The sequence below is a fragment of the Rosa chinensis genome, chromosome 2 (assembly GCF_002994745.2).
Source record: "Rosa chinensis cultivar Old Blush chromosome 2, RchiOBHm-V2, whole genome shotgun sequence".
Classification (NCBI taxonomy): Eukaryota; Viridiplantae; Streptophyta; class Magnoliopsida; order Rosales; family Rosaceae; genus Rosa; species Rosa chinensis.
This window is the reverse complement of record NC_037089.1, coordinates 71,748,905-71,806,221: the sequence shown is the minus strand read 5'-3', so window position 1 is coordinate 71,806,221 and position 57,317 is coordinate 71,748,905. Positions and strand designations below refer to the sequence as shown.

Sequence of the window (57,317 nt, the reverse complement as noted above, 5' to 3'; positions counted from 1 at the left end):
GTGAGCTACGACCACTTAAAAGCTCATGTCTTCTGCTATAGGTGTTACATATTTTGGATGATCTCAACATGATTTATCTTTCATCACTCCAAGAAATATTAAATAAGAGTATATCTTTTAACTGAGTTTTAATCTCATACTAACTCGGATGCAATTACAAACAACCACATTGCAAACATGGCTCAAGAAAGATATGTGATTAGTTCTCTAATAGTCTCATTTTTTTTTATTACAAATGTGATTAGGTAGTCTATAAGATATGTGAACAGTTCTCTAATAACTATGTAACAAACTAACGAAGAGTTTTTTATTTATTTATATTGCAAATGTGATGAGTTAGATGTACTGTAGTTGACAATGGAGATTGTCATTTTTAAGGCATATATAATTTTCTCGTATATTTACGACACGGTAGGTGTTTATACATTTAGAGTAATTATGGAGTCTCAGACTATCATGTGTCTGTAGTTTGGAATAACTTAATCGGTTTACGTGACCTAATTTTGGTAGTGATTGGTCCATTTTATTTTTATTTTGGGTTTTTGTCCATTTACACCATTTTTAGAAATTTTTTTCCCACTTACCCCACTAAGTTTTTTTAATTCCCTCTTACCCAAAACACTCTAAGGAGGTCTTCCCTAATACCCCATTAAGATTTTTAAAAAAAAAAAAAAAATTTTAATACCATTTTACCCTCACCTTTGTTACTTAGAGAGAGAGAGAGAGAGAGAATGGAAGAGAGAGAAACCACAGGGGACTTCGCCGAAGTCCGGTCACCGGCCGCCACCCACCGGAAAGTTTTTTTGCCCCCAGTAGACGTCTATCAGCCATGTATTGCCCCTCAATAGACGTGACATCTATTGTCCCCCAATACACCTGTATTGCCCCCCAATAGACATCTATTGCTCCCCAATACAACTTTTGGTCGCCGGAATGAGAACTAATTTTTCTAAATTAATGACGCGCTTCTAGCAAGCGCATAATTTAATCCTGAAATGTCATTAGTAATATTCATTAGTAATATAAGTAAGTAGGGATCGTTCTATTCCGGGGATTGAGGGTACACCTGTCATTGTCAAATAATTAAACAATTAAAATTAAAAAAAAGTATAATATTCACAACTATAAACATTATTTACGAAAAAAAGGGGGGATTCTGTTTTTGGATTATAGAATTGAAAATTAAAATAAATAAAATAAAGAAAATATAAAAACACATTTACAAGAATGAAACATAAGAAACAAAGATCAAAACCAATTCCATATGAATGAAATCCAATTACAATTCCTATATATAGTTGATTATCTAATGTCATGAGAAATAAGTTGACCATGTGAAACGTTAATAAGCAAACGATTTCTCATATTTTACTTTCCTTGAATAATTGATCTAAGTGAAAGCACCTAAATCAATCCTATTGAACATGCAATCATAGTCTAGAAAGCTAGCTAATCAAGAACACATTCAATGCATGAAGAACAAAGAAAGGATGTCAACCAAAGTGCACAACCTAGTATGAAAAAGTTCATCTATTTGCAATCCTCCTTAATTGATTTCGACTTTTGTCCAAAGCCTTTACTACTTATGAAATAGGTTCACAAAACTATTAGGTGAATTGTTTACCTAATTCTAGCACCAATTACATGCATATATCCCAAGTTGGCCACCAAAGAACACATACATATAAGAGTTTTCTATAAACCAAAATTAATTAAGCAATCTCACATAAACAACATAGAAATCAACACAAAGAAATTACAACTTTATTTCAAAACATATAAACGGGCTTTAAACTTTGCCCTTAACATTATTTGTTAACTAGAATTCATAGTCTTACAAAATCAAACAAAGAAAACAAGAGAAAGGATATAATACACCTTGAAAGATGAATGATAAAGCCTTGAGACGAAGAACTTGAAGATCCTTGAAAGCAAGCAATCTTCTAGGGACGACACAAGGGTGGATGGCGGTTAGGAAATTGATGTATTGCATGGCTTCTCTTTCTCTTGGCTTGAAAATGAAGAACAAGAAAACTAGAGAATGAAAAAGAAATATGGAGAGGAAATGGAGAGATAAAGAAAATGAAATGGATGAAGGAATGTGTGTTATGGATTCAGAAATTAGTGATTGAGAGTGAGAGGAGAATGTGTTTAAATAGGGAAGAAAAAGAAGAGTGAAATGATGAGATGAAGAAAAATAATGAAGTGGAGTATGAGAGTGGTTTGTAAAATATGTAAAAGATGAGGTAATGATGAAAGCAAAGCATGAAGGTGAAGAAATGTGGAAGTGATGATGATCTTTTAGAGTAGAAAAATGTATCCAAGGAAAAAGAAATGCTTTCTTCATGTGGGTAGGAAACATGAACATGTGGTGTTGAGCTGTTTTCAGGTCAGTTTCTGCCCCTTTATTCCTTCAATTATTTCTCCATCAAAACTTCATATTGGGCCTCCGATTTCTTCATATCAAATGTTCCTCTATGAGTGTAGATCATCCTGATAAATTTTCAGAGCTTCAATCCATGTGGTTGGGCCAGAAATTCTGCTGGACTCCTCACAGGTCTAGTTTTCCAGTTTTGCTTCTGCAGAAAATTGGACTGATTGTTTGAAGGCCTTCCACTTCTATCTGGATCTCGCACTCTTCATATGAAATGTTCCTTTGGGTGTCTAGAATGGATCTGGAAGGTTTCAGCTCATTTGAAGTTCATTTGGTCAGGTGGCCGCTCCTTCTTCTTTGCTTGGCTTGGTTTCTCCTCGGAGTAGAAATATGTGTAAAATTGATCTTTTAGTACATTTCACCTTCATCTACTCCAATGTACCTTCATCTTTACTCCCCTTGGTGTTCGCAAGCTCCTCTTTCCATTTATGAGTTCATTTCCACTTTTTAGCTCGGAGGTCCTGAAAATAGAAACTAATAAGAAAAATAGAAACTTTCTACAAATAGGAACTTTCCCAATCGAAGAATGGAAACTTTCCAAAACAGGGATTTTCTAAGGAAATGGCGCAGAAAATATAGGGAAAAGCAGTTAAAACGTCGCATTAAAATGCTCCTATCAATTAAACAAATAAAACTTTCATTAAAGAAAAAAAATGAAGAGATTACATCAATTTAAAACGTCTATTGCCCTCTAATAGACGTTTACTGCCCCCCAATAGACCTTTTACGAGCCTATATTGCCCCAATATAACTTTTTTTTTCTTTTCATTTTGGTCTTTTGACCCATTTTACTGCAAAAAAAGTGCTATGGCTTCATCTTCCATAGTATTCCCAGAAAGCCTGCATCGAGACATAGATTCACATATGTAGACAATATCCAACAAAATTTATAAAACAAGTTTCGTAAATAACCAAAGGAGGATAATTCATGCAATTATGCAGTTCTGATGCAGAACCATATGCAATTTTCTAAATACGAAGCAAAATTCCATTCTTGACTGCATCAATAGTACGCAACGGAAGCAATTTTAGTGTGCAATCACAAACAAACTTCTCTGACCACAACACACGGAGCAATATTGCTTCATTTTCCCATAATCGCAATGAATCCCAATTTTGGTCGAGCTCGAGCGCTAAATCTCGCCGAAGATGAGCCAAACTTGTTTCTAAGCTAGCTAGTTGGACTATCAGAAATAGCAAACGATGTTCGAAGCATCAAATTCGAAATCAAATCAGAACCCTATGTTTGGACCCAAAATGAGCATTTTGGCCTGACAAAGCGTGTCTTAGGGAAATTGAGCCAATGTTAGTGGCTCAAGCTATATATTGTCGACAAGCTCAAAATATATATTTAGAGGCTAAATAAAGCCTACTATGGAGAATTATGCGAGCTGTAAGAAAAGGAAATGATGGAAGCATGGAAATGAAAAGTCAACTTTAGGACATTTTCCTACTTCGGCTAGGAGAAACAGAGCTAAACAAGTAAGGAGGGGCGGAAGACTAACCAAATGAAATCTAAATGAGCTAAAACTTTCCAGATTAATACTAGACATCCCAAGGATCATTTCTTATGAAGAGTGCCAGAGCTAGTTTTGAGTGGAAGACCTTTAAACAATCAGTCCAATTTTCTACAGAAGCAAAAGTGGAAAACTGGACCTGTAAGAGGTCCAGCAGTATTTTCTGCCCAACCGCATGGAATAAAGCTCTGAAAATTTGTCAGGATGATCTACACTCATAGTGGAACATTTTTTATGAAGAAATCGAAGGCTCATTCTGAAGTCTTGTTAGAGAAATAATTGAAGGAATAAAGGGGCAGAAACTGACCTAAAACCAGCTCAATATTCACATGTTCATGTTTCCTACCCACATGAAGAAAGCTAGATGCTTTTCTTTTTTCCTTGGATATATTTTTCTTCTACAATCTCTTTAATAGATCATCATCACTTCCATGTTTCTGCACCTTCATTCTTTGCTTTCATTTCATCATTTCTCTATCTTTTCCATATTTTACAAATCACTTTCATACTCCACTTTCATTATTTTTCTTCCACTCATCATTTCACTCTTCTTTTTCTTCCCTACATAAACACTTTCTCCTCTCATTCTAACACACACATTCACAACAACAACATCTCTAAGATGATCTAAGTTCTTTCTAGAGCAACCTTGTTTGGCTCCAGTTTTGTTGCAGCTGGTCAACAGTCTCTTTTCTGCGCGGGCGTGCCAGCACTGTTAGGGTGCGGTCGTCAGGGATGTCCCTTGACCTGACTTCTGTTGAGCGATTGTAGATGAGGAGAGCACCAACCTCGTCGCTGGGGTCTTTGTGCCTCGTGATGAGAACTTTTGCTTATCTTCTTCTTGCGTCACCAAATCGATACTCGATGTTATAGATCGAGCAGAGCGAGAACCACCGAGAAGTGAGGAGAACTTGCTAAAGCGTGACTTTAGCTTGGCCGGGTTGCTAGGGCGTTACCCTTGCTTGGCTGGTTCTGTAACCGTTGTGGTCGCGGCACTACCGTCTGCTCCCGAGGAGACTAGGACCGAAGTACGTTGACAGAGGGTTTGGTGGAACTGAAAGTCGGCTTCTGAGAAGACTAGGACTAGGAGTGTGATCACCGGTAAGAAAAAGAAAATGAGAGGAGTTGCTCTTAGAGAGGTTTTCTCTAGAGAGAACTTAGATCATCTTAGAGATGTTGTTGTTGTGAATGTGTCTTGGTGTTGGTGTTTGGTCGTGGTACTACAATCGGCTCTCGAAGAGACTAGGATCGAAGCACTTTGACAGAGGGTTTGGTGGCACTGAAAGTCGGCTTATGAGAAGACTAGGATTAGGAGTGTGATCACCGCTAAGAGAAAGAGAAGGAGAGGAGTTGCTCGTAGAGAGGTTACTCTAGAGAGAACTTAGATCATCTTAGAGATATTTTGATGTTGTGAATGTGTCTTTGAGAATGAGAGGAGAATGTGTTTATATAGGGAAGAAAAAGAAGAGTGAAATGATGAGTGGAAGAAAAATAATGAAAGTGGAGTATGAAAGTGATTTGTAAAATATGGAAAAGATAGAGAAATGATGAAATGAAAGCAAAGCATGATGGTGCAGAAACATGGAAGTGATGATGATCTATTAAAGAGATTGTAGAAGAAAAATATATCAAAGGAAAAAAAGAAAAGCATCTAGTTTTCTTCATGTGGGTAGGAAACATGAACATGTGAATATTGAGCTGGTTTTAGGTCAGTTTCTGCCCCTTTATTCCTTCAATTATTTCTCTAACAAGACTTCAGAATGAGCCTTCGATTTCTTCATGAAAAATGTTCCACTATGAGTGTAGATTACTGTGGTAAAATTTCAGAATTTATTTTCATGTGGTTGGGCCGGAAATGCTGCTGGACCTCTTACAGATCGAGTTTTCCAGTTTTGCTTCTGTAGAAAATTGGGCTGATTGTTTGAAGGCTTTCCACTTAAAACTAACTCTGGCACTCTTCATAAGAAATGATCCTTGGGATGTCTAGTATTAATCTAAAAAGTTTCAGCTCATTTAGATTTCATTTGGTTAGTCTGCCGCCCCTACTTCCTTGTTTAGCTCAGTTTCTCCTAGCCGAAGTAGGAAAATGTGCTAAAGTTGACTTTTCATGCTTCCATAGTAGGCTTTATTTAGCCTCTAAATATATTTTTCGAACTTGTCGACAATATATAGCTTGAGCCACTGACATTGGCTCAATTTCTCCATGACGTGCCTTGTCAGGCCAAAATGCTCATTTTGGATCCAAACAAACCTCTCTAAGAGCAACTCCTCTCCTTCTCTTTCTCTTACCGGTGATCACACTCCTAGTTCTAGTCTTCTCAGAAGCCGACTTTCAGTGCCACCAAACCCTCTGTCAACGTACTTCGGTCCTAGTCTCCTCGAGAGCCGATTGTAGTACCACGACCAAACACCAACACCAAGACACATTCACAACAACATCAAAACATCTCTAAGATGATCTAAGTTCTCTCTAGAGCAACCTCTCTAAGTGCAACTCCTCTCCTTCTCTTTCTCTTACCGGTGATCACACTCCTAGTCATAGTCTTCTCAGAAGCCGACTTTCAGTGCCACCAAACCCTCTGTCAATGTACTTCGGTCCTAGTCTCCTCGGGAGCCGATTGTAGTACCACGACTAAACACCAACACTGAGACACATTCACAACAACAACAACATCTCTAAGATGATCTAAGTTCTCTCTAGAGCAACCTCTCTAAGAGCAACGCCTCTCCTTTTCTTTCTCTTACCGGTGATCACACTCCTAGTCCTAGTCTTCCCAGAAGCTGACTTTCAGTGCCACCAAATCCTCTGTCAACGTACTTCGGTCCTAGTCTCCTCAGGAGCCGACTGTACTGCCGCGACCACAACGGTTGCAGAACCAGCCAAGCAAGGGTAACGCCCTAGCAACCCAGCCAAGCTAAAGTCATGCTTTAGCAATTTCTCCTCACTTCCCAGTGGTTCTCGCTCTGCTCGATCTACAACATCGAGTATCGATTGTGATTTTCAAGAAGCTCAGCAAAAGTCCTCGCCACTAGGCACAAAGAATCTCACGACGAGGTTGGTGCTCTCATCGTCCACAATTGCTTGAAAGAAGTCAGGTCAAGGGACACCCCCAACGACCGCACCCGAACGGTGCTGGCACGCCCGCGCCAGAAAAGAGACTGTTGACCAGCTTCAACAAAATTGGAGCCAAACACCCTACAACCCCAAAATCAGAGTCGCCGGAGACCAAAACGGAACAGGCTGTTACCTGAGACTGCTCGACGCACTGCTGGAACAGATCCATGACGAAATTGACTTGGTTCTCGCGGTCCGACAACAAGTCGTCGGTGTTGGAAATGGAATTGGGCTCCGAAACGATGTCGTCGCGGTTCTGCTCGGCGTGGATTGTGGACTGGTACTTGGAAAAGATGTCGTCTTCGCCGTCAAAGTCTTCGTCGTCTTCTTCGTGGACGGTGACGAACTGGGCCGGCGGGAAATCAGGATCGGAGGAGATGTAGAGGTCGAAGTCGTTGGAGGACCAGTAGGGGAGGGATTTGAAGGCTTGTTTATATGGTTGTCCTCGTCGGCGCGGGAGAGAGAGAGAGAGAGAGAGAGAGAGAGAGAGAGAGTGTGTTGCTCGTGCCGGAGAGAGAGGAGAGATAAAGGAGCATGGCATCAATGTCTTTTTCCAATTAGGCTGAGGGCAAAAATGTCATTTTACTTCAAATAGGGTAAGTGTGAATAAAAATCTCTTGCTGAGGTAAGTGAGATAAATTTAGCTCATTTTGAGGCTTTTGGTCAAGAACCATTTTATTTTTATTCTTCTGCACTTTATATACATGTATTGATCAAGATTATAAAAATATTATAATCTTAGACAACAACGGTAATTTTTTTTGTTTTGTTAAAAAAAAAAACATAAATAATAACTTTTAAAGACTTCCTAACGTTGAGTCATACAGAAAGTTTTTTTGGATAACCTAAAATGTATGACCCCAAGATTTGCCCCAAAAAAAAAGGTTTAACTAAGGTAAATCCGTAAATGCCATAATTAAAAATATAATAATAATATTCTAAAAAAAAAAAAAAAAAAACGACCATTGGTAAAAGCAGTTGAGTTCAGGAAAACTAAAGCTGTTGAAGTCTCTCCGGTCTTCAGTTGGCGATGGCGGCAAAGATTTTAACGTCTCCTTTTGTAGGAATTGCCGTTTTCGTCACCTTGCTCGCTCTCTTCGCCTTTTACTACAAGCCACTCTCAAAACAGGTCAGAAGCTCAAAACTCACTTCTTTTGCCTCTTCTTTTCATGCTTTGGGAGCTAATCAAAACCAAGATTCGGTTTGGCTTGGGTTTACTCCTGGGAATTGGTCTTTTATTTTAACAAATCAATAGGGTATTTGTTTTTCCGGGTTTGCGCACTAACACAAATAGCTTATATTTGATTGCTTAAGTAACTTTGGTTTGCGTTGGAATGTTTGACATTATAATCTAGATGATGCTGATATTTGCAGAGATTGTTCACTGTTGAAGAATTGGCTTTGTACAATGGGACTGATCAAAGTTTGCCAATCTTCTTAGGAATTCTCGGGTATCCTTTTGCTTCTCCACTGTTCAGATGTGTGTATACTAATTGTCTGTGAACTTAAACTTGGTGATTCCTAGAAACTAATTCATGTTTTTTTTTATCAGATCGGTTTTCGATGTGACGAAAGGAAAGTCTCATTACGGTGAGGGTGGGGGTTATAATCATTTTTCTGGAAGGTGTGTTCCCTTTTATACATGTGTTGAATTTTGTAAGTGCTATGGTTAGACATTCCACAGTCTGAACTCTTCTTCTTTTTAATCAACTTCATTCATAATGTACGGTACAGCAATAGTTCATCTTATGGGGTAAAAATGTTTCAATAGTGCCTTATGGACTGGTTAATTTTGTGTAAACTGAAAAGATCCCCAAGGGGGCAAGCTGAAGTACACAAGAAACATACAACTACAGAAAATGAAAACAGAAAGTCTAGTATTATGAGATTGATAGGCAGTTCGTTTCATATCTAATTGCCTCTAGTGAGAAACTCGTACTGATACTTTTTTTCCCTCAAAATTTCCATTTTTCATTTGATATAACAGTATTTGGTTTCTGTAGAGCCCTCAAATATAGTTGATCATCAATTATATCCTTTTCTCCTTTGTATCTGTCTAGACTTGTGTATTAATATTTGTTTTTTCCTTCCCATGTTCGTCAATGAAGAGATGCTTCACGAGCATTTGTTTCTGGAAACTTTACAGGTAAGAATGGTCTTATTCTTTTTTGGCTTTAAATTAATTTTGATCACATGCAAGCTTAAATTCGAAAATGTTTGGAGTTGCCTTTGCATTTATCTGTTCTTGGCTTATTTTTCTGATTAGTGTATTTTTAGTTCTGAAGTTGCTTTTGAATTTTTAGCGGACAAGCGAAAGAGTTGGGTTTGTCTGTTGAAGGGAATTCTTTTTCTGGTGAATAAGGAGAAGCTTTGAATGTTAGTTAAATTCACTTGGATGTTTAAGCTTGAGATTTAGAATTTTGGAACAATTTGGAAACCTTATCAGTTACCTCTATATTTCTCTACAAGAATGTAATTGGATGATTAATTTTCTCTATGGATTTATAGCTGAATGGTGATGTAACTTTTGACACTATAAGGTTTCAATGTTACAACAGTACTAATATGGTATCTGGCTTTTTCATTTGTTATATTGCAGGAGATGGGCTCACAGACTCGTTAAGCGGTTTATCCAGCCAACAGGTAACTAATGTTCTTTCCTCCCCCACTTACCTGGTGGTTGTGAAGCCACACTGGCCTCAAAGGGGGAAATAACCATTTAAATTTTAACCATTTAAATTTTAGAACTGTGGCTACCAAAATCATCTATATGGATGTAGCTGCTGATTCTAGCCTTCTTAGTAAAGAATTGCAGTTTGTCAGTAGCTCACCTTTTGTGAGCCCATGGTTCCCCCTGCTCACCCTATGTCTTGCTTATCATTTGATGATCAGATTACACACTTTTAGACACAAAAATAAAATTAGGGAGAAGTAAGTAAATATTCAATCGAATCCCTACTTTTTGGTTTAGCTGGAATTTTGGGACTTTGACATGAAGTTTCATTAATTTGTACCACAAGTATGATTCAGTTATTTTGTTCTGCAGGTGAAGAGTATTGTTGAATGGAGGGATTTCTACTTTAGAACTTACACGTGAGCTATACATCTTTTTACTATTTCAGTGCTGTTGGAAGTTGGAATTAAAATGCCTTTAATATTTTTGGAAGTTAATTCATGGTTACTGGAACACCATTCTTACAGCCCATCTATTACCACTTCTGAAACTGTTGGGAACCGAAATTTTAGACTTAATACTAAGTTTCCATTGTATATAATTGGGAAGTTTTACCATGAATGTCTTAAACCTTGTATGTCTGTTTGATGTAATATAGATATCTACTACGCATAGGAATCATTGTTATGTCTTCAATTCTAATGCGTATAATTGTTTTGGTAAAGGGTGAAGATCCATTACCAAAGAATTGGCTTGCGGATAAGTCATTTTCTTTATATCCGCTCGAATGGCCTCTGGCCTCTTCTTTGGAATAAACTTGTGTGCCTCTAACTGGTGCACCAATATGTCTTATGACAATCACAATACACTTGTTTTTTGCTCCAGTATTTGGGCCTGGTTTCTATTTCTTGTCATTTTAATTGTAGTGATGTACATGAGGAAGATACTATTGTGCATTTTTTCATAACTCACCTTTTTGAATGAATGAAATGCATGGTAATCATTATTCATGACTTAATTGTCAGATTTGTTGGTAAGCTAGTAGGTCGGTACTATGATCCCAAAGGAAATCCTACTAAATATTTGAAGGGGGTTGAAGCAAAGGCTGCCAGAGGGGCACAGCTATTGAAGAAACAGGAGATTGAAGAAGCTAAGCAACCTGGTTGCAATTCAAGGTGGAGTCAGGATGAGGGCGGAGAGGTATGTGTTTCGGTTCTTATAATATTTCTGTGCCATGTGTATCAACTTTGTGCTGTTGTGGAGGCTTATAAACTAGGATACCAACTCAATGGTGTGTAGTACTGCTACTTGTACCTTGATATCTGAAACACTAGTAAACAGAGGTGATGCAATGAACCTAGCATAAAACTAGCTGAATCAACTTCAGAACTGTAGTCTGTCACATATCTGGGGTTGAATGAGCTTTATCTTATATGTCAATCATTTTGGTTAGGTTTGGTGTGATGTGGGTGTCCCACGATTAGTTCAGAGGCCACTAGAAATTGCTTTGACTGGGAAAATGAGCAAGCGATGTGCGTGCTTTAAAGAGGATCAACTGAGCCAACCAGGGTTGGACGTCTACGAAGGATGTGAATATCTTGCCAAGACCTGCCGAGTTTAAATGAGTCCCTTTGCAGAACTTCCATCTCAGAGAGTTGAGTGAACCCTTTTTATGCAGATGTCAATTGTCGATGTTTTTTAAAAGGTTGAATAAGGAGGGATGAACTGAAGCGACGTGAAGAAAGAGACTACTAAAGCGGACGAAGTGATGTGCAGTTCTCTTCTAGCTGTGCAATGTTGGATTTAACATATTTCGCAAACTGATTTGGATGGAATTTTGTATTTCATTGTATTCTGCTTTGTATTGTAAATTATATTTTACATTTTAGTTACTTAAAATAGAGTGAGATCATTCAGTAAATGCTCGAATGCACATTTATTTGGAGAAAATGGTACATTTGGCCTTTTGAATAATTTCTCTCCATAAGAAGTTAAGAACCAAAGAAGGTTGTCCAACAACCCTCCTCCTACAAATAAGGCTATTGTTCGTTACAACGTCCATTGGAACCCTCCTCGAGATACTAGAGTGAAGATTAACTTTGAACTATAAGAACGCTGCATTAGCTCCAAGGACGTATTTGGGGCGGGTTAATTTAAGGCTTACTTACAAGACTTTTTTTATCTTTGTCGATGGCTTACTTACAAGATTTTTTTTTATCTTTGTCGATAATAATTCAATAGAATTTGACACTGACACTAAATTTTAGAAGAAAAACTATAATAATTAGATAGAATTTGACACTGACACTAAATTTTAGAAGAAAAACTAAAGAGAACAGGAACTAAAAAGAAGATAATTATGCCAAAAAGGGAGAGATATGGATTAGTAACAAAGAAAACAATCCTACGAGACTCGAACCCAAGTATGCACTTGGAGTTAAAGTGCTTGTCACTTTACCAATTAAACTATAATCAGAGCCTTACTTAAGGAGTACACTTATACTATGTAAAAGATTGAAAGAATTTTGAGTTGGGTTGTAGCCCATTCAGCCCCATCACGTGGCTACGTCCCTGATTAGCTCCACCAGCGGAACACCGAACACCTAGCCTTGAAGAAAGCCAAGTAGAAAGGCTTTCATCATGTTTCATTTGAAGGAGTTTCAATCTAATTTCAGTGTGTTAATGGTAGTCACCTCTCCGCCCCATCCCCCAGCCCCCCCCAGATTGAAGACTGTTGTTCGAAATATCCACCCCCTTAATATAATATATTTTTCATTCACTCGTGCTATTGATCAAATTTGACTGATTTGGCTTGATTATGGTCTATATTGTAATAATATCTATGGTTAATAGATTTTTTTTTTTAGAAATATAATTACATTAATAAGTAATTTAGATAGACATTAGAAATAAATATATAGGAGGGTCATTGACTCATTGTAACCTCTCCTTAACTAAATTTGAAATACACAAAATAGAACATTTTTTTAGTTATAACCTGTGTTGGCCGATTACATTTACTATATCTATATGTAGATATAACTGAAGAATGAGGAGAAGTAATGAAAAAGATTTTGCACCTCTTCAACCAAAGCACATTCAATCGACCAATGTCACTTTCTTGCATTCAAAGCATTATTCACTCCAAAATGATCTATTTCCATAATAATATGTAGGGTTGGAATTTTCAGCCGAAACAAACCAACCAACTGAATCCGAGCCGAACCAAAGAAGTTGGTAACCGACACTGTCAGTAACCGAACTCTTAGTATGGTACAATTGTACTGACTCTACATACACGGTACGGTAATGGTTTCAATTTTCATATATACACAGGACACCGTACCATACCGAACTCATGTATAATTAGTAATTACTCATGTTTTTTTAGTTTTTTATTCTTCTCTCTTCTTCTTTTGAGACTCTATCTTCTTCTTCTCTCTCCTCTTGTTCCTCCCTCCCCTCTTCTTTATCTTTACTCAACCCCAAAAGTTTGCTTCCTTGTCAATTCTTCTAGTTGACTAAGTTGTGGTGCCTTCTTTCCATTGCTTCGGAATGGTGTATGTGCTACTCAATCCCACATTCATCTGCTTTATTTTGTCTCCCCCTTTCCTGGTGAGAGAAAGCCAACCCCAACTAGATGGAATATCATACAATTATTCATATGATTCTATCATCAAAGTTTGAAATCAGATGACAAGAAATGGGAAGAGATCAAACCAATTTGAGCCACTAACAGCAGAAAGGTTGCAGATCTCAGGCTGCTTCTTCCATCACTCTATGTGGTATGGAGACTGGAGAGACCCATAACCATGTGGGTAGAAGAGTTCTCAGAAGGAAAAAACAGAAGAAGAAGAAGAAGAATTGATTAAATCGGTTACAGGCCCAACCGTACCGAACTGACTAATAAAATCAGTACATTGAATTTTGTGGGCGATAGTGATATAATTTTTTGCATACCAATATAAGTTAGTACGGTGCATGGTATCGGTCCATAAGCTCCAGTACCGAACGGAGCTAAGCCACAATGTGCGCCATTTAAAACCGGCTTGGATAATAATAATTTATAAAAAAATTAAAATACAAAATACCAATAAAAAATATATTTAATACTAGCAAATGGTTCCCACTATGCACTTTAATTTTTCCTCCATTAATTCTCGAATCTCTACCGTTTGCTTTTCCGCCTTTTCACGTCTCCAGTGACCAGTCTACTCGACTGTTTGCGGGCTATCCAAGGAGAGCAGTGAACCGACGCATTGCCCCTTGAAACCTACAAAACACCACTTTAGACCCAAATGCTTTAGGTTTCTCCTGTCTCCGCAAACCAACACTAAAAAAAAAAAAAAATGTCCGACGCGCTCTCCATTCGCCGGCAACGCCAACTGGTTCTCTCCGGCACCGGACCATGCCCCGAGTCTTTCGATGCCATCATTATCGAGATCCTCTCATGGCTACCTGTCAAATCTTTGCTTCGTTTCCGTTGTGTATGCAAGGCATGGCGGGCACTGATCTCCCAGTCTTATTTCATCAAGAAGCACCTCATCCGCACCGAAATCAACGCCAGCTTCAAGCTTCTCGTCAAGGAGAGTTTCGTATTCAGGTCCATAGAGTACCAAGCATTATTCAACTGTTTAAGTGATGATGGTACTATTCCCCACAGAGAGCTTGATTTTCCGGAAATCAATCTACCAATGTTTGAATTTCTTTATATGCGGATAATTGGTGCTTGCAATGGCCTCATATGTCTGCTACTAGACTGCGAAACTTCAACTATTATGTTATGGAACCCTTGTACTAGAGACTCCCAGGTATTACCACAACCTCCTATTATTCATAGAGACCTACGGTTCTTCGGATTCGGTTATGATTCCACTACTGATGATTACAAGGTAGTACTGGGTTGTTGGAATTCTAGTTATGAATCTGTTATCGTCTTTACACTCAAAACGGGTTCGTGGAGGAAGCTTCAAAGCCTGACCAAGTATTTTAGGGTGTTATCTATTGGGCGTATAGTTAACGAAGCTCTACATTGGCTACTATATGAACCGTTTGAGCAACCCATGTTCTGTCCTTCAAGAATAGTGTCATTTGATTTAGCGGAGGAGAAATTTCATGAGATTGCATTCCCCTATCCTCCGAATCCGATAGACAGATGTACTCTGGTCGCGGACGTTGAAACTCTCGGTAACTGTTTAACCCTATACTTTCAAACCATGGATTGCAGAGCGGGGTGCGAAATGAAGATATGGGTGATGAAGGAATATGGAGTCAAGGAATCCTGGGCTGAAGTCATAAACATCCCTTCAGGGATTCTAGGTGAACGTTATTCATTCATGAGATGCATTTCTGAGAATGGTGAAGTTTTGATGCGTCTGGGTAGTGTTGGTCCCTTGGCAATATATAATCCCAAGGAAAAGACATTTAGGATTTTGTTGCACCACAATCATGAAGCCTTTTATGATACAGCTACTTATGTAGAAACTTTAGTTTCACCATTCATTGGCAGCTCTATTGGCACAAGCATGTGAGACGAACATTGCGATTCCCTTCACTCCACTCCTTTTGTTTGAGATGCTGAAATGATATGTAAGATTTACGTTCTCCCCTGCTCACTCAATATCTCTGATCCAATGATTGGTAGAGTTAGAGGTAGTCGCGCCACATTGATGATTCAAGTCTGGCTTAACCTCTTGTTTTTGAATCATTACATCTGAGTTGAAAAGTGAAAATGATTAGTCCTTTGTGGATTAAATCTAACTTATGCTGTAAAGTGGCTATTAGCTAATGTCATGAGTGGTGCATTGGTAAAACTTTTATACGCCTTCTCTGCCTCTTTATGCTGGGCTCATTTTTCATGCTTTTAATCACACAAGTAATGCTACTGAAAACTTGAATGTTCCATCTCATCCTCATTGTTTCGTTCAACTACATAATTTACTGAATGCAGCATGGAAACCTCATTAATATTTTGATGTATTAATAAGACAAAATATTAATTCCCAAGAACTCATATGGTCAAAATCACTTTGATCATTTCTTTTTGAACTGCCACTCAACACTCAACTAGTCTTTGGAATTTTCTTTTATATGTCGTAAGGGTTTATAGCTATTTCACAAGACAGACTCCAGTAGTCCAGTAGCCTATTATCATTGCATTTATTTGGTCTGTGACAAGATGGTGTGCTTATCCTTCTTGCCTGATAAAGGTATTGCATCTCCTATACCTATGTCAATCCATTTTCCCCACTTTCTACCCTGGTGCTTGTGAAGCTACACCGGCTACACAGGGAGTTATGCCATGAAAGTTTTAGAACTGGGGCATCAAACATCACCTAATATTGAAGGCCCAACTGATTCTGCCTTCTTGATCTGCTGTGTCTGGTAGCTTACATATGACAAACCCCTTCTGACCTGTGTCTTCTAATTTAGTTATCTTTGGAGTTACTTGATCCCAAATTTACCTGAACTGACTTGCTGTAGAGTGAGTCATTTGTCTGATTGTAATCATTACTGTTTGGATTGAACCTAACTTATGTTGTAGGGTTACTAAAACCGCGTTGTCATCTTTGCTATATTTTGCCTACTCCTTTCATATATCCATTTTTTGCAACTTGGCATCTTGTTTTTGCACTCTTTCTTCTGTTTTCATACTTTAGAACACAACATAAAGCTACCAAAGAAGCAAGTAGATTTTCAGTATAATCCTACTGTACATGGTTCAGCTGCAGCAATTTGGTGTATTTGAAATGCTGGAGTTTATGAATAGCTATATCAATGATTCTATTAACTTGTGCTTGCATGGAAATAGTGTTGTTGAATATAGAAGTTAGAAATGGTTTATGCATCCGTAAACTGTTTTAATCTTGATGCTGGTTAGAGTTGGAATATAAATGCTTGCAGTGATGTTGGACGTTTGATCATAGTTACTGGAAACTCATTCTATTCTGGAAATGCTGGAAACCTTTTTGCATTTTTATACATTTTAATGAAGTTTATATATGTCTACCAACCTGAAGTCCTTGAACAAAATGGAATTTGTACCATGAATCTTTCAAACCTCCGAGTTCTGTATGATATGTAGATCAGTAGATGTAATTGATATGTGGCCCAGTTGCACCAAAAAAGAAATACACTTGTGTTGCAGTTTGTGTCCTGTGCCAGGCGTAAGAAGTTCGAACTTTCTCCCCTCTTAGAGCTAGGTGAGATTACTCCAAACACCGTTGGAGCCTAGATTTCTAAGGGAAACCTGGGAAAAGCCTTGAAATATTTCAATATGGGAATACTTTGAATAATACTTCAGAACTGACTTCTTACAGGCTTGGGCTAAACCCCTATTTAAAATACTACCAGACATTCCCTAGACTTTTCTAGTCATTCCATGCATCCGTCTAGAGCCCACAAACAACATTAAAGACTCCTAATTCCCAGATTACATTAAATGCTAAGACTGCTATAGATAACTACCCCTTAGACTCCTTAAACAACATTTAATAAAGACATTAAAGCAAACAGACAACTACCAAGAACTACATATAAAATTAATTGCATCAATTTGTGACTAGGTTTTCTCTGATAAATGAAATAATTCACACTCGTTTGTAAAATGTCAAACAAGTGCATTTTTTTTTTTGAGAAATAGATAACTTCATTAATTTATCCATGGCCAGAAGGCACATACATCACATGTTGTTTCATATCAACTATACTAGATGGCACAAACAGCCAAACAAATTACAAGTGACCCTCATTGTAGAATACGCACACTTATTAAAGTGTCTAACCAAATGAGAAAAAACCCAAGACTATCTAAGCTCTTACTTTAACAACTTTACTTGCCTAGAGACCTCAATTGGTGTACGGGTAGAGGAGCTAACTTACATAACATCAGACTCTAAAACAAAGGTAGACACAGAAACAGGCCAGCCCACACCAAACACATCAAGAGGTCCAGCCCAAACCAAAAAAAGGAGGTGAAGTGGGCTGAAACACAAAGCCCAACCCACTACCCCACCCTCGTCCCAGCACTAGACGACATGAAACCCGTTAGGGTTAGCCGGAGCTGCCGCTGCCGCCGAGTCAGTCCGATGGATGCCCTACCTGAACAGCCATGGCCTCCATACTGCGCACCAACATGCTAGTATTCCGCCGCTACAAATACAGGACCTCCTCCAAGTCAAGGATCCGCTGGCTTGCTCCGGAAGACTGGCGCAGCTCTCTGCTCTCAACACTACCGCCACACGACGATCGGAACTGGTCTCCTTAGCGAGGGTTTTCAGCGATCTCTCACCCAAAGCCGAGTCTAAAAACAAATCAAAATCCGAGTTCGATCTCTACCACCTACACCACCACACAAGTCGCTATCACTGGGTCCTCGACGCCAGAGCGTCCTTGTCACAGCAGAAGGATCCTCGGAGCCGCTGCTGTACTTCTGCACGAAACCTAGGGTTTCGGCCTGGGTGCTCCTAGAAAACAGGAGCTGTAGATGTGTTTTAAAAAAATGTACATTTTTTTAATGTTAAAAAAAAGTGTGTATAAATATCAACGGTTGAGAATTGTTGGTTCACTTATATTGCCGGTGCGCACAATAACCAAAAAGCTAATCTCAACGACTGCAAGGCTCATGTACTCCCCGTTACTGTCAACGAATCAAAAAGTTTTATGCTCAAGAACCAAAAACGCTGCCTCAATCCAAAAACTACCGACTTGTTTTTAAATCAAGCCTGGCCGGACTGGATAACTACCCTGAGATCAATTAAGTTGAGAGCACTGAACCCACCCCAAGGTTCTACTAGAAGATTCCCATTTCCACTGGAAACCTGCAAAACCCACCACCACTAAAATGTCCGACGCTCTCTCCGGTCGCCGGCAACACCAACTGGTTCTCTCTGACACCAGACCTCACCCCGAGTCTCTTGATGACTTCGATGCTATCATCGTCGAGATCCTCTCATGGCTACCTGTCAAATCTTTGCTCCGTTTCCAGTGTGTGTGCAAGGCATGGCGCGCATTGATCTCCGAGTCTTACTTCATCAAGAAGCACCTCACCCGCACAAAAATCAACACTAGCTTCAAGCTACTTGTGAATGAGAAATTCATTTTCCGATCCATGGAGTACCAAGCGCTATTGAACTGTTTAAGTGATGATGGTACTATTCCGAGCAAAGAGCTTGATTTTCCGGTAATGAATTTTCCACCGTTTGAATTTGAATATGTATCATTGGTTCTTGCAATGGCCTAATCTGTCTACTACTTGTAGAGAAATTACCTTCAACTACTATTATGATATGGAACCTTGTACTAGAGACTCCCAGGTATTACCACAACCTCCTATTATTCCTCAACACGTCAAGTTTTTCGGATTCGATAATGATTCCACTAGTGATGATTACAAGGTAATACTGGGTGGTTGGTGACTTGATACATATACTCTCGCAAGCGTACGAATCGTGTCAAAATAGGGAAGTATTAAGTCCAAAATTATCGCACCACGAGGATTAGTGGCTAACCCACAATCCTTGGGTAGTCGGAACTAAAGTCACTAAGCAAATTAATAAAGGAAAAATAAAACAAATAAATAAACTAATCTAAGGCACCAAGCCTTAGCAATGCTCGGCTTTGATTCTCACCAAAACCTAATCAAAACTAAGAACCTAGTGATGATTATCTACAATGAGTCGGAGTTCAATATTTTGAGAGATGATTTTAGATTAACAAAAAGTAATAAAATATAAAGCAACTAATAAAAATGTAAAGAAATTAATAAAAGTATAACCAAATAAATGGGAATGTCGGGAGTTAGGGAGGTTCCTTCACCCAAATCTTATGTGTCGGAAGCTAATATAATGTAGATGCAAATCTCCTACTTTGGCGGTAGTCGTATCCAAGGGGGTTCAAGGCTCAAGGACCGAAATTCCCTTTCATAGTATTCCTACTCCGGTTCAAGAGTCGAAGAAACTCACTTGACATGAATTAGAGCCGGTTCAAGGGTCACTAATTCACATCAAGAGACGTAGAGATCGAGGAATTAGACTACTAAGCGACCCGCACGCGCATTCACGCAACGGGTGTAAATCACCATGCTTATAACCCCTCGAATACGAAATTAAAGGTTTCTAGCTTAGGAATTAGAGGGGGTCAAGACTCTAACTCCATCCTAGACATGCTCAAAATACACACCCTAGAGTTGAATAGGCTCCTAGACATGCATTTCAACCCAACAATAATTGATATAAGCATCCATCATATGAAAATAGCATCAATACATTAAATTAAACATCTTTTACATAAAATTTGGGTTAGAGACACAACCCCAACCCCCAACAAGGAAATTACTCACAACCTATAAATCCATAATCATAGACATCAAAATTACAAAATTCAAAGAGAAAAGAGTATAGAGGTGTAGGAGAAAACAAGGGTAGCCACAAATAGCTAGAAAGCTAGTGTTAAAGATTATCAATCTCTTCCTTCAATCACTCCCAGAATCTCCTCTAGTTTGTCTACTGCCACTTTATCGGTTTCCTAAGATTATGCTTCAGTTTTGATTCTGTTATCAATGTAATCTTATTGATTCTTGTAACGGTCAATACTCACAACTATATAATGCATAGAATGTAATAGCTCAGTATCAAAGGGAAATCAATTTCAATTTCTACATGGTATCAGAGCAATCTGCCTAACAGCTCTTGATCCTGTGAACTCCAAAACTCTCCCTGGGTGTATGGAGCAAAATTTCTCCAAACACCCACGGGTCTAAAACCGATTGCAGCACTCTGAATCCTTCCTCTTAGTTCATTTTTCAATTCAAGTCAGTTTCCTTTCTTCTTCAGACTTGTTATGTCCTCAAGCTAAGATCTTTCATTTTCACTTCAATTTTCAATCTCAATTCCCTTTTCCCTTGATATCTTTTTCTAGCACCATCATGGCAGAAGCACCATTTTCAATTCCCCACCGTATCCCAACATCCCTTCTCCTCCATTGCTTCCTTCCAAATTAAGCTTAGATTGTTGTTTAGAGAAAAGAAACCCGATTCCTTTGTTCAGTTGCTCTTTCACTCTCTCTGCTTTCTCTCATCTCTCATCTTATCGGCAACAGTTGTGTGTTCCCTGATGTTCAAGCTCTTCTTTTTGCATCCAGATACTCTCCATGTTCCAGAGAACGATCTTCTCTACTTGCTCTCTCTTCTACCTCGCGCTGCCCAACAACCATGATCTTCTTTCACACTTCAATTGCACAGCAATTTCCTCTTCTACATCAGCGTCATTGCGGCTTTCTTCTTCATCGACTGCTCTTCTATAATGGCATCTCTCTCTCTCTCCAACTTCAACTTCGTATCTGCTTCTTTGTTTCCTCTTCACTCAGTTCTGAGTTTCCCTCATCAATCATTGTCCAACAATTTCATATAGACTTTATTCTACCTCTCTTGAATATCTTATTCTCTCCCTCTCTCTTTTGCTTTTGCTTTGTTTAATCGTTCTTCACTCCTTTTTCTTCTCCCCCCATCTTCCCAATTGTCTGCCATCACCAAGCGAAAGCAAATACATCAAGACAAAGAGTCTTGTCTGCCGCATCCTCCCTTTTCCTTTGTTTAAAATTTCTTTTTTGCATGCTTGCACACTCTCTTCCTTTTTTTTTTTTTGTCTAGTGTATCACGTTCTCTCTTGCTTTTATGTTGTTTTTAGTCTCTCTTTTCCTTCCTTTTGCATTTGTTTTGCTTTGTTCAAGCATTTTCCTCACTTTGCATGTGCTTGGAAAATAGATATCTTGCTTAACAACTCTCGGTGAACTCTGTCACCTATTTGGATTCTTCTCATTTCCCTTATTCTAGTTCCATTCTCTTCCTCACTATTTACTCTTCTTTCCAATTCACACAGTTTCGAACTGTTTTTATTCACTCTTCGTCATCTACATTCCAAACTTCTCTTGTAATAGCTTCTCCCCTCATCGTTTTGACCATTGAAATTTCAAGGTCAAATTCCTGCTCTGTAGCCTACCCACTCATGGTTTTCTTCTCATATCTACCATGAACCAGTTACTCACAAATCCACGTCTTCACCCTGTCTCCTCTGCTGTCAGTGTTGCCGCTATCTTTACCAAAGTGCTTCCCAAGCATCGCTTTGCTCCGCATGCCCACCTGCCGAGCCCATTACCATCTTCTACTAACACCAGCCCAACAGAGCTCACGCTGTATTCCTTGCGTGTTCCTTCATCGCCTCACACTGCCTCCAGCCCAAGATCTCCACCATCGCATCTAGCCTGGAGTCTCCTCGGTCGTCGTCTGCTACCCAAGTTCGTCCGTCTCTGCCCATCCAAGGATCCGCCGGCAGATTTACTCACTATGCCATTTCACAAGTCCCGCCATCTTCTCTTTTCTGGCAAACTTGTCCGTCCAGGACCGCCAAGTTTGAGGGGGGCTGTTAAAGATTATCAATCTCTTCCTTCAATCACTCCTAGAATCTCCTCTAGTTTGTCTACTGCCACTTTATCGGTTTCCTAAGATTATGCTTCAGTTTTGATTCTGTTGTCAATGTAATCTTATTGATTCTTGTAATGGTCAATACTCACAACTATATAATGTATAGAATGTAATAGCTCAGTATCAAAGGGAAATCAATTTCAATTTCTACAGCTAGCATGACTATCCTTGAATTACAACTCCCACAATTACCCAAGTCTTGAATCTTATAGAGGTAGAAGCCTTTGATGAATCCTTGAAGCTTTGAGTGAGTAATCCTTCAAATTCCTAAAATATGGAAAATGGAGGAAGATGAGAGGAGAGAAACCCCAACTTCGGCCAAAAGGCCTAGGATGTAGAAAAATGGGTCTTAAGCTTCTGCAATGTGTGTGCAAATGTGCTTAAATACCCCTTTGGGTTCTAGGGTCAAGATTGGACTTGTACCCTAGATCTAATGGCTAAAAAACAAGTAGAAAATGAGTAAAATGAAAAGACTAAAACAACCTAATAAAAATGTAGAGAATTAGAAGTGTAGAAAACATTTTGGAAAATATAAATAGGAGGACAAAAGTGTAAGTGAGTGTGTGCCTAGTGTGAACACAAATAAATATCTCCACCCACATGTGTGATGTGTGTGGTCCACTAACTATTATTGTTATTACATCAATTTTGAATTTGAAATTTAAATACAAAGATGTAATACAAATAGGCTTGAGTCTTCACTTGTGTGCTTCTTTGGTCTTGGGTCTTGGGTCCCGGACTTCTTGCTATTGGGCCAAGTTGACTTGGTTGACCCGATGGTCAATCAGTTGACTTTTCGTCCTTTTGTCGGAAACTCTTGTTTGCTCCAATTTCGCACAACTTCTTCCGAAATCTACAACTCCACTTATTTACAACAAATAAAAATAAAAATAGATTAATTACATAATAATTACTTTTGAGATTAGCTTAATTCTAGTGTTTAGAACGTAATTACGAGCATAAAAATGCATGTAATCAGTTGGGATTCTAGTTCTAAATTTGCTGTTGTGTTTACACTGAAAACGGATCCACATTCAAAGCCTGACCAAGTATAGGGTGTCTGGGATTGGGTATTTAGTTAACGAAGCTCTACATTGGGTACTACATGAACCGCAGAGCGGCTTATAGTCTATCCTTCAAGAATACTGTCATTAGATCTAGCAGAGGAGAAGTTTCATGAGATTGCATTCCCCTATCCTCCCAATCTGGTAGACATTCATAATTTGCATCTGGAGTCGGAGTTTTTAATTATTGCCTAACCCTGTACATTCAAACCAAGTATAGCAGGGCTGGGTGGGAGTTTAAGATGTGGGTTATGAAGGAATATGGAGTCAAGGAATCCTGGACTGAAGTCGTATATATCCCTTCAGGAATTCAAGGTGAACATTATACATGCAGGACATTAATTTCCGAGAATGGTGAAGTTTTGATGTCTCTGTATATCGCTGGCCCGTTGGCAATGTATAATCCGAAGGACAAGACATTTAGGATTTTCTTGGACGACAATCATGTATTCGTGCATAAAATAACTACTTATGTAGAGACTTTAGTTTCACCACTAATTGGCAGTACTATTGGTGCAAGCGTGTGAGACAAACATAGCGAGTCCCGTCACTTCACTCCACTCCTTTTGTTTGAGATGCTGAAGTTATGTGTCAGATTTACGTTCTCCCCTGCTCACTCAATATCTCTGATCCTATGATTGGTCGAGTTAGAGGTAGTCGTGCACTCGTGCCACATTGACGGTTCAACTCCAGCTCAACCTTTTGTTTTTGAATCATTCCATCTGTGTTTAAAAGTGAAAATGATTAGTACTTCGTAAATTAAATCTAACTTATGTTGTAAAGTGATTATTAGCTCATGTTATGAATGGTTTCAAATGCCTTCTCTGCCAGTTTATGTTGGGGTCATTTTTCATGCTTTTAACCACCCAGGTAATGCTACTGCAAACTTGAATGTTCCATCTCATCCTCATTATGCTGCTCAACTGCATAATTTTTTGGAATGCAGCATGGTAAACTTCATTAGTATTTTGATGTAATATTATTTATAAGACAAAATATTCATTCTCAAGAACTCATATATATGGTCAAACTCACTTTGATCATTTCTTTTGAACTACTGCTGAACTATTCTTTGGAATTTCCTTTTCATATGTCGTAAGTTTATAGCTATTTTACAAACCAGACTGAAGTTGCCTATTATCATTGCATTTATTTGTTCTGTGACAAGATGATGTGCTTATCCTTCCTGCAAGATAAAGCTGTCGTGTCTCCTATACCTATGTCAATTCATTTTTTCCCACTTTCGACCCTGGAGTTTGTGAAGCTACACTGGCTACACAGTGAGTTACGCCATAAAATTTTAAAACTGGGGGATCAAACATTACCTAATAATAAACGCCCCACTGATTCTGCCTTCTTGATCAATGATCTGCAGGGTCTGCTAGCTCACAAATGACGAACCCCTTCTGCTCTGTGTCTTCTAAATCAGTTGTCTGTGGCGTTGCTTGATCCCAAACTTGCCAGAACTGATTTGTTGTAGACTGAGTCATTTGTCTGATTGTAATCATTACTGTTGGGATTGAACCTAACTTAAGTTGTAGAGTTACTAATACCGTGTGTCATCTTTGCTATACTTTGCCTCCTCCTTTCATATATCCATTTTTTGCATCTTGGCATCTTCTTTTTGCACTCTTAGTTTCTTCTGTTTTCACTCTTTAGGATACAATATAAAGCTACCAAAGAAGCCAGTAGGCATTCAATGTAATCCTACTATTTAATATTTATGGTTCAGCTGCAGCAATATGGTGTATTTGAAATGCTAGAGTTTATGAATTGCTATAACAAAGATTCCGTTATCTTGTGCTTGCATGTGAATAGTGTTGTTGAATATAGAAGTTAGACATTGTCACGCCCCGAATTTTGAATAAACAATTCAAATCCGAAACATGAATAATAACTATTACAAACCAACGTCCTGAATTTTTTTCTCAAAAACAACCACACTTCACACCTCTCAATAATACAATAAACCACATTCTCAAGTTATTTATTACAGCACACTCTCACTAAATCAAATTGCAAGGCTCAAATGAGCTTAACTCACCTCACTATTACAATTGCTGTAAAATTATAACAAATGCTCTAACCCGCACGATCACCGCCCTGATTCTCCTGACCTACAGGATTACCCGCTACACAATATGAATCGTGTACCGGGAATGCAACAACACCAAACCCGGTAAGCCATGACAGCCCGTATGAGTAAACAAGAAAGAACTGTTGATTTTAATTCATATTTCTTTTAACTCAAGCAAAACAACCAACAATCACAACATCCACGAAGAAATCCACAATCCCCAAAATCAGTCACTAAAATCACCAACTCTTAATCACCAAATATTAATACGGGAACTAGACTCACATCTTTCTTCTCAAAACCCCGAAAGCGTATTTATACAAATACGGTGACTGACAGACTAGAGCTCTACTGCATCGTAGCCCATCACCTGGCCTGGTTGTGGCATCCGATATAATTTGCATTTATCGTAGTTCATCAGCATAGAACGTCCGATACACATACTCAACTTAGCCCATCACCCAACAAGGGTTGTGGCATCATTTACACTCAACCAATCGTAGCCCATCATCCACCTAGTATTAGAGCATCCGATTCCCTCATACTGGTCACTATGTTAACCCTAAACTCAACCAATCGTAGCCCATCTTCCACCTAGTATTAGGGCATCCGATTCCCCCATGATGGTCACTATGTTGACCCTAAACTCAACCAAAATCGAGTACAATAATATTCTTTCACACAATATGATCAATAATTCCATGATATGTACTATTATTGTGTATATATGTACTCAAAATACAACTCCAAAAATCACCAAATCCATACTCAAACATATCATCATTCAATACCACGTCCTCCATAAATTTTCAATATAATTTCACCAATCACTATCATCATAAATGAATATGATAAATCACGTATTCGATTCCACATCAAATAAATCATTATAAAATCACTTATCTCCATGTCATACCATTCCATATATAATCACACATCTCCATGTCATACAATTCCATACATAATCACGTAAATATATATATATATATATATATATATATATATATATACGTAATTATCCGCTCAGGGATAATCACTAATACCAACTATAGTTCAGGCATAAAAATCGTGAAATTCATTTTGTATAATTAAATCATTTTACTTACCTATGGACCGTAGTTGATCAAGTCCATATGATTTAAAACAAATATTTATTTCATAAATATTTTCACACAATTTCGACAAAATAGAATTATTAAAATTATTCGGTTCGTAAAATGAAACACGTGAGGTTTACTCACCTCTAGTCCCGCTGCGTCTTCACTTCAACACAATACACACCGAAACCGCTCACCCAAGGAAGACCGTCAATCACCTAATCAAACATGACTTTAACTTAGCCAACCAACTCATAAATAAAAATAAAGACGATCCAACGGTCGGATCGAAATTATATGATGATCCAACGGTCGGATCCTCACGGATCGCCCATAGGATCATCCCCCAAAATTATCACGAAGATCCAACGGTCAGATCTTCCTGAATCGTCCTTATAAACATCTCCACAAAATTTCATGAAAATCCGACGGTCGGATTCGCACGAATCGCCTTCCAAAACCCTAATTCACAATTATACGAAGATCCAACGGTCGGATCTTCGCCCGTGACCTCACAAGGTCACTGGGACAGTCATACGATCAACATAACAAAACTACAAGTCCATCGGACGGTCCGATCTTCGAAAAACAATAATTGGATTATCGAAATCGATCGAAACCGCAAAAATTCATAATTAATCATACGATAACCAAAAATTATGAATTATATATGCAAACGATCGTATCGAAACGTAGAATCTAAAAATGTAAAGAAATCACATTTTGACACCCGGAGGTGGCCGGAAAAGGGCCGCCGGAGTTTGGACAGCGCCGCCGCCGACCACAACCAATGGTGTCGGGGCCAGGCTGCTCCTCTTCGTCTCATCAAGCTTAACAACTTTCATAACTAGCACAAAGTCTGAAAATGAAAGGAAGTAGGAGAAATTACCTAAAACAGTCGTGATGGCCGGAAAATTTCCAGAAACCGGCGAAATTTGCAGAAACCGTCCAACCTCTTTTCCCACGTAAAAACTTCATCTTTTGGCCTCAATTCCTTCTGGACAGTTGTTAATAACATAAAGGTGAACTCACTGGTTCAAGAATCACTCAAAACGAAGCTCTACAGCTCGAGATATCACGATCGAAAGCTTCGGTGGCCGGAAAATTTCCAGAATCTGGCGAGCTTGAATTCCGACCTAAAAAATTCAATTTCAGGCCTCGATCCCTTCTATAAAGTTTTTCATCTCCTCACTCTGAGTTCCCCAGTCCAAGAAACACTCAAAACGACATCCTGTAGCTCGAGATATCAGGATCCTTTGCTCCGTTGTTCGCTCCGATCGGGGTTGTGAGCTCCAGCCGCCTCCAGCGACAGCGCCGCCGTGAAATGGTGCTTCTGGGAGTTTCAGATGGTTGATACGAACCTGTGGATGGAGTTTGAGAAGGTCTCGTGATCGGTAGTTCGAGCTACCATGGTTGGAATCCAAATCGGGGCTGGACGCATCCGACCTCTTCACCGCTGCTTCCGGCTGTGCCGTGACCAAGACCGCCGCAGGTAGCTTCGCAAGGCTGAGACGAAGCCACAGAAGGTTGTTTGGCGTCGATTGATCACTGGTGGAGGAAGGAAAGGATAGGAGAGCTTTTGCTCTCGTTTTCGTGTTCTCGGACGAAAGAGAGAGGGAGAGTGTGAGTGAGGGAGAGTGTCGGTCGATACTTTACAATGCTGTGGCAGACAAAACTACAAAAAGCAAAGCCTTAAAATATGAAAAGTAAAGCAATGAAATGATGGTTTTGCTTTGATTACAAAATAAAACCGGGTATTACAGACATGGTTTATGCATCCTTAAACTGTCTTTTAATCTTGATGCTGTTTAGAGTTTGAATATAAATGCTCGCACTAATATTGATAGTTTGATAATGGTTACTGGAAAACTTGTTTTTATTCTGGAAATGTTGGAAACCTGTTTGCATTTTGATAAAGTTTATATATGTCTACTAATAATTAAGCTGAAGTCCATTGAACAAAATGGAATTTTTACCATAAATCTTTTAAACCGCCTTTGGAGTTTAATTGATATCTCTGCCCTAGTTGCACAAAAAAAAAAAAAAAAAAAAAAAACTTGCTTTGCAGTTTGTGTCCTGTGATAAGCATAAGAAGTTCGAACTTTCCTCCCCCATTCTGTTTCCATTAAGTCAGATATCTTAGAGCTTTGATTTGCTTTCATTGTAGGGTTTTTGTCCATTTACACCATTTTTAGAGATTTTTTTCCCACTTACCCCACTAAGTTTTTTTAATTCCCTCTTACCCAAAACACTCTAAGGAGGTCTTCCCTAATACCCAATTAAGATTTTTTTTTTGTTTTTATTATTTTTTTAATACCATTTTACCCTCACCTTTGTTACTTAGAGAGAGAGAGAGAGAATGGAAGAGAGAGAAACCATAGGGGACTTCGCCGGAGTCTGATCACCGACAGCCAGATTCCGGTCACCGGCAGCCGGATTCCGGCCAACTTCGCCGGAATCCGGCCAATTTTCGCCGGAATCCGGTCACCTGCCGCCAGATTCCGATCACCGGCTACCACCCACCAGAAAGTTTTTTTGCCCCCAATAGACGTCTATTGCCCCCTAATAGACATCTATTGCCCCCAATAGATGACTATCAGCCATGTATTGCCCCCCAATAGACGTCTATTGCCCCTCAATAAAGGGGCATTAGACGACTATCAACCATGTATTGCCTCTCAATAGACGTATATTAACCATGTATTGCTCTCCCAATAGACGACTATCAGCCATGTATTGCCCCCCAATAGACGTCTATTGCCCCTCAATAGATGTCTATTACCCCCCAATACACGCTTTAATAGATGTTTATTGCCCCAATAGAACTTTCAGTGGCCAGAATAGAAACTAATCTCCCTAAATTTAGACACATAAAACTTTAATTATAGAAAAAACAAGGAGATTACATCAATTCAAAATGTCTATTGCCCTCCAGTAGACGTCTATTGCCCCCCAATAGACGTCTATTAAAAGATAATAAAACGTTTTTTTTTCGTCCTATGCCTTCTGCCCACATTTACACAAAAAAAAAAAAAAAACTCGGCAACTAGAATTTACAAATAAAAGCTGTATTACCCATGAGTGATGAGTGCCAATAAAACAATTATGGTAAAAAATACTTTACAAAAGCAACTACAGTGTCGATTCGTCCGATTGCTCTACATTACCAAATCTCATACCTCCTCCTCCTCACCGATCGACATTTCGCATTGCCAAATCTAAAACGAATCGTAGTAATCGGATTGTTGAATTTTAGTCCGCTTTGGTTGATTTTGAAATTGTGTGGATTTTCAGATGCTGATGAAATTCGAGACCAAGAGTAACCGTGCCAAGGGGCTGAGCTTCCCCAGCAAGAGGCCATGGATTTTGGTGAGTCTTCACAGCGGAGCTCGAACTCAAATCGCCGTAGAGGCAAATAGAGCCGTCATGGACGACGCTGCACCGCTTCGACAACGCATCGAGGAGCTCGATCTGGTACGAGCTGGCATACGCAGAGGCCAAGGGCCGGGTTGGGCGGGGAAGGTAAGAAGAAGAGGTGGGCTTCGTCCTCCGGTTCCAGATCTGCCATGGCAGAGAGAGAGAGAGAGAGAGAGAGAGAGAGAGAGAGAAGTGGAGAGTCTGGAGAGAGACAGAGAGAAGAGAGAGATCAAAGGGAGGAGAGTAATTATTTAATTAGGAAGTGGGCAGAATAGTCATTTTAATTTAAATTGGGTTAGTGGGAAAAAAAAATTGTTGTTGGGGTAAGTGGGATAACTTTAGTTCATTTTGGGGCTTTTGGTCAAGGACCCTTCATTGTATCATCCCTGGAAAGAAATCCTTAAAAAAGTTATATAGAAAGGCTTCTATCAAGTTTCGGCTGAAGCAGATTCAAAAGCTAATTACATATTATGTGAATGGTAGATATAACGACTCCACAAATTGAAAGGTTGAAAACTGTCATTCTATGATATCTGCATTCTTAAGAATTCTTTTAAATAAGGGTCCTTGACCCAAAGCACCAAAATTTGACATAATTATCCCACTTACCCCAATAACAGATTTTTATTCCCACTAACCCAAATCAAATGAAAATGACAAATATGCCCTCAGCCTAATTAAGAAACTACAAGTACTGCCACCCCTCATCTCTCTCTCCCATACCGATCTTTCTCTTCAGCGCTCTCTCTCTTCTCCGGCACTGTCTCTCTCTCCTCCGGCGTTGTCTTTCTCTTCTCCGGTTATGGATAGCGAATCGGTTTAGTAGCAACAGAGGGAGTTGGATCGGGTTAAGGGGCCGTGGAGCCCCGAAGACTGCGTCGGCGTCGGCGGAGGCATTTCGATTGAGGAACAGCATCACCACCACCTCAGGCCGGAGAAGAAATCGGTCTGTTTCGGTGTCGGGCCTCAGATACAGTCCAACGAGCCCGTTCAGATCAGACGTCAGTGACTCCGGCGCGGTGCCTGCAGTCTCGTTGGGGCAAGTGTTCAGGCCGGTAGCGAGAGCAGTGTTGAGCAGTGTTAAGGAGGGAGTCGCCGCCGAGCTAGAACGACATGATCTACAATGAACCGGAGCCGTCAAATCTGCTGACTCTGGAGGCTACTCGACCGAGTTGGGGACTCACCGAGAAGAAAGAACGACGTCGTTGCAGCAGCAGGACGAGGCTGAGAATGAGAACAAAACGATGTCGTTTGGGCCGGAGTTCATGTCTTTTATGCAGGAGTCCTAATCATGGTTAGACATGGATGACATGAACGGTCAGCACTTTAGTATACCAAGCTTTCAGAACTCAACAATACATTAGCGGGAATAAAAGTTGCTGGGGTTGGGTCTTTTTGATATTGACATATGAGTAGGGTAAATTAATTTCTTGTGATGCCTCTTTTCATGATGAATTCAAAGCTGCAATATATATTATTGGGGGGCAATAGACGTCTATTGGAGGGCAATAGACATTTTGAATTGATGTAATCTCTTTGTTTTTTTTCTGTAATCAAAATTTTATTTGTCTAAATTTAGGGAGATTAATTCTCATTCTGACGACTGAAAGTCCTATTGGGGGGAAATAGGCGTCTATTGGGGGGCAATAGACGTCTATTGGGGGGCAATACATGGCTGATAGTCATCTATTGGGAGGGCAATACATGGTTAATGGAGGCAATACATGGTTGATAGTCGTCTAATGCCCCTTTATTGGGGGGTAATAGACGTCTATTGGGGGGCAATACATGACTGATAGTCGTCTATTGGGGGGCAATACATGGCTGATAGTCGTCTATTGGGGGGCAATAGAAGTCTATTAGGGGGAAATAGACGTCTATTGGGGGCAAAAAAACTTTCCGGTGGGTGGTAGCCGGTGATCGGAATCCGGCGGCCGGTGACCGGATTCCGGCGAAAATTGACCGGATTCCGGCGAAGTTGGCCGGAATCCGGCGGCCGGTGACCGGACTCCGGCGAAGTCCCCTATGGTTTCTCTCTCTTCCATTCTCTCTCTCTCTCTAAGTAACAAAGGTGAGGGTAAAATGGTATTAAAAAAATAATAAAAACAAAAAAAAAATCTTAATGGGGTATTAGGGAAGACCTCCTTAGAGTGTTTGGGGTAAGAGGGAATTAAAAAAACTTAGTGGGGTAAGTGGGAAAAAAATCTCTAAAAATGGTGTAAATGGACAAAAACCCTTTAAATAAATTCCGTTCAATCATATTGTGCTTAGATAATTTAACAAATCTTGATCAATTGACAATTAAATCTAGATGTTTGACAAGTGAATCAAGATGGTGGAACGTGACGTTCGGCTTAATGTGATGCAAATCAATTTCGATTGGTGTAGTTGCGAAGAAACTTTTTGTATAAGATAAATAAATAAATTTTTATTTTTAATTTCTAATTTATTTAAAAAAAAAACAATATCCAACATCCGTTCCTTTTTTCATATCCATAAAAGGTGAGAACAGTGAAACCGAACTCAGGTTCTTACTACTTTTCCGATTCCCATTTTCAAATATTCAATTGAGATATGCTTTAGCCTTCTCTGCGGTAGCCACAAACTTAGCATGTCGGACGCTCTCTTCAGTCGACAGCAGCAACAACTGGTTCTCTCCGGTACCGGACCTAGCTCCGAGTATCTTGATTTCGGTTCTGTCATCGTCGAAATCCTCTCATGGCTACCCGCCAAATCATTACTCCGCTTCCGGTGCGTATGCAAACCATGGCGGGCCTTGTTCTGCGATCCTTATTTCATCAGTAGACACCTCAGCCGCATCAACACCAAAACAATCAACAGCTACTCTCTCTTTGTTAAGGAGATCTCCACTTTCCGATCAATGGACTGTGAAGCATTATTCAAGTATTCAAGCCATGATGATGGTCCTGTTCTGAGCAGAGAGCTTCATTTTCCGATACTTGATCCGCCATTTGAATTTTACTATATAGATATCATTGGTTCATGCAATGGCTTGATATGCCTACTACTTGATTGGAATACTTCAGTTATTATGTTATGGAATCCTTGCACAAGAGAATCCAAGGTGTTACCGCAACCTTCTATTAAGAACCTCCCAAAGTTTTATGGATTCGGTTATGATTCCACAACCGATGATTACAAGGTAATAGTGGGTAGTTTTTCGTCTACTTCAAGTTATGAATATGTTGTTGTTGCTTATACACTAAAAACGGGTTCATGGAGGAAGCTTCAGAGCCTGAACCAGAATTTTAGGGTGCTTTGGCATGGCTGTTTAGTAAACGAAGCTCTACATTGGGTACTAGATGAACGGGATGAGGATCATAGGGTGATTGCTTCCAAGATAGTGTCATTTGACTTAGCCAAGGAGAAATTTCATGAGATTGCATCCCCACATTGTCCTAATCCTATTGCCAGAATTAATTTGGTTGCAAGAGTAGGAAATATTAGAAATTCTTTAACCTTGTACAGTCGACCCATCTCAACCAGAGCTGGGTTAGATTTTAGAATGTGGGTGATGAAGGAATATGGAGTCGAGAAATCCTGGAATGAAGTCATGAAAATCTCTCCGGAGGTTCTACCTGGAGATTATTGCAAGTGTTTGAAACCTTTATGCATTTCTGGTGATGGTGTAACTTTGATCGAAGTGTTTATTGATTTAGAAGATAGAGGCTTCTTGATATTGCACAATCCGAAGGAAAAGACATTTAGGGACGTTACTAAAACTTGTTTGTCTAAAACAGCTACTTATGTAGAAACCTTAGTTTCCCCATTAACAGGCAGTGGCGTGTGAAACAAACATTGTAAGATGCTGAAGAGGTTTTTGGGATGACACCGAGTGAGGTCCCTGATTTCATGGGTGATGATATGATCAGTAATCAGGAACCGATTATGTAAACCGATGACACCTGTGAAACCAACATGCTGAATTCTCATTCCTGATTTCTATTGTATATCATGAATCTCTCAAAGCTTCTTTGAGTTCTGTAAGACATTTTGATGCAATTGGTATCTCTGTCTCACTTATTGCATGTATGAATCATTGTTATAACTCCACTCTGTCTGCATGTATATATACTTTGGTAGTACTTGCAGATAAAATACTTCTCTGAATATGTTAAGTTTGTAGCTATTTTAGACAAAGTCCAGGTCCCTGTAACCTCTGCAGCAATTTTTTTCTGTGATCAACACAATAGTCTTGACCTTTCCTCTACCATGTTGTTTCAGTGAAGATGTGTGTCAGATTACTTTCAGCTCGATTGGTTTTTGTTGTCATTTTAGTAGCATTAGCTTGAAAGGAGAAAGATACTATTTTTCATAACTGACTGGCTATATGAATAAGTGAAATGCTTGGTAAGTGCTATTCATGGACTCTTAATTGTGACATAAGTTGGTTAGCTAGTAGGTTGTTACTATGGGAAGTACAAGAAGAAAGGTAAACTTCATCAATACTTTGATTTAATATTAATAAGACAAAATATTCATTCTCAATAACTCATATAGTTAAAATCCCTTTGATTATTTCTTTTTGAACTGCTGCTGAACTATTCTTTGGAATTTTCTTTTATATGTCGTAAGTTTATAGCTATTTTATAAGACAGACTGAAGTTGCCTATTATCATTGCATTTATATGTTCTGTGACAATTCAATATGATGTACTTATCCTTCTTGCGTGGTAAAGCTATTGCATCTCCTATCCCTATGTCAATTCATTTACCCTACTTTCTACCCAGGTGTTTGTGAAGCTACACTGAAACTACAAAGGGTGATAAGCTGTAGAAGTTCTAGAACTGTGGCAACAAACATCACCTAATATTGAAGGCCCTGCTGATTCTGCCTTCTTGATCAATGATCTGTAGTGTATGGTAGATCACATATGACGAACCCCTTCTGCTCCTCATGTGTCTTCTAATTCAATTATCTGTGGAGTATCTGGAATTCTGGATGCCTAATTATGCCAGAATTGACTTGTTGTAGAGCAAGTCATTAATCTGATTGAAATCACATCTGTTGGGATTGAACTTCTGTAGGTAGTGTTACTAACAATGTGTGTCATGCTTTGCTATGCTTTGTCTACTCCTTTCATATATCTATTTTTTGCATCTTGGCATCTTGTTTTGCGCACTCTTCGTTATGTCTTTGCACTTTGAAACACAATATAAAGCGACCAAGGAAGCAAGTGTAATCCCTACTATCTGGTTCAGCTGCAGGAATTTGGTGTGTTGAAATTGCTAGAGCATGAATTGCTGTAACAATGATTTGGTTATCTTGCATGTGTTGCACGTGAGTGGTGTTGTTGAATATAGAAGTTAAGACATGGTTTATGCATCCTTAAACTGTCTTTTATTCTTGATGCTGTTTAGAATTGGAAGATGAATGCTCGCAGTAACGTTGGAAGTTTGATCATGGTTACTGGAAGCTCGTTCTAATCTGGAAATGTTGGAAACCTTTTTGCATTTTTAATAACTTTATATATTTCCACTGACCTGATGTCCATAGAATAATAAAATGGGTTTTATTTTTTTTATATTTTTTTTATCATAAATCTTTTAAACCTCCTTCGAGTTCTGTATGATATTTATAGTAATTGAATCTCTGCCCCAATGGCACCAAAAAAGAAACACACTCGTGTTGCAGTTTGTGTCCTGTGACGACAACAATTGCAGCAATTTGTTCTTAGTAATTACCATTCCCTTTACTTGCTTAATTTCTTGATTGTCAAATTTTTTGGTAAGCATGTTGTTTTGGGCGTTGCATGGTTTATTCAGACTTGATTAGGAAACGATTTACGTTCTTTGTAGACGAATCATTTACTCTAGGATTTGGCAACATAAACCATCACGATTTTCAGATTCCAAAGCCAAGTAGAATATGTGTTTCATTGTATCATCCCGTGAAAGAACTCCCAACTAGAAAGGCTACCATCAAGTTTTGGTTGAAGGAGATTCATAGCTAAATACAGACAATATTAATGGTAGCTTATGATATCCAAAGTGTCTGCTGAATCATTTTTGTTCACTCATATTTTAAGACAAGTCATCGTGTTCATCACAGATGATCTAACAAATTTTTGCCAATCGACAATTGAGCTTAAGTTGCGGCAAACGATCATTTTTTTATCAATTTTACTTCGTTGATATCATTGCTTCTTGCAGAGTTGCAGTGGCTTGATATGTTTGCTACTTGATTTGAACACCACAACTATTCTGTTATGGAATCCTTGCACTAGAGAATCCAAGGTGCTACTGCGATCTCCTATTGAGAACCTCCCAAAGTTTTTTGGATTCGGTTCTGATTCCACAACCGATGATTACAAGGTAATAGTGGGTAGTTTTCCTCCCACTTGCAGTTATGAATATGCTTGCTGCTTTTACACTAAAAACGGGTTCATGGAGAAAGCTTCAGAGCCTGAACAAGAATTTTAGGGTGTTGGGCATGGCTGTTTTGTAAACGAAGCTCTACACTGGGTACTAATAAGTGAATGGGATGAGGATGGTAGGGTGATTGCTTACAAGTTACAAGTTTGTGTCATCTCGACTAAGTCAAGAGAAATTTCATGAGATGCTAATAAAATGACGGACATAAGTACTTAATAACAATAATAATAATAATAGTAGCATTTGTTGAAGAGAATACTCAGCTTCAACGTTCTCAATATATAGAACATTGATCCCTTTGGGATACAATCAAACCCAATAAAAATTTATTGAGCTACTTACATTTATCCACATGAACGTAATTAATTTCATTGGCAATTTAATTCATGCCCTAGGCACATAATAAATAAAGATGACCTCTATGAAGAAGCTTGCTTGTGTCAAAAAGAAATTTACCTCAAGAATTTTACATTAGGAATACCTTAACTGGGTTTGCAATCAATTAATAGTTTTGCATCAGCAATCAAACATCATGGAGGTTGAAAAAAAAATGGAGGATTGGTGAAAAAAGAAAAGAAAAATGAATATTTGTAAAAATAACAATAATAATGAATGGTGTTGTGGTGAGTAAATCACCTCAAGTTTCTATATATATTACAAAGTCTCCATATATTGTTATGTCAGTAATTTAAGGGAGGTCTAATAAAATTACCAAAATCTATATATTACAAAGTCTCCATATATTGTTATGTCAATAATTTAAGGGAGGTCTAATAAAATAACCAAAATCTCGTACTTTACTATTAGGCAGAATAATTAGGATTTCCTTCAAAACCCTAAGCGACTCTAGTAGCCGCTCTCAAAGAAAACCCAAAACCTAGCCTCTCCTTCAAGGCTGCACATCCTCTACCACCGCAAGCATGACGTCCATTGACGATGTTATGGCGAGCTTTGCCGCTTCTCTAGCCCTAGAGGGCTCTGAAGTTGTGGACATCTCCCATTTGAATGACACAGGAAATAGATCAACCTCTCAAGCTTTTCTTCTAGCCAAACCTCTGACGAAAAAACACTTTTGCGCCGCAGATCTCCAACATCATTTTAGACGTATTTGGGTACTTGAGGGAGGCTGCAAGGTGCAGGACTGCACACAGGGACAATATGTTTTTACTTTTGATCAGAAAAGAGACCGGAACAAAGTACTTCGGGGAGGGCCGTGGTACTTTAATCGTGCCCCTGTTCTGCTGCAACAATATGATGGCTTCGAGGATTCGCTTGCAGTCCCAATGAACCTGCTCTTCTTTTGGGTTAAAATTACAGGTATTCCACCAGCCCTAGAAGAGAAAAATACCATTATGAATGTTGCATCTCTTGCCGGAAAGCATCTGGATTTTGATCAAAAGTTGTTTGATAACAAAGGCCTTATTAGGGTTCATGTTGCGCATGCTTTCTCGCATACAACCTTTCTTTCTGAAACGTATGCTAAAAATCATCCCTGGTGTTGTGAAAGAAATAACATTTTTCTTTGAGAACTTACATGGCATGTTTTTTTTTTCCGCTAAAATATGATTGGAGAGAGCAGAGCCTCCCAACCTGATTTATTAAAAGAGCTGGATGATACAAACAAAAGAAGGGAGGACAACGCCCATACCCCTAGCCAAAAAACAGAAAAGCTATGCTAAAGAGGTTCTAACCCCTAGTCGATCAACAGATGAAAAGCGACAAGAAAACTACAACTCAAATAAACCGAAAATTGGGAAGACCAAGTGAGTCTCGTCGACAAAAATCCAGAAGAAAAGGAGGAGCCTCATTCCACCACACCAAGCCTGATGATGACAAACCAACATTAGCAAGCACATCTGCCACCTGATTTCCCTATCTAAAAATATGAGAAGATTTAAATTGCATATGCGAGATACGGTGCAAACAATTATCCCAAGCAACATGGAACCTCCATGGAACAAGATGTGGTGCACGAAGGAAATTAAGAACCATAGCTGAATCAACTTCAAGCCAAATGTGCTTCCACTCCCTAACCCAAACAAGCTCAATTGCCTAAATAACCGCCATGATCTCCGCATCGACGAAACTAGGAATCTCAAGATTAGAAGCACAAGCATTCATAAAAGAGTCCTGATAGTCCCTAAACACTCCACCGCAACCTGCTCTTCCCGAAACACGTTGCCATGCACCATCTGTATTAATCTTCACCCATCACATAATTGGAGGAATCCAATTAACCTCAACAATCCTTGGAGTCCGATGAGGACGACAACTAACACCAAAATATTTTAAGATTTGAAGCTCAACCATTGAATTATACATGCTCCATGTGGCTAGTTTACTAGCAGCTTGAACATGACCCATAATTAACCTCTTCGTAACCACACAATTATCATGCTTCAATTTGTTTCTAGCTCCACAGTAACCACACAATTATCATGCTTCAATTTGTTTCTAGCTCTCCATATAAACCACAAAGTAGTGGTAAAACAAATAAGCCAAACTTCCTTTACTTGGGAGCTAAGACCAACACACCCCAGGTTTAATAAATCCAACAATGAAGCTGGCATATAGGTCAAATTAAAAACTGCAACCCAGCTATCCCATAACAAAGTAGAGAATGGACAAGTCATAAAAATATGAATCAACGACTCTTCATTTAAACCACAAAGAACACAGCGAGAAGCCAAACAAATACCACAACGCTGCAACAAGTCCTCTGACAACACCCTACCCCGTAAGACCTTCCACACATGAAGAGAGATTCGAGGAATAATAAATTTTGTCCAAATAAGCTTACCCCAATCTGCGAGCGGAAGATGTGGGTGTAGGAAATGAAAATCTTCCGTCGCTGTTAGCTCACTAGAAGAGGATGGAGACCAAATCAACTTGTCGGGTTTGTTAGGAACCATAGCAACAGGCACTGCTCTAATTAACTCACACAAGTTAGAAAAATGATTTTGGAGTAACGCAGGAAAACTCTGAGATCCATTATGAATAAAATCTACCACCAACCCATCAGCAATAGTAGACATATTTGTGTAAGGCCCAAAAAAATGGAGAAGTGGCTTTCCCAAAAAATTGTCTCGCCAGAAAGAAATTTTCTCACCCAAGCCAATAATCCACCTTGAGTTCTCCTGAATTAGATCCCAAAAGCGCCTTACACCCGGCCAAATAGAGGAACTAGCATATGAATGACGCAAAACTCCATTACGGCAAAACTGACCTCGAAGAAAAGAACTACCCAATGAAGGAGAAGAAAAAACCTCCCAACTCCGCTTAAGAAGGAGAGAGTGATTAAGAACAATCAACTGCTTAAGGCCTAGCCCACCCTCCTCCACCGGTGAACAACAAGTTTTCCAAGAAATTAAAGGGATACCACACTTATCAATAGAGCCAGACCATAGGTAATTGCGACACTAGACTTCCACCTGATGCAACAAAGAAATAGGCCATTCATACACTTGGAAACTATAAACAAGCATGCTGTTAAAAACCGATTTTAACAATTGAAGACGGCCTGCCATAGAGAGTAGAGAGCCCATCCAACTAGAGAGACGCACCCGAATTTTATCCATCAAAGGCCGGAAATATGAGACACGAGGCTTCCCACGGAAAATAGGCACACCTAGATAAGAGAAAGGAAACTCCCCAATAGGAATGCCGAGAGAGCTACTAATAGAATGCCTTCGGTAAAGAATGTGTCTGCTAAGAAAAGCTTGAGACTTAGACTTGTTAATTTTTTGCCCTGAATTAAGCCCATACTCCTCAAAGAAAGTCATAACCAACTCCAAACTGCGTTTATCTCCTCGACAGAAAATTATCACATCATCAGCAAATAAAACATGTGAAGGAGCCAATGTCCCCCTTGGGAAAGAAATAGGGTGCAACAGACCACTACTCAACAACTCATAGAGACCCCTACTAAGAACCTCTTCTGCCAAGCAGAAAAGAAGAGGGGACAAAGGATCTCCTTGGCGCACTCCACGGCCGCAAGAAAAATAACCCACCGACGTCCCATTAATTAACAGAGAGAGTTTCGCCGAATGAAATAAAACCTTAACCCAGTGCACAAAAATTGGGTGAAAGCCAAAGGCCTCCAAAACCTTCAAAATGAAATCCCAGGAAATAGTATCAAAAGCTTTGGCAATATCCATTTTAATTGCAACATTTCCACCATGACATTTGGAGTCCAATAGATTAATACACTCTGAAGTAGTAATAATGCAGTCCAATAGATTAATACACTCTGAAGTAGTAATAATGCAGTCCGCTATGTATATTCAGCACATTAGAAAAAAACCCTAGTACTCAAAGGCACCGCACGCACACAAGCTTGGTCTAGAGGCTGTCGGATGGGTGATGGTGGCCTACGGTTCTCTGGCCTCTAGGATTTGCGGCAACCCGAAGTCGACAACGGGTTCCGGTCTTCGTTATGGTTTGAAGCCTCTCTGTGGCTTGGGCTGTCGTGGGTTTCAGGCTTAAGGGGCGGCGTAAGCTAGCTTGGGCTCCTAGCGGCGGCGCAGCGGCATTGACAGGGTATGGTTGACCTTCCTGAGCCATTGGGGATCAGGTCCTGTTTTGGATCAGGTCTGGTGCTTTCGGGGTTCGCTTATGCCTCTCAGCGGTGGCAACATGTTGTTGGCGGGGTTCCTTGAAGCTGGGCGGCGACGACATGATTGCGGCATGGCGTGGAGGCGGTGGCTGCTTGCTGCGTGTGCGCGTTGAGCTCAGCGTAGGGAAGTGGAGGTGGAACGAGCTGGGCCAGCTGTTGGGCCTAGGTGCTGCTATCTTCTTTGGGCTAGTTGGACTTTTCTTACTTTTCTACGTTTGTTAGGGAATTACGCACTTTCGTGCCTCTAGCAAATCCTCTGGAGTGGTAACGACGGAGGATTCTCAAGACAAGAACTTGTGCCTAGTATTTGCTTTGGAGTCTAGTGCTATGTGGGTTAGCTACTCTAATTGTACACCAATTGAGGTCTCCAGGCAATTAGGGTTTTTATAACAAGAAGCTTAGATAGTTTTGGGTTTTGAGCTTTTAGCTAGGCACTTTAATAATTGAGCGCATTTGTCTACAGTGAGGGTCACTTGTCATTTGCTTGGCAGCTTGTACCATCTAGAACTGTTAGTATGAGACAGCTTGTGATGTATGTGCCTTCTGGCCATTGATAAGTTAATGAAGTTATCTATTTCTCAAAAAAAAAAAAAAAAATGCAGTCCGCTATGTTCCGCCCTGGAACAAAAGCATGTTGTTGAGGAGAAATAATCCGCGAAGCAATGGAAGCCGGTCGGATAGAGACAAACTTTGGGATAATCTTGAATACAAAATTGGCCAATGCAATAGGCCGAAAATGGCATGTGTAGAGCATGCAATTGTATTTTCCATTAATAGAATGTATGCTATAATGGGGATGTATCAGTCAGGCATGCCAGTGCTAATGAACAGGTTACAATTGGTGCAACTCTGACCTCCCAGTTCTGGATTCTCTGATCTTTGTATCCAACATGGTGCCTTCAGATTTCAAGGAGTGCAGACACCTATTATATCGTCAAATAATTGAACCTAATCTATGTATCGATGTGGTTCCGACCATAAACTCTTTATCTACCTATAGATGGTAGGGGGAGGATATATAATGGCCCTTTCGGGCTTGAGTATTAATATATCGACATGATATTATTAAAAAAAAAAAAAAGAGGTCTAATTAACAAATTTGTTGTTTAAAAAGTAAAAGAGAGGTGTAAAGAGCATGAGAGGTCTTGAGAGAAAATTTGGAGATCCCAATAGAAAACTCTCATTATTTTTCATTTACCAAGATCAGATTGACTCAATGTCATCGATTTGGTTTTGTTTTTCTAACACTAGCCTAATTTTTCAAAACCGAATTTGTCAGATACTTCAAAAACTAGCATCTCAATTTTATGCCATTGGGGTTAGCTCAAATAGTGAGGGAGGATTGAGAATCGAATTAAGACTAGACTAGATGAAGGGTTCGATTTTCTTATGATGTAAAAAAATTATAAAAAAAAAAGGGTTTTTGTCCATTTACACCATTTTTAGAGATTTTTTTCCTACTTACCCCACTAAGTTTTTTTAATTCCCTCTTACCCCAAACACTCTAAGGAGGTCTTCCCTAATACCCCATTAAGATTTTTTTTTTGTTTTTATTATTTTTTTAATACCATTTTACCCTCACCTTTGTTACTTAGAGAGAGAGAGAAACCATAGGGGACTTCGCCGGAGTCCGGTCACCGGCCGCCGGATTCCGGCCAACTTCGCCGGAATCCGGTGAGCGGTCGCCGGAATCCGGTCAACGGCCGCCGGAATCCGGTCACCGGCCGCCAGATTCCGATCACCGGCTACCACCCACCGGAAAGTTTTTTGCCCCCAATAGACGTCTATTGCCCCCTAATAGACGTCTATTGCCCCCCAATAGACGACTATCAGCCATGTATTGCCCCCCAATAGACGACTATCAGCCATGTATTGCTCCCCAATAGACGTCTATTGCCCCCCAATAAAGTGGCATTAGACGACTATCAACCATGTATTGCCTCCATTAACCATGTATTGCCCTCCCAATAGACGACTATCAGCCATGTATTGCCCCCAATAGACATCTATTGCCCCAATAGTCTATTGCCCCCAATGGACGACGATCAACCATGTATTGCCCCCCAATAGATGACTATCAGCCATGTATTCCCCCCCAATAGACGACTATCAGCCATGTATTGCCCCCCAATAGACGTCTATTGTCATCCAATAGAACTTTCGGTCGCCGGAATTAGAACTAATTTTCTTAAATTTAGACAAATAAAATGTTGATTAAAGAAAAAAAACGAGGAGATAATATCAATTGAAAATATCTATTGCCCCCCAATAGACGTTTATTGCCCCCTAATAGACATTTAATATACCTCTATTGCCTCAATAGAACTTTCTTTTTAAGCCAATAACAAAAAAATCATGCTTCTGAACTTTTTTTTTTTTTTTAACCAAGCTTCTGATACAGCATTCAATAACAAAAAACCAAATGTCCAAAATCGAATCCTAATTCAAAACTCTGTCAAATCCAATCTATCCAGAAATTAATAAGCCTTAGAATCCAATAACAGTCTGATCCTAAAATCAAGAACTATAACCAAAACCACACAAATTGAAAAGAAAAATTGAAATTCAGGTATTGAGAAGAGCCTGACTGATCCAAATTTGCGAAAAATCAATCGAACAAGGCGACCTCCAACTTCTTGGCCCCACCTCTCCTCCCCATGAACAGCGCCATCTCCTGCCACCTCAGCAGGTCTTGGATCGGGCTGTCCGTAATCACCACGGGGACGCACTCGAACCTCAGAGCCTCTCCGATCCCGGACAGGTCGTCGTCGTTGTACTCGAAGATACAGAACTTGCTGCTGGAGAGCCTCTGTGCATAGATCTGCAGTGTCGACGGCTCCGATTCGATCAGGAACTTCGGGTTGGAGCGTAACCCGTTGACTATGGCAGAATCATTCACCTAATTCGAACTGACGTAGCCCCGATCTGACTCGGGTCTGGGCCGTGATCTGATGCGGTCCGATATACTTGAGCGCCAGACGGCCTGGGACTTTGTCGGAGCCGGAGGTCAATGGGGGAGGGAGGGAGAGGGAGAGAGAGAGAGAGAGAGAGAGAGTGAAGGGGATGAGAGAGACTTCAGAGTAGTGTGGTTGTAATTTTTTAATTGAATTGAGGGTAAAATGGTCATTTGCTATTAGATTGTGTATGTGGGAACAAAAATCTGTTGCTGGGGTAAGTGGGATAAATTTTACCAATTTTGGTGCTTTGAGTCAAGGACCCAAAAAAAAATCTTGGTTTCTGTTTGATGCTGTTCCTTGTGGAAGGGACTGTGGGATAGTGACAAAAAAAAATAAACAAACAATGTAATTCACTTTATGGTAATTGGGTTGGACTAGGTAAAATAGTTTGAGTTGGACCCAACCCAAAATGACAATGATCACCAGTCGAGAGTCGACAGGTTCATTTGGAAGTGGGGGAAATGCTCTGCAGTCGCCACAAAGCAAACTGAAACACTTGAAAGATGTCGGACGCTCTCTGCCCTCGGCTGCAGCAACAAGTAGTTCTCTCCGGTACCGCACTTTGCTTTAGTTCCGAGTCTCTTGATTTAGATTGTGTCATTGTCGAGATCCTCTCATGGCTACCTGCCAAATCTCTTCTCCGATTCCGGTGCGTATGCAAAGCATGGCGGGCCTTGATCTCCGATCCTTATTTCATCAGAAAACACCTCAGCCACATCAACACCAAAATCAGCACCAGCTATTCTCTCCTACTCAGAGAACAAATTTTCCGATCCGTAGAGTACGAAGCAATATTGGAGTATTTGAGCCTTGAGGGTCCTCTTCCGAGCAGAAGGCTTCATTTTCCGGTACTTGATCTACCGTTTGATATTCCTAATATTGAAATCGTTGGTAGTTGCAATGGGTTGATATGTCTAGTACTTGATACTAATGCTGAAGAATCATTTACCTTCATGATATGGAATCCTTGTACTGGAGAATCCCAGGTCCTACCACTACCTCCCTTTCATTCCTCCAATAGTTCTTTTTGGGGGTTTGGTTATGATTCAACCACTAATGATTACAAAGTAATACTGGGTAGCTATAAATCTGGTCATGAAATTGTTGTTGTCTTTACGCTAAAAACGGGTTCATGGAGGAATCTTCAAAGGCTCAACAGGTATTTCGAGGTGAATTGGACAGGGTGTCTAGCTAACGAAGCTCTGCATTGGGTATTGAAGGAAGTGGAAGGCGGTAGGTCAATTGCTTATAACTTGGTGTCATTTGATCTAGCGGAGGAAAAATTTCATGAGATTCCACTCCCCTATCCTCCCAATCCAAATGAAATGCGGGGTTTGATTGCTGAAGTTGGAATTCTTAGTAATTGCTTAACTCTGTACTTCCAAACCATGTATTGTGAACCTGGGTGCAAGTTTAAGATGTGGGTGATGAAGGACTATGGAGTCAAGAAATCTTGGACTGAGGTCATAAACATCCCTTCAGAGGCCCTAGACAAAGAGTATATATACATGACATGCATTTCTGAGAATGGTGAAGTTTTGATGCGGCAGGCTGATGATGGCTCATTGGCATTATATAATCCGAAGGAAAAGACATTTAGGATTGCCATGGACCATGGTGGTTACTGGTATGAAACTGCTACTTATATAGAAACTTTAGTTTCACCATTAAGCGGCAGTACTGGCGCAACCGTGTGAGACCATCCCAACGTGTCACCTTTATTGCAGTCCTTTTGTATGAGATGCTGGATGCTGAAGGCGTATGCCGTGTCTATGTTTTGTTCCTTCTGTATGAGATGCTGTAGTCATATGTGACGATTAGGTTTTTACCCTGCTCACTCAATATCTTATAATCCACTGATTGTTAGAGTTAGAGACTTAGAGGTTGTCAGGAGTGCCACTTTTATGATTCAAGTTCTATCTCAACCGTTTGTTTTTGAGTCATTACTTTTGAGGTGAAAACTGAAACTAATTAGTACTCTATTAAATCTAACTTGTGCTGTTAAGATGACTCGCACTGGTAAAACCTTTGTATGTGGTATGCTTTTGTCTCTTTATGTTGGGCTATTTCGTTGCTTTTAACCACACTAGAATTGCTGCTCAAATTTCAAATTATACTTGCCCCTAATTTATGGTGCAACTGCATGACTTTTCAGAATGCAGCATGGTAAGCTTCATTTATGTTTTGATCTATATTAATAAGAAAAAAATATTCATTCCCCTGGAGTCAAAATCACTTACCTTATTTCTTCCCTAACTTTCACTCTCCTTTTCTCGGGGTTTCGCTTACAATGTTGCAAGTTTGCAAGACAGACTCCAGGTGCGTGTAATATTTGCATCTATTTGTTCAGAACAAGATGATGTGCTCATCCTTCCCACACCATTTTTTTTTTTTTTACACAATTTATCATGTCAATTCAAGCAGGTAGTCTTCAAGAGCGTTGATATATTAACCTCCTCCAGATAAAGCATACTCAGTATTACGTCAATCTATTTATTTGATCCCGTTTCTATACCCTACTATTTGGTTCAGCTGCATAGATTGGAGAGTATGACATGCTAAGTTTCATGACCATGATTTCTCGTTCCTGTTGTGGACATTTGGAACCACTTTCGTTCATAAAAAGTTTAGATCTCTATTTCCTGATCCTACTGAATATAATTGGGACTTTTACCATGAATCTCTTACACCTTCTTTTGTAAGATATTTTGATGCAATTGATACCTGTCTCTCAAAGTCATACTGCATATATGGATAATTTCTATATCTCTATTTTGTCTGTGTATATTACTTGGGCAATACTTGCGATAAAACATTTGATCTAGATATTTTGATGGAAACCTTAATGAGAGGGTTTGTGATTTTACTTTGGCATCATTTCTACCTTCCAACCTTGAATTTTCACTCTAGTGGATACCTAAGTAATACCGGCCAAAACCAAAGCACTCTTTATATAGTAGTGGGGAGTGAAATTTCTATTAATTAAAAACATTTGTAGTCTAGAAAACAAGAAAAGGGGGCATACAACAAGACGAGTAGCTAATTTTGTTGCCGATAAGTTAGCTGATATTGGGCAGGATAGAACTAATCCTGGAGTATGGTTTTCTTGTCTCCCCGTTTCTGTGTCCTCAGCGTTCCATTTGGATCAACTGGGCGGGGGTTGTGTTTGTGGTTTTTCGTTGTAGTTTTTCTTTTCTTGTATAAAAAAAAATAAAATAAATAAATAAATAAATAAATAAATAAAATAAAAAAACAAGACGAGTATAATCAAGTTTACAAATACACACTCGATATATATCAATTCAAGTGATTACTAATTCAAAAAAGTACCGTTTTGAATTACACTCACCTTATAACTTCCTAAGAAATAAGTAAATAATAAACATGCAGGGGAAAGGGATCGGATGAAGTACCAGGACTCTGTTTACACAACAGTTGTTACTATAATTTCGCTAAAAAGACCTCGAGAAACTGTATGCCAAGATTTTTTTTTTTTTGAGAAAAGGAGATAATATCATTCAATTATCCATGGCCAAAAGGCACGTACATCGAATGCTGTTTTACACCAAAATCATACACGGTATAAGCTACCAGGCAAAGGACAGGTGACCCTCACTGTTAACACATGCACTCACTTATTGAGCCTACATACAGGAGATCAAATCCTCACTACAAAACCTCTCTTTTGAAAAGTAAACCTAGTCGCCTAGAGACCGCAATTGGTGTACAACTAGAGAGAACTAAGAAGCAAGTAGTAAAAGACTCAAAAGTCAAGTACTAGGCAAGGAGACCCGGGAACCAAAAGCTTCCCATGTCCTTGTCTCAAGAATCCTCTGTCGTAACTACTCAAGAGGATTTGCTAGAGGCACGAAAATGCGTTGTTCCCTAACAAAAGTAGAGAGTAATACAAACCTAGGATTCCCAAAGCAAGGAAATAAACTAACTAAAGAAAACTAGATAAAAGGCAGGGCCCACAGACCCCAACCCAACTTCAGCCCATAATAGGCCCACAGCCACTGCCAAAGCCCAGAGAAAACAAATCCAGAAGATGGCCGTCCCCAACCCTTCCCGGCCTTAGACCTGCCTCGCCGCGCCTCCACCCCGTCTCCTCCACTGATGTCGGACAGAAAGACGTCGTCATCGCCGGACCACCAGCGAGAAACACCACCAATCATCATCCCACACCAGGCCGCACCCTGAACTCTGCGCCATAACCAAGCCGGCAACCCGATCACCGTCGACAACCAGTCGAGCCAACATCAGATCCAATCCGTCGAAGTGGCCCTCCGAATGCCGACCGTCACCCGAAGCCGCTACTCCCCAGCAGAGCCCCGAGTCCACTCCGATCCAATCTGCAACCATGGCTCGACTACGCCATCCACCGAGAAAGAGAGGGTAGGACATCCCCGGATCTCCTCCTCCAAGCCTGAAGCACAACCTTAATTACCCGTCTGGCCGCACCCAACGTGCGTTGGCAAGGCCAGAGGCCGTCGCCATTTCCGGGGAATAGCCGGGCAGGCGCTAGCACAGTGTCGGCGGCTAGAGTGACAGAATAGCCGCTAGGGTTGCTAGAGAGGAGAGAGAAGAAGGACTTTTTTTTGTGTATGCCAAGATAAAATAGATGCCCTTGCAGAAATAACACATATACAGGCTGAATTTAATTTTGTTTGGTCGTAACATAGTAGACTGACAAGGAAAAGATAGAGCAGAGGAAAAGGAAGACTTGATGCTTTGATAGGGTGGTGGTAGAAAGCACTCATCGCTTCAATGTGGCACTTTAAGCAATTAAAAGAGTGACCAACTGGAGATAAATAATCTTGACAGCAACAATAATCACACTATAATTATAGTTGAATGCATATATGACTATTACTTAAAATTTTGGTATGTCTTTTGGTTTTTCAAACTAAATACATATTCTTAGAGGCCAAATTAAAAAGAAAAAAAAAACTAGTACATATTCTTAGATTGTTTTAATCAGCGTCTGTCTATAGTAATACTCATTCCACCCGAACAAACAGAGCTACTTCTTGAACAATAATTTGGATTGCCTTCATAGGCACAACTGAAAAGCTTCATTTCCTGGAACATTACCAAAGTTGTATGAAGCAGTATCAGTATGGAAAACAAACACTATAATATATACTCTGTATTTCTGTGACTCTTTTTTATCAGCTAATATTATTGAATACTATAAATTCCACCAAGTTTGTATATGTGACTTTGCAGTTTCATCAATGGTTGATACGCTTATGGAAGGATGGACCTAGTGGACAGTGGACTAGGAAAGTAGGAGGTGGTGCTGGAATTGGAAAAGGTTACCTTGTTTCAGTGACTAATAGCAGTAAACTGAAAGATCTTTAACAATGGAGTTATGCCATAGCTTCAAGGTTTCCCAGCAACACGTATCCAATCAACTAATGAAAAGAAGTTTGGTCTGTTTGGCTCCAAAACCAGCTGGTGTGCAAACAGTCTCTTTTGAGCGTGTGATTGCGCAGGCGTGCCAGCACCGTGGGGTGCAGTCGTTGGGGTAGTCCCTTGACCTAACTTCTTCTTCAAGCGCTGTGGACGGGGAGAACACCAACCTCGTCACAGGGTTCTTTTCTTGCCTTTTGGGAAAGGACTTTAGCCTTACGGGTAAGGACTTTGGTTGTGATCTTTTCAGTCACCAAAATCGATACTCAACGTTGTAGGTTGAGCAGAGGGGTTTGCTAAAACGTATCTTTAGCTTCGCTGGGTTGCGAGGGCGTTACCCTTTCTTCGCTGGGTGTATCGGTGGCAGTAGTACTGGCAGTCGGCTCGCGAGGAGACTAGGACTAGAAGCACGGTCGCCGGGTTGATCTGGTGATGCTGACAATCGGCTCGCGAGGAGACTAGGACTGGTGAGCGGTCACCGGGTTTCAACGAGGTTGAAGGTTTGCTCCGGGGAGGCTTTGTAATCCCTGGGATTGATTGATTAGAGAGAGAGGTCTTTTTCTGTATCGTCTTTAGCCTCTATATATAGGCTGCTCGTAGATTCACTTTCCAAATAGGAATGAAATACTATATTTTAGGCCACAGTTATTGGCCTTGAATCAAATCAAAACTCTTAATAGTTTTGATAACTATCGTAAGCGATAATTAATAATTATCCTCTGTCGTAGCTAGAATGTAGGTAAGGATTAATTGCCTCTTAGAGTCCTGGATGTAATCTCTGGATGCGAGCAGTAGGATATGCACATAAGATATATGCCTTCGCGAGCACTCGTCGTAAGGATTTCGTAGGTCGCGGCATGCAATTATAAAGGATGCTTGTTTATTTGTAATCAAGGGCGACTACATCCTTCTACATGTCGTACATCCAACCACCCATGCAATATATATATATATATATATATATATATATACAGATCCTATCCAGAGCGAGGCATCGCTTTGAAATTTCAGAGCGAGGTTAGGGTTTAGGGTCACTTTTCGGTCGCATATCCACATCTCAACTGTTCAGTTTTTAGGTACTAATGTATAGATCATTTCTGCAAAATTTCAACGAAATTGATGGTCTGTAAGGTATCTAACTCGCTTAAACCAATGGACGAACTGAATCTGTAAGGTATATATATATATACAGATCCTATACAGAGCGGAGCTCCGCTTTGAAATTAACTTGTGAAGTTCGAGTTTTCGGTCACTTTTCGGTCGCATATCCACATCTCGACTGTTCAATTTTTAGGTACTAGTGTATAGATCATCTCTGCAAATTTTCAGCCAAATTGATGATAGTTAAGGTATCCAACTCATTTAAACCAATGGATGAACCGAATCTGTCAACCTGAACCGTACTAGCTTTAAGGCAGTTATCAATGCCTTAACGATCATCATTTTGACTGAAAATTTGCAGAGATGATCTATACACTAGTACCTAAAAACTGAACGGTCGAGATGTGGATATGCGACTAAAAAGTGACCCAAAACTCGAACTTCACACGATTAATTTCAAAGCGGAGCTCCGCTCTGGATAGGATCTGTATATTATATATATATATATATATATATATATATATATAGCCCACGTACTCATGCATGCAGCTTGCATAATTAACCTGTATACAAATCTTCTGTTGATTGCCATCAAGCATGGTTATGCCTTAATTGCAATATATATGTATGTGTAGCCTTGATTCTTGTGCCATGCATGCATCACGTCCTCCTCTTTCCTTAATTGATTAAAGCCATGATCTTGTTGATCTTTTGCCAAATATGTCCATTAGAATCCTAGCCAAATACAACCACGAAGCCATCTTTAATGCAAAGATCTTTCCATCTTCGTAGCCAAGTAAACCACTATTAATTATCAAATCTCTTTATAATTACTAGTAAATCCATGAATATCACGATTCGCCTCAGGATTGCTTGATCTCTAAGTAGGCTTTATTTAGCCTCCAAACGATATATTCCGAACTTGTCGAAAATATATAACTTGGGCCACCGATATTGGCCCGGTTTTCTTCGAGTCCCCTTTATCGGAAAAAATGTTATTTTGGGTTCAAACATGGTCAATCTTGGAGAAATAATTGGATAAACAGCATGTGCTGTTTCCAGATATTCTGTTAAAACACTTGTACAATTACAATGCACGAAATATTAATCAAGTTCCACTCCCACTCATGAACAAAATTTGTTTATATATTTAATTGTCTAGATCGATGAACGTATGTGGGAGGTGGGATCAGAGATTTGACTTCCTTCCAATGTAACAAAATAAATCATCTCCTTTTCAGTTTGACACTGTTTCCTTCCAAACACTTGAAAGATGTCGGACGCACTCTGCACTCGGCTGCAGCAACAAGTAGTTCTCTCCGGTACCGCACCTAGCTCCGAGTCTGTTGATTTAGAATGTGTCATTGTCGACATCCTCTCACGGCTACCGGCCAGATCTCTGCTCCGATTCCGCTGTGTGTGCAAAGCATGGCGGGCCTTGATCTCCGATCCTTACTTCATCAGAAAGCACCTCAGCCGCATCAACACCAAGATCAGCACCAGCTATTGTCTCCTACTCAAAGAAAAAATTTTCCGATGCGCAGAGTATGAAGAAATATTGAAGTGTTTGAGCCATGATGGTCCTCTTCCGAGCAGAAGGCTTCATTTTCCGGTACTTGATTTTCCGGTCCTCTTCCGCCGAAGGTTTGATATTCATAGTTTTTTTATCGTTGGCAGTTGCAATGGCTTGATATGTCTAATGGTTGGTATTGATGCTAGAGAAACCTACACCTTTATGTTATGGAATCCTTGTACTGGAGAATCACAGGTCCTACCACAAACTCCCCTTCATTCCTTCGAACGATGTTTCTGGGGGTTCAGTTATGATTCAACCACTGATGATTACAAAGTAATACTGGGAAGCTATAAATCTGGTTATGAATTTGTTGTTGTCTTTATGCTAAAAGGGGGTTCATGGAGGAAGCTTGAAAGGCTCAACAAGTATCACTACTAGAAAAACCCCCCATCACACACGGATGAGAATCCGTGTGAAATTGTAGTATTCCATACGGAAATCCGTGTGAAAATGCCAATACACACGGTACAACGACGGATTAATAATCCGTACGTATTGCTGGCGTTGCTAATGCTACTTTCACACGGATTTTTGCTATCCGTGTGAATGTATTTGATGGGTCCCACTTAAATCACAGCTCCAGCAATTACTCCTGAAAAAAAATAAAAAATCTGTGTGTATGAAATATGTTTATTAAACTTTTATTAAATTATTTACATATTTATTTTTTGGTCCCTCCATTTTTTGTGCTTTTCATCCCCATATCAATACCACCATATCAATACCACCAATCCATGGGGCAGGAAGAGTTCCAACTTCCATTACAGCTTGTGCTGCTGGATGCCATATCTTCAGAAACGCGACCCAATCCATTCATCTGAGCTGCGACCATTCAATATAAGCCACTACTCCTGCTTCTCAGATAATTTACATATGAAGGCTCCGGAGAGCTATAAGCATCCCAACACTGCTGGTTCTAGGTGGCCATAGAACCCAGAAAACTCTATGGCTTGAGGTAGAAGACCCATAACGATTCAAATCCAAAATGGAGGATATGGGAAGAGAAATAGGTCGAGAGATCCTATTAAAACAAGCAAAATTAGGCAGATCTACAAGAAATTGTAAGGAGAGGAAATTGAATATTTAATGACGGTATTAGTGATTTAGTGTATTACCTTTGCTTATCAGCTTATGAGTTCTTTGCAATTTCTCCAGTTCTCCTCACTATCATGAATCTGCAATTGACCATTTCAACCAGTTAATCACCTCATCCGAAATCAACCCATTGCAATAATACGGTTATACCATCAATAATTCAAGAATTCATTCAATTCAAGATTCAACAGACATCAACTGGAAAATGGAAATCCAAAATCAACCCATTTCAACAATTCAAGGAATCAAGGCTACGGTCTATTGTCTATACCATTACCATTACCAACAACTCAACAAGTCACAAGATCAAATGATCAATTAGATCAATATACGATATGATGGATTCCCAATATATGAATTACGAAATGAATCATATGATGCTCTGATGCTCACCCAGTCACCCAATCACCCAGAATAGCAGAAGTGTAGAACTCCAGATGATGAGAATTGAGAAGAGGAGGCAAGGTCGCAAGGAGCCGACCAAGCCGTCACCAGTCGCCACTGGCCCAGGAGTAGAAGAAGACGGAGACTCGAAGAGGGAGAGAGAGATGAGTGTCAGATTAGTCTGAGGGAGAGATTAAAAGAGATGGATTTTGAGAGAGAAATTCGAAGAGAGAGATGAGTGTATTTGAGATAATGAAGAGGATATTGGACTTATCGAAAACACTTCACACAGACATCTGTGTGAAACAAAATATTTGTTAGAGATAATGTACCAAATATAATAAGTTTATTAAATTTATTTGTTTTTGTTTTATTTGAAATAAGCATTCACACGGATTTCGGTGTGAATTTCATACGAAAATCCGTGTGAATTTTTTCGGCCCCACTTTTCAGATATATTTCACACGGATTTCGGTGTGAATTTCATACGAAAATCCGTGTGAATTTTCTCGGCCCCACTTTTCGAATATATTTCACACGGATTTATGTGTGAATGTTGTTTTCATACAAAAATCTGTGTGTATTGCCAGTTTTTTCATACATAATTGCATCTGTGTGAATATCCGTGTGAATGTCATCTGTGTGCATTGGGGGGTTTTTCTAGTAGTGTATTTCGGGGTGAGTGGGTGATAGGAGCATTTTAATGCGGTATTTTAATAGTTAATTCCTCACATTTTGCTTAGTTAATTCCTTAACTGAATCGATTTTTAATTCAATTTCTATTTTTAGGTACATTGGAGTAGATGAAGGTGAAATGAGCGTTAGGTCCATAATTACCTGGAAATGATGGAGAAAAATGGAAATGTACTAAAATATTCCTACTCCGGCTAGGAGAAACCAAGCCAAGCAAAGAAGTAGGAGCGGCCGCCTGACTAAATGAACTTCAAATGAGCTGAAACCTTCCAGATCCATTCTAGACACCCAAAGGAACATTTCTTATGAAGAGTGCCAGAGCAAACTATGAGTGGAAGGTCTTCAAACAATCAGCCCAATTTTCTACAGAAGCAAAACCGGAAAACTGGACCTGTAAGAGGTCCAGCAGCATTTCCGGCCCAACCACATGGCAATACATTCTGAAATTTTACCACAATGATCTACACTCATAGTGGAACATTTCATATGAAGAAGTCAAAGGCTAAAACTGAGTTCTTAGTGGAGATAAAAATTAAAGGAATAAAGGAAGAGAAAGTGATCTCACCTAACAAATCCACTAAGTGTTTAAGTGCTCTCACCTAACAAATCCACCAAGTGTTTAAGTGCTCAAACCTAACCCATTATGATTTGTTTAAAGGCCAAATAGTGTTGCTTGGAAGCCTATAAATAGAGACCAATTCACCATTTCATAACACCAATTCCTTCATCCATTCCATCTTCTTTGTCTCTCCATTTCCTCTCCATATTTCTTTTTCATTCTCTAGTTTTCTTGTTCTTCATTTTCAAGAGAAGAAGAGAAGAAGAAGCCATGAAGCCTCCTAGCCGTCATCATCCACCTTGTGCCGTGATAGTGAAGTCTTGCTTTAAAGATTCAAGATCAATGTCTCAAGCTCTTCATCATCCACTCCCTTCATGGTGTAATTCTATCTTTTTCCTTGTAATTTCTTTTGGTTTTCTTTGTTTAGATTTGTAGAACTATGAATTCTAGTTAACAAATAATGTTAAGGGCAAAGTTTAAAGCCCGTTTATATGTTTTGAGATAAAGTTGTGATTTCTATATGTTGATTTTTATGTTGCTTATGTGGGTTTGTTTAATTAAATTTGCATGATAGAAAACTTTTGTATTTTAATCTTATGTGGTTGCAAACACTTGGGGTTTTGATATAATTGGTGCTAGGTTTAAGAACATGAAATCGACTTTTCGTTTTGTGTAAACTTGAATCAAAGTAGTAAAGGTTTTGTGCAAAGACCGAATTTAATTAAAGAGGATTGCAATTAGGTGGACTTTTCCATACTAAGTTGTACACTTGAGTTGATATCCTTTCTCTATGTCTAATGCGTTGAACATGTCATGATTGACTAGCTTTCTAGGGCTTGATTGCATGTTTGATAGGATTAATCTAGGTGCTTTCGCTTAGGTTAATTAGCATTGAAAAGTAAAATATGGGAAATCATTTGCTTTCGAATGTTTCACATGATCAACTCCTCTCTCATGACATTTAAAATCAACTATAGGAATTGTAATTGGATTTCTTGCATATGGATGTGGTTTTGATCTTTGTTCCTTGCGATACACCCTTGTATATGTGTTTTTATATTTTCTTTATTTTAATTTTCAATTCTTTCATTCTTAAACCCCCCCCTTATTTTTGTTCACTTGTATATATTTATTCTTTATTTTATTTCTGTAAATAATTCTTTTCTTTATTTGTTACACAATTACAGGTGTACCCTCAATCCCCGGAATAGAACGATCCCTACTTACTTATACTACTAACGACATTTCAGGGTTAAATTATGCGCTTGCTTTGAGCGCATCAGTGGGGCAGGGTGTTCAGTTAACGAAGCTTTGCATTGGGTATTGAGGGAACAGGAAGATGGTAGGTTTATTGATTCAAGCATAGTGTCATTTGATCTAGCGGAGGAGAAATTTCATGAGATTCTGTTTCCCTATCCTCCCAATCCGGTGGACAGCCATGAATTGTTTGCCGGAGTGGGAATTCTTAATAATTGCCTAACTCTGGCCTTTCAAACCATGTGTGGCCGACTTGGGTGCAACTTTAAGATGTGGGTGATGAAGGACTACGGAGTCAAGGAATCTTGGAGTGAAGTCATAAACATCCCATCAGGGATTGCAAAGGATGAGTATGTGTTCTTCACATGCATTTCTGAGAATGGTGAAGTTTTGGTGCAGCTGAATTTGTTAGGCTCTTTGGAATTATATAATCCGAAGGGAAAGACATTTAGGACTCTTCTGGACTATAGTGGTCACTGGTATGGAGCTGCTACATACATAGAAACTTTAGTTTCACCCTTAATGGGCAGTACTGGCGCAATCATGTGAGACCAACCCAACGTGTAAATTTAATCCAAAGATTAAATTAATTTGAATGAAAATTCAAATTAATAAGTCTGATATATATGGAAGAAGTAACTGATCATTCTATCCAAAGGTTACAACCTTTCAACCTAAAAGCAACGTAGAAGTTGCTGTGCAGAAAAGTATGTCCTTTCAAAGAGATGCATCAGACTCCTATATAAGGAGAAGCAATCCCACCACTTGAAAGCTAACTTTTGCATCAGAAAATTTTTTCCAATATTCAAAACTTTCTGCATATCACATTAGAGTTTAAGAGATTGAGAGAGAAAAACACAATCTGCGTTCGTTGATCCTCAAGATTGTAGTGCTTCTTCTAGAGGAAAGTTTGATCGTTGTACTCCTGGGAGACGTTTGCCAATAACCCTTCAAGCACCGACGAGGAGGCAATTTCGTCTTAAGGGGATAGAACCAAGTTCTAGCCTCGATCACAATCTGTAAAGTTTTGCTTCCTTTTTCCTAGTCTGGTATATTAACTCTATCTGTATTTATCATTTAGATATAGTAATTAATGTGTGAATTAGTTTTCTAACAATCTTAAGACGAAATTCTTTATTTGATATTAATTGCTATATTGAGTTGGACTTGGTTGTTCGAATCATGGTCTCTGAAATGAGATTGATGGTAAAAGCCAAAGAGTGGTGGATTGACACAGGGGCTACCCGCCATATATGCATTGATAAGAAGATGTTTTCAACTTATCAAGATGTTAAACAAGGGGAGAAATTAGTTATGGGAAATGCCTCTACATCAATGGTTCAAGGTTTTGGACAGATTGTATTAAAGTTGACATCAAGGAAGAAGCTTACTCTCA

General features: G+C 39.5%; 5 protein-coding genes and 2 long non-coding RNA genes across 7 annotated transcripts; 5 read left to right on the top strand and 2 right to left on the bottom strand.

The window, feature by feature from the left end:
• The first annotated feature begins 8,040 nt into the window (after positions 1-8,040).
• Positions 8,041-11,714, top strand: LOC112187808 (membrane-associated progesterone-binding protein 4). Its single transcript, XM_024326754.2, has 8 exons — positions 8,041-8,195; positions 8,441-8,517; positions 8,619-8,690; positions 9,175-9,212; positions 9,666-9,709; positions 10,113-10,159; positions 10,766-10,940; positions 11,194-11,714. The coding sequence occupies exons 1-8, from the start codon at positions 8,097-8,099 to the stop codon at positions 11,359-11,361; spliced, it is 720 nt and encodes a 239-aa protein (XP_024182522.1). The 5' UTR covers positions 8,041-8,096; the 3' UTR covers positions 11,362-11,714.
• Positions 11,715-14,089: 2,375 nt separating this feature from the next.
• Positions 14,090-15,271, top strand: LOC112184933 (F-box/kelch-repeat protein At3g23880). The gene has a single exon (XM_024323158.1). It carries the CDS (start codon positions 14,090-14,092, stop codon positions 15,269-15,271), a length of 1,182 nt encoding a protein of 393 aa, XP_024178926.1.
• Positions 15,272-25,131: 9,860 nt separating this feature from the next.
• On the bottom strand, positions 25,132-28,135 carry LOC112188062. Its single transcript, XR_002931291.2, has 3 exons — positions 27,346-28,135; positions 26,601-26,674; positions 25,132-25,414 (listed from the first exon to the last, which is right to left on the bottom strand). It is a non-coding gene; the product is annotated as an uncharacterized LOC112188062 (long non-coding RNA).
• A 4,247-nt stretch (positions 28,136-32,382) lies between these two features.
• Positions 32,383-35,414, top strand: LOC112189832 (F-box/kelch-repeat protein At3g23880). Its single transcript, XM_024329188.2, has 2 exons — positions 32,383-33,036; positions 34,626-35,414. Exons 1-2 carry the CDS (start codon positions 32,485-32,487, stop codon positions 34,644-34,646), a joined length of 573 nt encoding a protein of 190 aa, XP_024184956.1. The 5' UTR covers positions 32,383-32,484; the 3' UTR covers positions 34,647-35,414.
• Positions 35,415-44,344: 8,930 nt separating this feature from the next.
• LOC112188306 (F-box/kelch-repeat protein At3g23880) lies at positions 44,345-45,538 on the top strand. Its single transcript, XM_024327403.2, has one exon. It carries the CDS (start codon positions 44,345-44,347, stop codon positions 45,536-45,538), a length of 1,194 nt encoding a protein of 397 aa, XP_024183171.1.
• Positions 45,539-51,630: 6,092 nt separating this feature from the next.
• Positions 51,631-52,311, top strand: LOC112184932 (putative F-box protein At3g16210). Its single transcript, XM_024323157.1, has one exon. It carries the CDS (start codon positions 51,631-51,633, stop codon positions 52,309-52,311), a length of 681 nt encoding a protein of 226 aa, XP_024178925.1.
• Positions 52,312-52,549: 238 nt separating this feature from the next.
• LOC121051410 lies at positions 52,550-53,581 on the bottom strand. Its single transcript, XR_005805648.1, has 3 exons — positions 53,422-53,581; positions 53,049-53,108; positions 52,550-52,954 (listed from the first exon to the last, which is right to left on the bottom strand). It is a non-coding gene; the product is annotated as an uncharacterized LOC121051410 (long non-coding RNA).
• Between the last annotated feature and the right edge of the window lie 3,736 nt (positions 53,582-57,317).

Excerpts from the sequence above, each read along its gene's own strand:
- LOC112187808 (XM_024326754.2), top strand. The coding sequence starts at position 8,097 with ATGGCGGCAAAGATTTTAACGTCTCCTTTTGTAGGAATTGCCGTTTTC. Across the intron at positions 10,160-10,765 it reads TTCTACTTTAGAACTTACAC|ATTTGTTGGTAAGCTAGTAG; the intron begins GTGAGCTATACA and ends CTTAATTGTCAG. Across the intron at positions 10,941-11,193 it reads GTCAGGATGAGGGCGGAGAG|GTTTGGTGTGATGTGGGTGT; the intron begins GTATGTGTTTCG and ends CATTTTGGTTAG.
- LOC112184932 (XM_024323157.1), top strand. The coding sequence starts at position 51,631 with ATGTCGGACGCACTCTGCACTCGGCTGCAGCAACAAGTAGTTCTCTCC.
- LOC112184933 (XM_024323158.1), top strand. The coding sequence starts at position 14,090 with ATGTCCGACGCGCTCTCCATTCGCCGGCAACGCCAACTGGTTCTCTCC.
- LOC112188306 (XM_024327403.2), top strand. The coding sequence starts at position 44,345 with ATGTCGGACGCTCTCTGCCCTCGGCTGCAGCAACAAGTAGTTCTCTCC.
- LOC112189832 (XM_024329188.2), top strand. The coding sequence starts at position 32,485 with ATGTCGGACGCTCTCTTCAGTCGACAGCAGCAACAACTGGTTCTCTCC. Across the intron at positions 33,037-34,625 it reads CCACAACCGATGATTACAAG|GTGTTTGTGAAGCTACACTG; the intron begins GTAATAGTGGGT and ends CTTTCTACCCAG.